At 48.8% G+C, this 70,911-nt stretch overlaps 3 protein-coding genes across 4 annotated transcripts; 1 reads left to right on the top strand and 2 right to left on the bottom strand.

Annotated features, from left to right (window-relative positions):
* The first annotated feature begins 5,692 nt into the window (after positions 1-5,692).
* On the top strand, positions 5,693-7,160 carry Asprv1 (aspartic peptidase retroviral like 1). Its single transcript, XM_075982022.1, is given in 2 exon segments — positions 5,693-5,755; positions 5,757-7,160. Coding segments are annotated over 2 exon segments (1,014 nt in total). The 3' UTR covers positions 6,708-7,160.
* Positions 7,161-26,500: 19,340 nt separating this feature from the next.
* Positions 26,501-47,336, bottom strand: Mxd1 (MAX dimerization protein 1). 2 transcript variants are annotated; one of them, XM_075983594.1, is made up of 6 exons: positions 47,065-47,336; positions 46,664-46,763; positions 40,752-40,781; positions 30,631-30,745; positions 29,231-29,390; positions 26,501-28,608 (listed from the first exon to the last, which is right to left on the bottom strand). In XM_075983594.1, the coding sequence occupies exons 1-6, from the start codon at positions 47,135-47,137 to the stop codon at positions 28,403-28,405; spliced, it is 684 nt and encodes a 227-aa protein (XP_075839709.1). In that variant the 5' UTR covers positions 47,138-47,336; the 3' UTR covers positions 26,501-28,402. The 2 variants fall into 2 exon arrangements, with proteins under 2 accessions (XP_075839709.1, XP_075839710.1); XM_075983595.1 differs by having other exon boundaries at positions 26,501-28,611; positions 47,065-47,326.
* Positions 47,337-53,585: 6,249 nt separating this feature from the next.
* Positions 53,586-63,978, bottom strand: Snrnp27 (small nuclear ribonucleoprotein U4/U6.U5 subunit 27). Its single transcript, XM_075983591.1, has 6 exons — positions 63,860-63,978; positions 62,348-62,468; positions 61,040-61,152; positions 59,986-60,065; positions 54,744-54,808; positions 53,586-53,955 (listed from the first exon to the last, which is right to left on the bottom strand). Exons 1-6 carry the CDS (start codon positions 63,891-63,893, stop codon positions 53,901-53,903), a joined length of 468 nt encoding a protein of 155 aa, XP_075839706.1. The 5' UTR covers positions 63,894-63,978; the 3' UTR covers positions 53,586-53,900.
* Positions 63,979-70,911: the final 6,933 nt, after the last annotated feature.

Raw genomic sequence — 70,911 nt, 5'->3', positions numbered from 1 at the left:
GGAGCAATTAAAACAATTTGGCATCAGAACAAAGCTGCCTTTGAGGTAGGCTCCCACATGGCTCGCCCTAAGCCAGGGTTTCTAGTGTCCTGAGAAGCCCACTTCTTCTGGACAGTTCTCAGTCTGTGTATCTTGGCTGTCTGGGTATCCCATAAGCTGTAGTGGCCTCTAAGGAAGTGGTCAATGTCCCTGAAGTTGTGTGGACCTGATTTTTGAAGTCTTCCCAGGCTCAGCTGGGTGGGTAAGATGCAGGGCATAAGAGACAGAAGGAAGAGTCTTCAGAATCTTCCCTGGGTGCTGCTGCCTGGCCAGACAGAGCCCTTGGACCTTTGTGACTCTGAAGGGTGAAGATCAAAGGGCAGAGGGCAGACGCAGAGGGAAACCATGATGGGAGAAAAATATGGAAACTCAGTGTGAGGGCCTGGCCCTGACAGGGAGACCGGGAGGCCTTCAGGACACATTAGTAATCTTCATATTTGATCGATAGATAAAGGGAGGAGAGAACCAGTTTTGGTAACTTGAACTCCTAGGGGTTAGTCACCCAGAATGTACCTATCAACCCATCGATTGCTTCTGGTCCTGATTCCCGATCCAAGGGCTCACAATGAAATAAATGGGGCCTAAGTCACAACTCCCCATACCCTTTGAGCACCCCGTGGGACCAGTGACTCACCCTGCATGCCAGGCTGCCTGGGTGCTAGATTGGCAGAGGCTGCCATGCTGGAACATTTCCAGAGGCAGAGCTCCTGGCAGTGGTTGAGGAGGGCACCCCAACCAGAAAGGAGGTTCCAGAAGAGTGGGCCAATGAGCAGGGGGTACTCACCGGCATTTGGTGAGGACTGGGCAGAGACACTCACTGTGGGGAACCTGGCATGGCCCCAAAGGGCAAACAGGAGAGCCGTCTTGCCACGTGTCTCATCCACAGCTGTTGTGAGTGCTGGGCAGTTCCCGCCCCGTGATGGCAGGCCTGTGGCTCAGTAGTGAGGAACCTGCCTTGGAATTCCTAGTATGCCTTGCTTTGATTGCACCTTCCTGGACCCCAGGGTTCCTAGCTAGATTATCGGGTTGAACCAGGGTCGCACGTGTCCCAGACTGACCTCAAACTGTGTTGCCAAGAATAACCTTGAACTCCTGATTCTCCTGCCTCTGTCTCTCAAGGGCTGGGATTACTGGTGCAATTCCACCACACCCGGTTTATTCAGAACCAGAGGATTTAACTCTGGGCTTTGGATGTGCAAGGCAAGCACTCTACCAACTCAGCCACATTCCGAGCCTGGCGCTAGATTTTGGAGTCAAAATTACCTCTTCATTTTTCTTCTCGGCGGAAGACCTGCTATCACAAGCCTCCCAAAGCAGGGCTGGAAGTGGGACATGCAGTGGGTGGTTCTTCTAGGAGCTATGCCAACGCCTGCAGTTCACACCGGTCCCAGGGCAGAGCTTTGGGGTCAGCTGAGGTTTGTGCAGGGCACAGCAGGCAGACAGGAGCCCCTGCCCTCTGTGTTGAGGGCCCAGATGTAGATGGAGCGCCTTGTGCCATTGGCCTCATGGAGTAGGAAGGAGCCGAGGACCGGATGACCCACTTACAAACCGGCTCCTTTCAAAGGAGCGTGCCTGGGACCAGGGGCTGCTTTAAGTGGGTTGGCTGACACGCAGACGTTGGTCTTAAACTCTTCAAAACCCAGCTGTTAAACACCGGCAATCTGTTTTCATTAGCGTGTAAGCCCCGGCACTGGGGACCTGCCTTGTTCTGGAAGCAGCAAGTGTGCCTAGAGGCTAGTAAACAGCAGGTGCCTCCACATGAAAGGCTCTCCCTTCTCCCTGGAAGGGCAGATCTGAATCCTAGCGCTAGCGTGTCTAGGAAGTGTGTGTGGCGTGTGTAGAGTATGTTTCTGTGTGGTAGGGAGTGCGTACAGATGTGTGTGAAGAGAAGGGTCTGTCATTGGACGGGACAGACAAAGCGATGACAGAAACAATAGCCACATCATTTGCAGGGCCTGGTGCAAGATGAAAGCAGGCGTGAAAATCTCAGGACGCAGGATGGAAACAGAGCGAAGTTCATGAAGCCTTCATGGTGGGGAGGGGGCTAGTGAAGAAAGCGCAGTTTCCATCTCCCTTAGACCTTCCTTGCTGCCCTGAAAACCTCTGAGTTGCAATCTGACAGGAGGGGCAAGGAGTCCTGCATAGCCTAGGACTTGGCCTTTCCTGTGTCTTCTCTTGTTCCCAAAGCATCACGCATCCTTGACTTCCCGTTCAAGAAACAGTTTCATCTCTCTGCGTGCTGTGGAGGTTCAGGCCTCTCTCCAATGTTACCGGGAATCAGGAACCATTTAAAGAGGCTAGGGTGCCCGGTGTTTACATGGGGATCCCTGTGGGTCTGAGGCTAGCCTGGGCTACAGAGTAATAACCTGTCTCAAAAAGAAAACAAATAAACCCATAAATAAAAGCAGGACTGAGAATCTCCACTTCACACTAAGGCCTTCTTGGGCCCAAGCAACTCTGTCCTGGGCTTCTGTCAAGCTGGCAACTTTGCTGTGGAGAGAAATAGCCAAGAACCGGGAGCTGGTGCAAAATCTACACAAGAGGGCAGAGGGTGGAGGCTCCCCGTGCCCTTCCTGTTTATTGTCCTGGGCTGTCTCTTCCCGGGTCAAGTTCAGGGTGCCTGCTTCAAAGTACACACAGAGGTACTCACAGGTGATAATGAGGGTGTCCCGCCCTAGCCCCAATACCTATCTATACTGGTCAATAATTACACCTGATGTCCCGGGTTCTGGGAGGAGGCGATGGTTCTCACCTACCCTGTGGGTTTAGATTCTCAGTACACTGTCAGCACCCATCACTGTCAGGTCTCCAGTTTTCCAGGTGTTCCAGGTGTGGGTACCTAACAAAAGCTTAGGACTTAAGAACTCACGTCGGTCATGTTCCTATGACTAGCCAGAAATGGGCCCTGCGTTCAGCTAACAGAAACCACGTGGCTCTGGGAAAGGGAACTGGTCCCTGCACAGAAAGCACCTGCCACAAGCTACGGCAACCCAAGCACAGAGACTGGAGAGCAGTTGGGATCTGAGGGGCTCCTTTATAAGGCCCAAGTGGTGGGTTGAGAGTGGGGATGGAGACGGACGTGTATTCATGCAGGGATAAATCAGTTTTCAAGGGGGAAAAACTCCAAAATTGGTCTTTGCCAATTTCCGTGGTATCATTACTCCACTGCATCCAATTTCAAGCTACAAAATCCACTTAGCAACAAACTCAGAAACTTCCTGAACCTTTAATAATCAGTTCTTGCCTCACTATGGGCCATGGCCACTGCCCTGTACAGAGGCCAGCAGCAGCACAAGCCCTCGGGTCACAGGGCAGCCTCCCAGCATCCCTTCCAGCTCATCTTCATTTGTGCCATGCAGCTACGGTGCTGGACCAGAGCTCTGACTTCCACATTGGGAAGTTGACCTGAGAACTCTGTCGCAGACATCTCCCGGCTCTCTACCTGTACAAAGCCTCCCTCAGCCACATCTCTGCTCGTCGCCACTTCCAGGGGACCTGGTGTGCAGGGTGATGGATCCCGGGGAGCTAGGAAGTCACAGGGTCAGACCTCTGGCTCATGGGATCACACTCATCCCCAGGGCCCCAAGTCCATCCATAAGTGTCTCTTTGCAGAAGGGGCTTTCTAGGCTTGTAGGTAGCTGGGCCCTGTCTCTGGATACGTGTTGTTCATTGCACAATTGCCTTGGAGTCCTACCTTCTCCTGATCCCTTTCCGGCAACCATTCCACTCCCTTGGGATCCTGGTATGCCACCTTGGCCCCACCTCAGTCAGGCAGCTGTGATGAACCCTGTTGACCAAATGCATCTCTGATGGCTCACTGTGCCAGGTGGAACATGCTGAGGGGCTTGCAGAGTGGCGGAGACCCTGGGGCAATACAGAGGTAGTACAGAGGCCCCAGCTAGGTGCTGAGTGATGGCTGTTCTAAGGAGAGAGACAGGAGCATTCTCTCAGCCAGGCACAACAGCCATAGGTGCCTGCTAACCTATCCTGACCTCACTTCTTTAACCTCTCCCTCTCTGTGACTGCACATAGCTAGGCCCAGGGTCCTGCACAGGCCACTCTGTCCCAGGATAAGTTTCTAGAGGAGCAAAGGCCATCATGGATGTCAGTGTCTTGTGCTCCAGCCTTGGGTCATTGCAGGAGGACTTGTGAACAAGCACAGGAGAGGACAGAACACATGTTCCCCCAGAAGTATGCCTTGTGTCAGCACAGCCTAGAGAGCTCCCTGGAGAAGATGACATCTGAACAGAGCCATGAAACTGGGACCCTTCTCTGTCCCTAACTCACACACAGGCCAGCTTGAGCCCTTGGACCCGCAGATTTGCTCTGTGGTTGTCAGGGACACAGGCGAGGCTGTCATGATCCCAGCAGTGGAGGGGGCAATGTGTCACCATGGCAATCTCCTCTGGACGGAGCCCCCCCTGGCTCCATACTGCATGTGTTTCCCACTGAGAACAAACTAGTGAGGTTCTCGTAGCTTTTCAGATGAGGTGTGTATGTGAGAAAGGTTGGAGCTTTGGGGGCAGGGACTCTTGGAAGGCCTTCTAGAAGACAAGAAAGAAGGGCAGGGAGAGGAGATACTATCCTCAAGGGGCTGGGCATGGGGCTCACCCAGACCTGGAGTGAGTCCAGTCTGCTGCTGAACTCAGAATATCATTCTCTGAAGTTCGAGATTTGTGCCCACCTACTTCTGGGTCTTCATGAACCCATAGGCCAAGGTCTTGCCCCATAGTGGGCCGACTCTGAATTAGGAGTGGCCAGTAAAGAAAATGACCACAGTAAAATGTGTTTATAAATTTTTCTGTGTGGGGAAGGCCCTAACTGACTTGGAAAGAATTTCTGTCCATGCTTGTGAGGGTGTACTTCTGCTATCCCAGCGCACTGGAGGCTGAGGCAGATTGGCTGTGAGTTCAAGGCTAGGCTGGGCTACACAGGAAGACCCTCTCAAAAAGTCACAATAAAGAGATGATAGTGATAGAGATACATATAAATAGATAGACATATGATTGATAGATCTTAGAGACAGACGAAGCTACAGATAGGTAAACAGATGAAAATAGGTGGGTATATGGTTGCTAGCTGTTGGAGACGGTCGACACATGATGGATGATAGCTATGTGATGGATAGACAGTGGAGACGGATAGGTGGGGATATAGATGGGTGGGTAGAAAGCAGGTGATGGACAGGTGAGAGAGACCCATGATAGACTTGAGATTTCTTGATTCTGAAATCCCTTGTTTCTCTCTCCAGGCTCCACATTTAATCTAGAACGTATGAGTCATCTCATCGGTGCGCACGCTGAGAGAGCAACGTGTCCGAGTGCCTTCCCTTGACCGCCTCCAGCAGTGATGAGTGAGGTCGAAGGGGTCCCCTCTGCTGGAGCAGATGGAGACCTGCTTCCTGTTTCCCCTTCTCTGGCTCGTGATACACTCCGGAATGTCACCACATCTGTGCCCTCATTTGGGTTATTCTGGGACCCAGGTTGGGGAGGGTCCCTCAGCCCTGGCCGCTGACTGAGACTGCCTTTCTTACCAGGTGGGCTGGCTGGTGTCAGGTGGATGGGTACCGAGGGTGGGGCACTCATCTTGCTAGTCAGGCAAGATGCTGACAGGAGGGCGGGACAAGGGGGTGGAGCTTCTAGAACAAAGGAGAATGAGGAGCCCTGGGGGCCCAGCTGGGCATCAAAAAGGCCGCGTACAGAACAAGCAGAGCACAGACAGCCTGCCTCTGTGCCCAGCAGCCTGCCAGATACCCTGGACCTGCTCCCTTCAACTTGCCCAGGCTGGGCAAGTACACAGCCCTGTCGTCAGAGGCCTTGCTCTCCAGCGTGATTGCGCCCACACTGCTCTGTGCCTTTCTGTACTTGGCTTGTGTTGCCGCTGAACTTCCAGAGGTGAGCGGAGGGATGGCCACCGGCAGAGCCAGCGGCAAGGAAGGCCAGCGGGAGCATGCCTTCATCCCAGAACCTTTCAATGGGGCTAACGTAGCCCCCAGCGTTTGGCTACACCGCTTTGAAGTTATTGATGACCTCAACCACTGGGACCATACCACCAAACTGAGGTTCCTGAAAGAGTCGCTCAGAGGAGATGCCCTGGATGTCTACAACGGGCTCAATTCCCAGGCCCAGGGTGACTACAGTTCTGTGAAGGAGGCTCTTCTGAAGACCTTTGGGGACTCCGGGGCCACCCACGGTCAGAAACCCAGAGAGATTCTGTTTGCCAACAGCATGGGTAAGGGCTACTACCTTAAAGGGAAGATCGGCCACGTGCCTGTGAGGTTCCTGGTGGACTCTGGGGCTCAGGTGTCCGTGGTGCACCCAAGCTTGTGGGAGGAGGTCACTGATGGTGACCTGGACACCCTTCGGCCTTTTGAGAACGTGGTCAAAGTGGCCAATGGAGCCGAGATGAAGATCTTGGGTGTGTGGGACACAGAAGTGACCCTGGGCAAGCTGAAGCTGAACGCACAGTTTCTGGTGGCCAACGCAAGTGCAGAAGAAGCCATCATCGGCACCGATGTCCTGCAGGACCACAATGCCGTGCTGGACTTCGAACACCGCACCTGCACTCTGAAAGGGAAGAAGTTCCGCCTGCTGCCTGTAGGGAACTCCTTGGAGGATGAGTTTGACCTGGAGCTCATTGAGGAGGAGCCTTCGGAGGGCTCCCACTAAGAAACCCCTTTCTTTGCCCCCAGGGTTGGTGGTGGGATCTTGTCTTTGGTGAGCAGATGTCCTCAGGGGGTGTCCTTTGGGCCTGTCCAGTCTTTCCACTTGTTCTCAACTTTCTTCCTTCTGCAGGAGCCTTACCTTGCCCCTGGTGGGGGAGGGTGGACAGCTTGGTGGTCTAGAGCAGGGCCTAAGAAAAGCTTCAAGGCTGGCAGAAGCTTCCAGAGACGTTAGGAATATTAGATCCCCTGAGGTGTGGTTCAGTCGCCTTCAGGTCTCCAAGCCTGCTCAGCTGAGCTTGATCCTGGCTAAGGCCCCCAGGATTCAGATCCTTGGAGGAGAGTGCTAACTGCTCTGGGATTCCTCCCCGGGAGTCCTCCCTGCCTCACAATGGTGTTCCCTCCTGTCACTTGCCTTGAATCCCATGGAACCTGTGTCAATTCAAAGCACCAATAAAGATCTGTTCATTGAAAAATAAAGCAAGTCATGTGCTCAGTGGTTGTGACAGAGATGGAGGGGGTGGGAAAACACAAGCATTCCGAGTGCTTGGCCTGGGGAGGCAGAGGGAAGCTGTAGTGCACACGGGTCTTGGTTTTCCTAAGGCAGACTCAACTGTGGCTATTTTAGCTTATGATTTCTCTCGTCCCTTCTACTACTTCTGATTCCTCCACTTAAATCTACAATATTTTTGCAAGCAAATTACCCCTTATGCTCAAAAGTGACTCAAGGCTATTTTGTGAGGTGTTTATCTTGAGGATCAAAATGTTTCTGCCAAGCAAGTAGGTTTTCACTGGTGCCCAAGGAACCAGACTTGGAAGTAGAAAATAAGGCCAGGAGAGTGGCGCGGACATGGGCGGCAGCCCTGGGAAGGTCTGGGACTCTGGCAGTTGGGGAAGCTTGGCCATGATGGGGTGGATTCCTGGGAGGTCAGGGGATGGAGATATGGAGATGAGGACATTGTTAAGGCTGGGGACCGGCTTGGGTTTCCTGCCAACTTCCTGCCTCCTCTGAAGATCAGAAAACTCATCAGCCTTGGGGAGTGGATTGAAAGCCCCAGAGAGGAGCTGCATCGTGGGGCCCAGGAAGGCTTCCACAGACCAAAAATTCAGATGTGCCAGAGGCCCACCTGTTGCAGGGTACTGTGGACAGAGATTTGAGGAGCCTCTTTTTTGCTTGGTGATACTGAGAATTGAACCCAGGGCCTCATACAATGCTAGGCAAGTGTTCTACTACCGAGCTATGCTCAACTCTCCTTTTCAAATCATTATATTTTAATACAATGTCTCACTAAGTTGCCTGGGCTGGCCTTGAACGCACTCTGCAACTCCAATGGGCATTAAGCTTATGATCTTTCTGTGTGAGCCTCTTGAGAGTCTGGCCTAACAGGGCTGTGCCACACACCTGGCTGGCCTTTTCCTGCTAGCTGCTTCTCCGGGTCAGGGAAGTGGCTGCAAGGCTCTCTGGGCAGGAGGCAGGAAGCCCGACTGACCCCTCTGTCAGAGGGGACTTCTGACCGTTCATAACAGCAATGACATTCTCTTGGCCTGACCTCTTTGGTGCCAGTTATGACTCCCCAGGGTCCTGACTTGGAACCTAATGCCTAGGATTCACTAAAGCCTGGCTCTGGGCAGCCAAGCCCAGAATTAACTGGAATTAGTTCCTGAGCATGGGTGAAGGATAGGTGTGGACAGGAGAGCTGGTCAACAGAGGGTGGTTTCACTGAGGCCCTAGACTCCACCCCTTCATTTCTTTGGAGGCCTCAGGAAGGGCTGCTGTTGTCCTGGGCCAAGCCCTCTCTCTAGGGAGCAAGCCAGTGGCACCTCCCCGTGACCTATTTTTCTTTAAATCCTTTGGATTCTAGCTGCATTCTAGGCTGAAGAAGGGCGGGTGAAGAGAATGGGTGGAGGCAAGAAGGGGACCTAGGAATTGGCTGGCCAGGCCAGAATTCTGGGACACTACCCAAAATGTCCCTGCCCTTCTCCTACCCAGAAAGGGGTTGAACCCTTGCTGGGTAAATTCCTGTCCCTGCAACACGTGGCACTGTACCTTGGCTTTGAGTAGGTAGGGCCTGAGCTGGCAACTCTCAGCAGTGTGCCCCTCCAAGAGGAATGGCGATCCCCAAGAGGAAGGGCCTTCAGGATGGCCGTCACCAAGAAAGGCTGCTGGATTTAGGCCAGGTGCTTCGTGGGCGTGAGAATGGTGAAATGCCATTGATGGAGACGGCCAGGCCTGTTGTGGAGGCTTGCCTAGCATGCAGGAGGAGGCCCCGGTCCAACCCTCAGTGTCACATAAGCTGAGTGTGGTCATACACACCTCCAATCACTGCGCCCAGAAACTGGGGACAGGAGAATCAGTCGTTCAAGGTCATCCTTGTTCTAAAAGTCGGAGATCAAGCCAAGCTTCCTGAGACGGTGCCTGCAAAAACTATAATAAACCCACTTTGTTTTGGTGGGCAAAATCCCAGGGCCTTTCTCCAAGGATCGGGACCTAGCTGCCAGAGCAGAGCCATGGAGAGGAGCCATGGGGTTTGGCCATGGGAGACACTCTCACCACCCGAGGCAGGCTTTCACGCTCCATTTAGAGTTAGTGTCTGGACTCATCCGGCTCTTGGGTAGAGGGTGGACTGCGGAGTGAAGAAGGAAGTGTGGATGCCCGGGCAGTGTCTAGAGGAAGGCCAAGATTTGGAGGACATGGATGGTGATGACAGCCAGCTTCCCTGTCCTCTCAGTGTGCCGCTGCCTGGATCGAATTACACTGGCACTTTCCACGGGGAGCTCACAGCAGATAGGCACATGGGGCTCCCTTGGCAGCTTGGCTACCACAGGCCCCACCCAGGCTGGAGCTGCGTTAGACAAGATCCTCATGGGGGCATCCTGCCTGACAAAACTTCAGTGCCCCAGCCTGGGACAGGCTTCACTGAGGAGCCAGCTCCTCACCTGGCAAAGCTCCCACCTTCTCTGGTCACAGCTCCACCCACCAGTCACCCTCACCCCACCCCACGCCCGAGTATAGGCTAGATCTTGCTGTATGCTTTTACCCAGCACGTGTTTATTGTATTGTCAAACTTCTGCAATGATTTCAGACTTACAGAAAAGTTGCAATAAAACAAAGAATTTCACATGGTTACTCAGAAGTTAGTAGTCCATAATTAACTTTACTATTCTCCCTCATGCAGATGACCTGTCTGGAAACTGCAGATAGGAAATGCTATTATTTATTTTAAGAAGACTTTCTCCCATACAAACATAATAGTTACTCAAATTTAAAAAACCCCACATACGTGTGGGGGTGGGATTTGTGCATGCATGTGCAGGGCTTACTACTGAGTATCTTTCTCCACCTTAGTTTTAAAAGTTTCTTACATCTGGTTTACTCATTCTGTGTGTGTGAGATGTTTGCAGGCACGTGTGTGATGGTCAGAGGACAATCTGCAGAGTTAACGCTCGGCTTCTACCATGCGGGTGTGGGAATTGAACTCAGGCCGTCAGACTTGGCGGGGAGCACCTTTACTCACTTAGCCACCTCACCTGTGCCCTCTTATTTTCTGACAGGGTCTCCCACTGAACCTGGAGCCCAGTCATTTGGCTAGACTAGCTGCCCTGAAAGAGGACCTTGAACTTCTGGTCCTCCTGCCTTCACACCCAATGTTAGGGTTAGGGTATGGTTTATGGAGTCCTGGGGACCCGACTGAGGGCCTTTTTTGTCTAGGCAAACATTCTACCAACTGAATACCAGCCCCAGCCCTCAATGCCTTTCATCTTGTGAATGAGAGTTCCTGAGAAGAAGCCATGTCCACAAAGGCCAATTAATTTACTGTTGGAAACTTCAGTGACTCGGGAGCTTGGAATGTTGTGGGGTCAGAACTTAATTGCAATTTATCTTGGGCTGTGTTTTGCCTACAAAACAGGCACCCCATATCTCCCTGCTAGACCTCACATCCTCTGAGTAATAGATAAGGAGCTTTGGAATGAATTACCTTAACCCTATTTTTCCCACCAAAAGGCTAAGAGTTTCATCCCAGCCAATGAGGCAGATAGCTGAGACTTCTTAGCTTTGCCCTAACCACCTACTTAATGTTTCCACCAGTGTATGTGAAGAGTGTCTTGATCTATGACTTTCTTTGCTCTGTCACTATGAAATCTTCATGAACTGCTTCTTCATTGGAACACGGAATTCGTGGTAACCTAAATCTGTGTTCCTGGCCATAGTCACTCATATTTAGCTCCAGAACAAACCCCCTTTCATTCCCTTCAAGGTAATAACTGTTTTTGCATTGATGGTCTTACCACTCGCTCAGTCCATTTTCAAGATTTGGAGTTGTCTGGGACACCTACCTGGTGATTTTGCAGAATGGCCTTCACCTTCTCCTGTTTTCTTGTTATTATGGACTTGGTGGGAGAACACCCCGGAGAGATGGTGTGTCCTTAGGCATCATGTCAGGGATGCAGGGTGCTCACTTGTTCCATAGCTGGTGATGCAGGCTTGTTTGCTTGCTCAGGGTACCACCAGCCACGTTTCTCCACCCTTGGGTGACTCCGTTTCCCTGTGAAATGAGTCGGTGTCATACAAAGACCGCCTGAGGCTCTGCAAACGGTTCTCCTTCAATCCTGAAGTGGTGAAGATGCTGCTGCAAACTGAGCCATCTTCCTGGGAGGGCCTCCTAGTGGGATCTTCCAGCCTGGCCCTGTCACCAGCTGCTTTGCACCAGAGCACTGGGCTCCCCCACTCTGCTCACCCCCTGGTTCTGTTGCCACTGCTTAACAGCATCTCTCTGTTATAATATGGAGTTATTCCTAGGTGGTGTCATGGTTGATTCTGATGTTTGGGTTGTTTCAAATAACCGGCCTCTGTCTTCTTGGGACATTTTTCTATTGTATTGGAGCCTTCCTGGGTCATGGTGCACACCTGAAATCCTAGATCGTGTGAGGCAGGGGCAGGAGGATCTGTCTGAGTTTGAGGCTAGCCTCGACTACCTAGCAAGACTCTGTCTTGAACAGAAAGCAGGCAGTTGTCCTAGGGTTACCAGGAGGGTCTGTGTGGGTTTGCTTACCTCACCGAGACCTGGCTTATGTGGGTACAGTGTTTTCCCCTTCTCTTCTGTCATTTTCTCTCAGCTGCTGGCTTTCCCAAACAAAAGGGCTTCATTCTTTTTGTAAAGCTCCCTTCCCTGCCTCGTGGCTGCTTGTTGGACTCGTGGCTGACCTCCGTGCCAGCTTAACCCAGAAGGTTCTGCCTTTCTCTCTCTCTCCATTTCCCTCCTCTGGGCAGCAGCTGGGAGTCCCAATTTACCTGCTTTGGAGTGTTTTTCTTTTAAACTTTAATAAAAATTGTCTCGGAGCTTCAAAAAGCACAAATACATACATACACACACACACACACACACACACACACACATACATACATACATACATAAACAGTAATGAAAAGTAAGATATGGGGCCATAGTTCAGCTGGTAGAGCGCTTGTTAGCAAGCACAAAGTCCTGGGTTCTGTCTCCAGCACTGCCTAACACTGGAAGTGGTAGAGTGTGCTATAAACCTAGCTCTCGGCAGGTAGCCGCAGGAGGTCATAAATTCAAGGTCATCTTTTAGTACTCAGTGAATTCAAGGTTAGCCTTGGGTATGTGAGGCCCTACTTCAAAGACAGAGAGACAGACAGACAGACAGACATAAACACACACACACACACACACACACACACACACACACACACACACACTAGGATCTTTCATTATTTTCCAATACAAGATGTCCCAGGTTTATCTTGTCCCTGCTCAGTACAATTTCTCCAAGGACACTTGGTTCCTTCTTTAGGATCTGGTATTCGATGCCAGGATCTAGGGTCAGTTACTCTTTGCTTTGCACACTAATCTTAGGTCCTCTCAGTGGTTGGAACTAAAGAAAAACACATAGCTCACATGGCATATTTTCTGATTAAGAATTATTATTATTAACTATGTGCACGTGTGTGTCTTCATGTGCACATATGCATAGGTTCTCTGGGAGGCAGAAGAGGGTCAGAGGTCTGGAGCCACTGTTGTTTAGAAGTCCTAAATGCTGGGAAGTGAACTCGGGTTCTCTGGAATAGCAGCAAGTGGTCCTAGCCACTCAGCCTCCATTCCGGCCCCTCCCACGTATATTTCTATTTCTTTCTGTGTATATCAGAAATACAGGTTTCACTGGCGCTCCCAGCTATGACCCAGCGTTGTAAGCCACAGCCGTCCATTTGTCTCATTCCTTTTCATCTTTGCAAATCCTTTTGCTCACAGTGAGGAACCTGCTCAATCCTGAAACACTGAAGGAGTGTCCAAATTGCTCACCCTGGGTCTGTGAAAAACAACCTCGGAGCAACTAATTTCACCTCCTCGGTGCCGCGGGGCACAGGTGGCCCCTGGCAACAAATCAGAGGCAGGGTGACAAAATCTGAATGCAGTCACAAGACAGGAGCTTGGCCTCACGTGTACAGGGCTTGCTTCAGGACCAGCTGACAGAGGTCCCTTATCTGAGGACACCAAGACGACTGGAGCCGGACCAAAGGCCACAAGTGCTTATCCTGATGGGTGCTAAGGGAGTGGCCAGCCTACGTGCTCCAGAGAGTGACCTGGCCTGGCCCGTCCTCTGCCACCACCGAGAAGACACAGAGGTAGATGGCAGTGTAGCAGAAGCCCACACGCCATAGGCCTTTCTGCTCAGAATTTGAAGGGACCACTGTGATTGTCATTCATTTTGCCTGCCCTTGGGGAGTTGGGTCAGAGGGGAAGCAGCAGGTCTCATGGTGCTCCCCACATCTTGTAGGGATTGGGGACCAGCAAACATCATGGTGACCTAAGGCTCCTTAGAGTGCACCTGGCTGCTGCCAACTGAGAGGTGAGGCAAAGTCAGAGGCCAGTGTGAGGGACTCCTGCACTGGGGGACAACTTAGGGACCAGGAACACTGAAGTGAGAAAGGTCCTGCCCTCAGCCTCGAGTCTGTTCTAGAGGGGAAGGAAAGTGTCTTTATCTTAGAGCCAACACTGACTTTTGGCACAAAAGATAAGAGCTCATCAAGGGCTCACTGCCTGCCCTGCTGTAGAGTCAACAAACATGGACAGAGGCAACGCCAACCCCTCAATGCTATCCCAAGCCACTGTGTATTCCAGCAGCCCAGGAGAGACTAGACAGAGCCTGAGGGAGGGACCAGCTGCTCGGGGAAGCCATCTGATGGGGAAGGTAGTCTGAAGGAGGAGGCCATCTGCTTGGGCAGATAGTCTGGTAGGAGAGACAGGATTGATGAAAGAAGCCATTTGAAGGAAGTCATATGATGGGGAGGCTGTCTGATGGGGGAGACTGTGGGAGAGGCCGTCTGGTGGGGGAGGCTGTCTGATAGGGGAGGTTGTCTGATGGAGGAAGCTGTCTGATGATGGAGGAGGCTGTCTGATGGAGGAGGCTGTCTGATGATGGAGGAGGCTGTCTGATGGAGGAGGCTGTCTGATGATGGAGGAGGCTGTCTGATGGAGGAGGCTGTCTGATGGAGGAGGCTGTCTGATGATGGAGGAGGCTGTCTGATGGAGGAGGCTGTCTGATGATGGAGGCTGTCTGATGATGGAGGCTGTCTGATGGAGGAGGCTATGTGATGGAGGAGACTGTGGGAGAGGTCGTCTGGTGGGGGAGGCTGTCTGATGGAGGAGGCTGTCTGATGGAGGAAGCTGTCTGATTATGGAGGAGGCTGTCTGATGGAGGAGGCTGTCTGATGGAGGAAGCTGTCTGACGATGGAGGAGGCTGTCTGATGGAGGAAGCTGTCTGACGATGGAGGAGGCTGTCTGATGGAGGAGGCTGTCTGACAGGGGAAGCCTAGGTTCAGGCTGAAGAGGCCACAGGCTGTGTTCAGGACGCTGTTGGAGGAGTACTGGGGGGGATCTGTTGCTGATGTGAGAGGATTGGGTCCTGGCACTGGGGGCTCCTCAGGGAATTCCCCCAATGCAACGAAGAACTTGCTGGCTGGAGAATTTCTTTGTGTTCTCACAGAACATCTCCAGAGTTTTGTCCCCCACCCCACGCCCCACTCCCTGCCACAACTGGGGAAATGAAAACAGGGGATATTTGTTCGGTATTGCTCAAATGTGAGGGGCCCACAGCCTTCAAGTCAGCAAGTGGAGCAGCACGGACAGAGAGCGAGCAGAGGGACGGATTTGGGCCACTTGCTTTTGTGCTAGGGGAGGACAAGTGGGTGAAGACGAGGTTGAAAGCCAAACAAGCAAACAGTCAGCCCTGATGAGTGAATCTCAGAAACATGTTAGCCCTGGCTGGAAACATTAGCTTTTAATCAATTTATGGAAATAGAAAAAAATAAAAATTTACCAAACAAGTAGAAAAGATATAATTGGCTTTAAAATAAACCCATAGGGGGAAAAATCCCTAGTATTCCCCAAATTCCAAATCCTTCCCTTTAATTCGTACTTATTTTTCTGTGTTAATTCTTCTGAGGTTTAAACACCTCTTAGTGGATTTTGTTTGTTTTCAGTGAAAGAAGCTAAGTGTTGATCATAGAAAAACTAGAAAAAAACTGAGCTAGTCAAAAAAAGTAAAAAGATCCCTAGCCCTGGGAGACTGAGGCAGGAGGATAGTTGTGACTCTGGATAGCTCCAGAGTGAGACCCCATCTCAAAATACAAAATAAATAAATACGTCTATGAAGGGCCGAGTATCCTTGCACCCCGGTAGTTCAAACATGGCAGATTTTTTCCTTTCTTCTCTGTATGGACACTGTATGTCTGTCTGTCCACCGATCTGTCTGCCCTCTTTCTTTGTAGACAGGTTCTCACTATGTAACCCAGGCTGCCCTGGAACTTGCTCTAGAGACCAGGCTACCCTTAAATCCTGTTTCTTCTGCTTTGGTGATAGGATCACAACAGACCCAGGCAGCCTACCTGCCCCCTTCCCTCCTCCCCTCTTCGTTTTCCTCTCCTCCCCCTCCCTGTCTCTTTTCCTTCCCTACTTCCCTCCCTTCCTCCCCTCTTTGCTCTGTCTTTTCTTTCTTCCTAATTGTTTCTTCTCCCTGTCCTCTAGCTGGGGACGCTTACAGGGTTCCGACTGCTCTGCAGCTGCAGACCCTGAGAACCAATGTGTTGAATGTGTTCCTACTGTCCGCAACACAGACAAATCTCACACGCTAAGTGAAAGAAGCTAGACCCAAAAGGTACACAGTGACTCCACTTACACAGTTTTCCAAATAAATTATGCAAAATTAAACCACAGTGCATAGAGCTGCACGCTCCGCAGGCAAAACAGTAAGGCAAGAAAGGACAGCCCCTCCCTGGCAGGCCTGCGAGTCCTTCAGCCATTGTGCCAAGGACACTGAACCCTCAGGACGAGCAGTGTCTGGATTCTTGGTTGGGGGCTGTTTCAGCAAACCATGTCTTCCTTTACGTAAGCACATGGCATCACAAGAAATATTTGTCTTTAATTTGTTTGTTTGTTTTTAACCTCAAGCTCTCCTCAAGCTCATGATCCACCCTGCTGCCTCCTGGGATCTCAGGTGTGAATCACCACACCAAGCCAGTCCTTAATTTTTAGTTAAAGTCTCACTCTCCTGTCCCTGCTGGGCCATGTGATCATGGAGCCTGGCCTGTCTCTTTCCACGGCTGGGTGCTGTCGCGCACCGCCTGTGCAGCGGGCTTTACTCTGGGTGCCGGTGCAGACCTCAGGAGGCATTTCTTCTGTGAGCAGAGCCTTGCTGAACCTCCACTTGAGAAAAATACAAGCTGCCATGTGAAGATAAGAGAAAGCACGGTGACTCAGAGACAGGATGGGGCTAGAGAGCAATGGGCAGGTCAGGAAGACCGTGAGTTGACATTTGTATTGGCACCCAAATAAAGTGAGGGACTAGAGGAGGCAGCTGTGCAAAGGTCCTGTGGTTTGGCACACTGGAAATTTCTGGAAGGGGGAGGGATGGGGACAGGAGGGTCAGAATGAGGCATGGTGGGGATCGCCCCCGAAGACACTGGCTACTCTGCCAAGTGGATGGCGTTCTCTGGGAGGTTAGAAGTGTGGACAGTGAGAGCCGAGGCCTGGACTGAAAGATCAGAGAGCAGACAAGTCCAGACAAGGGCAAGGAGGGCAGCGAGAAGATGGGAGCGAGACCAGTTGGTCTTCAGCGGTGACAGGTGGCCTGGGGCAGGCTCATGGCAGTCCCCCTCACTCCAGCTTCTTTCTAGAGCACCTGCTCCACCCTGCTGTCCTTTGGCGATGGGCTCAGGACGAGCAGCACGCAGCACCAGTCTCTCTCTCTTGGGCTTCCTCTGGTCTTGTCCGAGACGCCTCACTGTGAACTGTCAAGAACTTTGTGGGGGCCAGGAGATGGTTCAGCTCTTAAAGTGCCTGCCACGCAAGCGTTCGGACCTACTTCAGATCCCCAGGACCCACGTAAGAGCCAGGCACAGCGTTAACAATCCCAGCACTGTGAGGTGGGGGCAGGAGAATTCCCAGGTTTACTGGCAGCCAAGTCTGGCCAAAGGGTGAGTCAGCCCCAGGTTCAGTGAGAAACTGTCAGGGAGACACCAGAAATGTACCTCTGGCCTCCAAGCTAATGTACACACATAGGCATGCACAGTGTATACACACATGTGAACACACACAGGCATGCACTGCTGTATACACACATGTGAACACACATAGGCATGCACAGTGTATACACACATGTGAACACACACAGGCATGCACTGCTGTATACACACATGTGAACACACACAGGCATGCACAGCTGTATACACACATGTGAACACACACAGGCATGCACAGCTGTATACACACATATGAATACACACAGGCATGCACAGCTGTATACACACATGCATACACACACATGCATACACACACAGGCATGCACAGCTGTATACAAACATGCATACACACACAGGCATGCACTGCTGTATACACACATGTGAACACACACAGGCATGCACCGCTGTATACACACATGTGAACATACACAGGCATGCACAGCTGTATGCACACATGTGAACACACATAGGCATGCACCGCTGCACAGCTGTATACACACATGTGAACACACACAGGCATGCACAGCTGTATGCACACATGTGAACACACATAGGCATGTACCGCTGCACAGCTGTATACACACATGTGAACACACACAGGCATGCACAGTGTATACACACATGTGAACACACACAGGCATGTACAGTGTATACACACATGTGAACACACACAGGCATGTACAGTGTATACACACATGTGAACACACACAGGCATGCACAGCTGTATACACACATGTGAACACACACAGGCATGCACTGCTGTATACACACATGTGAACACACACAGGCATGCACAGCTGTATACACACATGTGAACACACACAGGCATGCACCGCTGTATACACACATGTGAACACACACAGGCATGCACTGCTGTATACACACATGTGAACACACACAGGCATGCACTGCTGTATACACACATGTGAACACACACAGGCATGCACAGCTGTATACACACATGTGAACACACACAGGCATGCACTGCTGTATACACACATGTGAACACACACAGGCATGCACTGCTGTATACACACATGTGAACATACACAGGCATGCACAGTGTATACACACATGTGAACACACACAGACATGCACCACTGTATACACACATGTGAACACACACAGGCATGCACCGCTGTATACACACATGTGAACACACACAGGCATGCACAGCTGTATACACACATGTGAACACACACAGGCATGCACAGCTGTATACACACATGTGAACACACACAGGCATGCACAGCTGTATACACACATGTGAACACACACAGGCATGCACAGCTGTATGCACACATGTGAACACACATAGGCATGCACCGCTGCACAGTGTATACACACATGTGAACACACACAGGCATGCACCGCTGTATACACACATGTGAACACACACAGGCATGCACAGCTGTATGCACACATGTGAACACACACAGGCATGCACCGCTGTATACATACATGTGAACACACACAGGCATGTACAGTGTATACACACATGTGAACACACACAGGCATGCACAGCTGTATACACACATGTGAACACACACAGGCATGTACAGTGTATACACACATGTGAACACACACAGGCATGCACAGCTGTATGCACACATGTGAACACACACAGGCATGTACAGTGTATACACACATGTGAACACACACAGGCATGCACAGCTGTATGCACACATGTGAACACACATAGGCATGCACCGCTGTATACACACATGTGAACACACACATAGGCATGTACAGTGTATACACACATGTGAACACACACAGGCATGTACAGTGTATACACACATGCGTACACACTCAGGCACGTACAGCTGTATACACACATGCGAACTCATGCCCCATGTCTACTCCCACCCCACCCTCCTCACGCCCCACAGTTAGTTGGACAGCAGCAGAAGCCACTCGATCTTCTGGCTCCACAAGGGCAGGTGTGTGCACACATACACTAAGAAAAGAATAAAAACTTTTGGCCCCTGTGCTTTTGGGTTTGGAGGTACAACATGGCCACTGTGGGGTCACTGATATGGGAAACTCTACCACATTCCCAAGGTGATACTGACCCGGGTAGGACTGAAGTAGGTCCCCAGTTGTGGCCCTGGCCCCCTTACTGAAGGGTCCTGCTTAACAGGTGATATGAATAAATGATGACATTTCTTGCCCCCCATTTTTGAGGGGTGCAGCTCAAGCCTACTTTAAACCCATGTGTAGTTGAGGCTGGCCTTGAACTCCTGACCCTCCAGCCTCCACCTCCTATAAATGCTGGGATTACAGGTGTATGTCATCACACCCGCCTTGTAAGGGACTTTCTAACAGTGTGTAACAGCAGAGCCAAGGTTAGCACGGAAACAGCAGGCCACTTACAGGCGCGAGTCCGTGTGTGTGTGTGTGTGTGTGTGTGTGTGTGTGTGTGTGTGTGTCAGGGGAGGGGTCGTGCAGCTCTGGTGGGGTAATGGGTCATTCTTTCCTGCTTTTTAAGGAATGACTTTGCCCCTGATCAGCTTGGCCACAGCCCTGGCCTCTTGGGAACACCCCCGACCCCTCCTCCAGTCCTCAGGCCTACTGCTGGACAAAGAGTGTCGTCTCTCCTTCCTTCCACAACAGAAACAAAACAAAATGCCACACTCATGCGCAGGGTCCATGTGGCGCTGGCTGAGCCATGTGGTCAGCCTCACCTCCCTCCCCTCGTAGAGGAAAGAATCCACAGCTCTCCTTCACAGCGATCCTTCACGATAGCCTGACCCCTGTCTCCACAAGGTTTATCTAAAACAACTTCAGAATTACACACCCTGTACCAGGTGTGGAGGTGCAAGCTTTAAATCCTACACTCAGGAGGCAGAGGCAGGCGGATCTCTGTGAGTTTGAGGCCAGCTTGGTCTACAGAGTGAGTTACAGGACTATATAGTGAGATTCTGTCTCCAAAATGTAAATAAATAGAAATAATTTTAAAATGCATATATTAAAATATGAAAAATAAAAATTAAGATAAAAGAAAAGAGCAGGGGAAAGAAAATTAGGATACCGATATTCACATCACGGGGACTCTGGCCCCCAGCTTCCTGGCAGCCAAAGCAAAAGGAGAAAGATGGGTTTCCTGAATCAGTTCTCTGAGGTAAACACAGGCCTGCTCTTCAGGGGAGGCTGCAGCATTCCTACACTGAGTCTGTCCCGCCCGCCCGTGAAGGACCTGAATGAGGGAGTGAGAAAGCGCCTCCCTCCTTCCTCAGGCCCTGCCTGGCGCCTCCGTTGCTTCCCCTAGAACCCGTGTTGTTCCAGTCTCTGTTCCCTTTGGCCTTGACTGGGTAACAGCCGGCAATCCTGCAGCATCTTGGGCCTTTGTAGTTGTCCTGTGTTCACACCTGAGGAAGGGAAGCCTCGGTGAGAGTCCATCTGGAGACTCAGCCTACCTGAGTAAGAATTTCCCGAGACAGGGTGAGACATGGTCCCACAGGTGTGGGCATTGCCCTCTTCCAGCAAGGTGCCACCCGAGTGGGCTTAAAAAGCCTTTCTCCCCACCCCACTCTTTCCCTACCGCCAGTGTCTACACTGGCTGGCTTCCAGGGGAGGGAGACTCCCGTGCCTCCCTGACCATCTCAGAGGTGAGGGCCCACCTGACACTGCTCCCCCACACAGCCAGTGTCCACCCCCTCCCTGAGTCACCCTCTCTGCCACTCCCCTTCAGTTCAACCTCTTCCTGCCCGCTGGGGTCATCTAAACAGCAGAGTCAGAATGGCGTATGTGAACGAACAGCCCTCTGCGCACGCCGTGTAATTTCCCCTCCAATCTTCCTCCCAGAGGCTTGGCATTGCGCGTTTCTGGAAACTCAAGCGGGATGAGGGGTGGCTTTGTGGTAGAGTGTTTGCTTAGCATGCACGAGGCTCCAGGCTAAACTCTCTAGCACCCCCAAACCTGAAGAGGCATGTGTGGCCACCCTCAGGCTCTTCTTGGCTGAGGTCTTATGCTCACCTGCATGGGGCTGTCTGTCTGTCCGGCGCCAGGATGAGGCCCTGGCCTCCTTCAGCTTGCATCACCCGGATGTCTGAGAGGGGCCCTTTTATTACCCCCACATTACAGACGGGGCCAGCACTCTCGTGCCAGATCCCCAGGGGTGAAGGCAAAGGTGGTCTTGGGGCCTGGAAGTCTGTGCACATGACTATCAGACAGACCTGGCTCCTGTGTCTGAGGGGGTGTGCGCCCTGAGGGTCGCTCTCTGACCTGGCCTGCCTGATTGTATTGCCCATGTGGTCTGACTGGCTCACCCCAGTGTGCCACCCACATGGGACAATCATGGGGTGAGGTGACAGTTTACCCAGGGTTCTGCCTTTACTCACAGGGGCTTTCTAGTAAGCTTTCGAGTAAGTTGGATCCCCAGATTCCCATCCCCCTTGGTCCCAGTGTATGGCTGGGGTGACCTCCCTGTATTGTCCAGCCTGGGGTAGCAGCACGCCTTCCGGGTGTCATCCTCCATTGGACAGCTCAGAGATTGGATCGTCACCTCCCCTCTGCTCAAGGGCAGGTCACACACCTCTCATCCATCTTCACCCACAGCTCTGGCAAGGCTTTGGTTGTGTGCTGGCTCCAGCCTTTCAGACCCTTTGGGCAGTCCTAAGTCTGCCTCAGTTTCCCCAGTGATGTCCCATGGTGCAGAGAATCCTGGGTAGGTAGTGTGGGTTGACGCCTGTTCATTCTGAGAGCACTGGAGCCAAGGGACAGCTTCAGAGGCTTCCTCATGGAGACACAGTGAGGGTAAAGCATTGGGGATTCTAAGGCCTGCGGGAGCCGAGGGCAAAGCCGGTTCTGGTGCCAGCAGCCCTTGTGGGGTCTAGACAGGGCAGATCAAGCTCCTGTGGAGGGTGACGCCAGCTCCGGGGGAGTTCTGGGTTTTCTGATTTGTTCACAGGAACCTGAGGTGGAAAACGGTTTTCTTTGTTCAGTGCCTGCAGAGGATAGATGACAACAGACCCGAGAGGGTCTTCTTATCTTTCTATGGGAGCAGCAGCTCTAACCTTGCATGGGCTCTGAGTGGTCGACTGATACGAGCGCCCTCGCAGAATGGCACACAGCGGTGCAAGGCTGGGCCAACAAAACAAGTTGGGAAGCTGGAAGTAGCCTGTGTCCTGGCAGGACACGGCTGTTTTAGGTGACCCTGGGTAGCCTGTGTCCTGGCGGGATGCTGCTGTGCTGGGTAGCCTGTGTCCTGGCGGGGCACGGCTGTGCTGGGTGACCCTGGGTAGCCTGTGTCCTGGTAGGATGCTGCTGTGCTGGGTAGCCTGTGTCCTGGCGGGGCACAGCTGTGCTGGGTGACCCTGGGTAGCTTGTGTCCTGGCGGGACGCGGCTGTGCTGGGTAGCCTGTGTCCTGGTGAGATGCTGCTGTGCTGGGTAGCCTGTGTCCTGGCGGGGCACGGCTGTTTTAGGTGACCCTGGGTAGCCTGTGTCCTGGCGGGACGCGGCTGTGCTGGGTGACCCTGGGTAGCTTGTGTCCTGGCGGGACGCGGCTGTGCTGGGTAGCCTGTGTCCTGGTGAGATGCTGCTGTGCTGGGTAGCCTGTGTCCTGGCGGGGCACGGCTGTGCTGGGTGACCCTGAGTAGCCTGTGTCCTGGTGGGATGCTGCTGTGCTGGGTAGCCTGTGTCCTGGCGGGACGCGGCTGTGCTGGGTGACCCTGGGTAGCCTGTGTCCTGGCGGGACGCGGCTGTGCTGGGTAGCCTGTGTCCTGGTGAGATGCTGCTGTGCTGGGTAGCCTGTGTCCTGGCAGGGCACGGCTGTGCTGGGTGACCTTGGGTAGCCTGTGTCCTGGTGGGACATGGCTGTGGTGGGTGACCCTGGGTAGCCTGTGTCCTGGCGGGACGTGACTGTGGTGGGTGACCCTGGCTCCACAGTTATCTCCAACTCTGAGCTTCTTTTCCTGGGTTTCAGTAAGCCTGACCCCGAGGAACCCCACTTTTATGGGCGCTGCTTGTCATAGAGTGGGTGCTGGTTTTGATCCCTCCTATAGAGACAGGTCAAGTTTTCCTATTTGTGAGAGAACTCACGTCCTAGGCCAATTTTTCCAAAGGAGAAATACCAGGAAACTCCCTTCTTTCATGATCTACAGGCTTTTAGGGAACCCTGAAGAGCGTTCTAGATTTTTGGGTGGTTTTTAAGAATAAGAAGTTAAAGGTCAAACTTGGTATGGCATTGAACAAGCTGTCAATCTCAATCTCAGCGGCTGGGGGCTTTGGCCAACCTGAGCCACAGCCTCACACAGAGTGAAGCCTGTTTTTTAAAAAAAGAGCTGGAGATACACCTTGCAGACAGAATGCCTGCCTAGTCCATGTGGACTGAGTTGCACCCCTAGGGTTACAGGAGAAGGGAAGGAAGGGGAGAGAGGGAGAAAAGACCTCATTTTCTTTACTCCTAACTATGAACAGGGCAGCCTGGTGAGTAAGGGCACTGCGGGGGCAGCTCTGGGTCAGGCTCTGGAAGAGCATGGCCTGAGGGTCTCAGGTGACTCTCTCACTAGTGTGCCTTCAGCTGTGATGGAACCTGGCCTAGAGGTTTGTGGTGTTTATGTGACAAACGTAAATTACCAAAACGTGTCACCCTTACAAAACACTGCAGGGTCGCAGAGACAGTTTAGCAGATCAAGTTGCCTGCTGCCAAGTCTGATGACCTGAGTTTGAATCCCAAGGCCCCCATGATCAGAAATCCAAGGTCATTCTTCTTTTTCTTTTTCAAATTAATCATTTGAATATGTATGGGTGTTTTGTCTGCATATATGTCTGCATATCACACACATGCCTGTGTCCACTGTGGCCAGAAAAAGATATTGGATGCTCTGGAGCTGGAGTTATAGATGGTTGTTGAGCCGCCACATGTATGCTGGGAATTAAACCTGGGTCCTCTGGAAGAGCAGCCAGTGTTCCTGACCACTGACTCATCTCCCCAGCTCTGCTCTTAACTGCTTAGCAAATCTAAGGGCAGCTTAGGATATCTATCAGACTCTATCTCAAAACAACAGGCAGAGGAGGGAGAGGAGAGGAGAGGAGAGGAGAGGGGAGAGGAGGGGAGAAGAGGAAAAGAAAGAAGAGGAGAGGAGAAGAGAGGAGGGGGAGGGGAGGTAGGGAAGGAGTAGGGGGAGGGAGAGAGATGCAGAAAAACGGAAAGAGGCCATGCACTCAACTGAATGGCCATACTTTCAAAGGTTATCATTAAAGAAGCCCAGAGTGGACTTGCTGTAAAATGAAAAGAAACAGGAAATTCATTCAATTCACCTCTCCTCATGGAGCCTGAGAGGTGGGACACGGGAAGACCAACGTTTCTTTAATAATGAAATAATTTATTTGTTAATGGACGGACACATTAAGTTTACACACAGCAAGGAGTCTCTAAATCATGATGGGTTCTAAAGACACAAGTGCTAACTGCAGCCCCCCACCCCCAAGAGCACCGTTCTCCACAGCCTCAACACAGGCTTACACTGGCACCATATTTACAGAAGGAAACATCTGGAAACACATTTCCCACTCTTCACCTGCACTCTCCCGTGGAGGCTGTTCACCTTCAGAAAGATGGTCCCCCAGACTAGCCATGCAGCCACGTACCAGGAGCACCAATTCGAGGGACAGCGGTAGAGGCAAGCTTGGTTCTTAGATCAAAGCTAAATGAAGAATGCCCACTTGACCCACTGCCCCTCCCAGACAGAGTAAGAACTCAAAGTAAGAATCCAGACACAGCATAGGACAGAGCGCCTTCCTAATTCTCACTGTGTGATTTTGAGATGGCATACACACTCAGTTTCCTTGGCCATCCATGATCCAAATGTAATGGTGCCCATCGATCGGTTCTTCTTTCAGAAGACCACAGTAAAAGAAAATTATTATAAGTATTGATGGATCACATTTCACACCACCTCAATCCAGGATCTCTGAAAACAAAACATGCTGTAGACCGCTCTGGGCACACCAAACGAGAGAAGCCAGCACACAGTCAAAGGTGCGGGATGGTCTTCTCCCAGAAAGCACTAAGCCAGGAGTGGCAGCTACTGAAATACCAAAGAGACACGGAAATAATAGAAAACACACAGGGAGGGTAAAGAAGGAAGACAAAATGATGTAGCTACCTCAGTAAAGAAACAAGAAAACATGATTTCGGTGATAGGTTACAAAGCACAATAAAAGTGGTATTCCTGCCAATAAAGCATGGTATAAAACCTTAATGTGTCTATATACGCTCTTCAAAAAATAAGTTCTCTCTTGAAGGGACAGGGAAGAAGGCAAGAGGGGGAAAGTCCACAAAACTCATCGTCAAGTCCCCAAGATATTGCTAGAAGGTTTTGAGTATCATATGCCATCTTCTGTGTTCTCAGACCCCAAATGCCCTTGGCCATATCAAAGGTGGGGAGAAAGGCCACAGGAAACCCAGGGGAACCTTGGCTTCTGCTGAACACAGCAGTAGGGAGATGAAAAACCACTACTTTAAAACCAAACAATAAAACTACTGCAGCAGCCACTGCAGGGTTGGGCCTGCCCAACTCACCCGTAGCTGCTGGAGTTATTCCAGCCTTGGGTCAAGGGGGAGCAACCAGGTCCTGCTGAGACCCCATAGCCTTGCTAAGGCAGCGGCAGGTCTCCAAGGATAGAGGCAGCTGCCAACTGCTACCGAATTCAAGATACCTGGTCAGTGAAAGAAAACCCAAATCAAAACGTGCTGGGTGCTCGGCATGCACCCAGAGCCAGGCTGGTGCTTTCCAGGACGATGCAAATGTTTCCTTGTGTCATGGAAGTAAAGTCGACGGTGAGTCCAAAGTTTTCCCACTTGCATTGTGACCGTGTCGGTGAGTGCAGCTTAAATTTTAGTTTCAAAAGGAACTTTCACATAAAAATAAGCACGCGCCTTCATGACATGTTTCTGTTCATGTATGATGTCAGAGCCATAACAGCTGGGGCTCACACCTTTGCCCTCCGCACCACCAACCTTAACAGAAAGGTTTTTCTTTTGCTTACGGAAAAAGCCGTTCTCCAGACTAGCTCTCGGCAGTCGTGCTGGTGATAGTGAAGGAGAGACTGGGGTGGGAATTAGCTGCCCCGGGCTAAGCCTGCTGGCCCCCAAACTTCAGTTTTGGTCAGAGAAAAACCTGCCTGCCACCCTGCCTCCGTCCACCTCAAAGCTCCAAAGCCAAGCCTGACCTTGGCAGTTAGTCTGTCCCAAGTACTTTAAAATACAGAGATCTACCACACGTATGTGCAAGGACCAGACAGACAGGGCGGAGGTCAAATAGTTACTGCTTTATGTTAGGACAGTACACGTCATGTTTCAACCAAAGACCAAAAAAAAAAAAAAAGAAAGAAAGAAAGAAAAAAGAAAAGCAGTTTAACTCAAAGGTGAAGCAATTAAAACACAGAAACTAATGGCATCTCTCAGACACCTAAGTGAAATAAACGTGCACAAGTTTTGGCCCCTGGGCACCCCGCAAACTTCTCCCACGGTCTTGGCTTTCTGCCAGCTTGGATGCAGTGAGTGGACGCGAGGCCCTCAGGGTCTAGCGGGTGGGGATTGAGGGGGGCACCTCAAGGCACAGCTGTATCTTCTAGACAAAGGACAGACCTGGCCAGCCAACACCTCCACCTACTCAGACTCTGGAAGGAGCACAAATGCCAATGGATCCAGGCTGTGTTTTCTGTGCTAATTTTCAGCTGGTATTTGGGAAACACTTCAGCAAGGGGAGGGAGTCGGGGAGAGCAAAAACAGGGCTTGGGGATCATTAAGAAAGCCATGACTTCCAAGGACCGCAGAGTGACCTTGTGTGGTCAGGGTCTGTTTGGATCTGAGGACAGGGGTGGGACTGGGTAGCCGTCTGCTGCGGAGTCAGCCATGGAGTTTTTAGGTGGCACCCGTGGATCTCAGGAATGTTCCATCACTCCATGACACGGGCTCGGCTCTGAGCAGGCCACAGATTTTACAAATGGTTCAGATTCAATGAAAAAAAGATTCACCAGAGGCTGAAAACACCCAGACCTCAAAATACAAATGCAAAAATAGTCAGGGGAATGAACTAATTTTATAGACAGCTACATACAAAGTTTCTAGAACATCTATAAAAGCAGTCATAAGAATTTATATTCCATTCCATTCCATTAGTCTCTATAAAATGAATAAATAGTATTTATAGGTTTGTGTGTCTTATGTACAATACACGTGTGCTCTGGTTTAGCTTAAATAAAAATGCCACAAGGGAAGAAAACATCATCCTTTCCAGCCATCGACCCAGAAGTCTCCAGAAGGAAGCTTCCAGATGTGTCCAAAAATATCTCAGCAGGAGGTTTTGGTGACATGGGGACCCTCCTGTTTACTTGCCACATAGAAGAAATGTGGCCTCTTTCTCTCAGAGACAGTGGCTACTAGCTCAGCCAGCGCCAAAACTCAGGTATTGCTGGGAGTCCGACAGGAAAACAGGTGGGGGTGGGGCCGTGGGCAAAGAAGCATAATCACTTTCCTTACGTGGGCAATGGAGATCTCATCTTTCTCTGAGGTAGGACAATGTTCCAGAGACAAGTAGCATCAACAAACTCGGGGCGTGGGGGTGCCTTGAGACACGGCACACAGCCAGGTCCCCAGAACAACACTCAGGGGGCACACTGTTCTCCTGAGCTGCCGAGTGCCCGCTCTTCAGTGGGGACACGGTGGCACCGCGGAGGGGCCGCAACAGGGCTTGCTGGAGGTATTCCTGGCTTCTCAGTGCTCTGCAGTTTTGCTTTCAAAGCTTCCTTTGGGGTTTCTGAGATTGAGTTCCCTTTGAGAAGTTTGCTTCGGTTTCCTATGTGCCAGACAAAGCGTGAACTTCTCTCCTGGGCGAGTACCATCATAAGCCAGAAAACTAAGACAGGCCTGGCCAGCTGCAGGAGGACAGTGCACAGGGGGCTGCTGAGAGGTGAAACTTGCTTAGGGCTAAGGATTCTTGGGTGCTTCAAATTGACTGGAATGTACGGTCTCTCAGCGTTGACGTGGATGGACAGAGAAGCTACTGACCGCACTCAGAACCACAACCCTACGAGCTTTCTGCAAAATGGACAGAGCTGATTTTGGTCAAGGTGGTACGTGAGGTTGGCGTGCAAGGGCGTCTGGGCAGGTCTGGTACACTACGTGATCAGATGAGAGGACCCTCGGGCCCTCCCCTAGAGCCCGAGAGCTGCCTTGTGCCCAGCCTGGAGCTTGGCTCTCTTGACGCTGGCACTGGAGTAGCCCTCGTCACTGCCCAGGCTCTGCATGCTGCTTCGCTCGTCCGAGTCACTCACGCTGCTGCTCCAGCCCAGGTCCCCAGTGAGGTAGTCTGTGCTCTCCACGTCCACATCCACGTCCACATCCACGTCCACATCCAGCTCTTCTACAGGGGAGGAGACACAAGGGTGAGGGCCTGCTACAGAGCCCTCAGGACATCTCAGAGTTTCCTATACCCCTTCTTGGCTGCTACTATCTAACTCTTTTTTTTAAAATTTATTCTATTTTTAAGATATATTTTATTTTATGTGTATTGGTGTCTCGTCTGCATGTCAGTCTGTGTGAGAGTGTTGGATCCCCTGAAACTGGAGTTGCAGACAGTTGTGATCTGCCATGTGGATGCTAGGAACTGAACCTCAATCCTCTGGAAGAGCAGTCAGTGCTCTTAACTGCTGAGCCATCTCTCCCGCTCCCTACAATCTAACTCTTTGTAGAGGGGGCTACACCAGTCCTGCTGCTCAGCCCCCGAAGGCCTGAGCCCTCTCTTTTTTATAGTTTTATTGCATTTTTATTTCGTGTGTGCATGAGTGTACAAGCAGAGGTGAGAGATGACTTTTGGGGATTGGTTTTCTCCTTCCACCATTAGTCCAAAAGGGTTCAAACTCAGGCTTAATGGCAGGTACCTTTACCTACTGAGTCACCTTGACAGCCCCTATGAGCCCTGTCTTATCTGCTCTGAGAGCTGGCTCTGTTGCCTGAAGCCCCCCTTGGCAGGTGTGGCTCACCCCTGTCTGAGTCAGAGCGTTCTGAGGACACCACAGAGCCCACGCTGTCCATCCGGGTCCTCTCGGCACCCAGTTTCTCCAGCCGCCGCTTCAGGTGCCGCTGCTCCCGCTGAAGCTGGTCTATTTGGTGGACAGCTTTTCTGTCACAATCTTCAAGTTTCTGCAAGGCAAAGGGTGGTTGCTGGAGTCCATAAGGTGTGCTGTATGCCAGCAAAGAACCTGTGCCCAGCCCGCCAGCAGGGAATGTGTGTCGTCTGCCAAGCTTCTCTTCTGGCCTGGGAGTTGACTGGCCAGTTACTATGGGCTTTGTCTAACTTCCGCATGCACTGTGGGGCTGGCCTGTCACAGAGATGCAGGGAAAGCTCAACAGTTTGACTCTTACACCCCTTAACCTTGGTAACCCAGAATACTAGACCCCTGACCTAGTCCCCATATCTGCAGCAGCCCTCTGAACACCTCAGCACTGGAAAGCCATGTGACAGGTGATAACACTTCTATTTAAAAAGACGTTTATCCCAGCACAGCCCCAGTAACAAAGCAAGTTCTTACGTCACGCCAAACCCCAATTAAATTCTGTTGCTAGCGGGAAATCAGAGCCTTTTTAAAGTCCTGACTCCGAACTGTCCAAGAGAAGTGTCTGGAAGCTTCCACAGTGACTTATTCTTACAAGTCTGCCCCCAGTTATCTGCAGATAATCAATGAGAGTATTTAACTGTAGCTGTTTTGCTTCCAGCTGAGGCTCTCTCCCAGAGCTGTCCTGTACGCAGGCTGCTAACCGTTAATGCGATAGTATTTGTCTAACCAAGCCATGGCTGAATGGCGCTGCTGGCTGTGGCTCAGTAGTGCGCAGGGAGCCGGCACAGACGGACATTGTGAGGTGCTCAGGATGCACGACACACAAAGGCCTGGCTCCCTCGTGGAGCTCCAGCAGAGTTCTGGGGACAGCCAGCCACCACACAGGACACTGGCAAATGTGCACAGGGCCCCATGACAGGAAAGGCTCAGCAAAGGCTTCGAGCCCTGGGAGCCCGTGCGGAGACTGGCAACATGAGGAGAGGCTAGCCATGGAGAAGAGGGGACAAGCTACTGCAGAGGGAATGCCAGGCAGGAGAGACCCAGTGACAGCTCCTCCAGAGTCCTGAGGCACTGAGAATAACATGTGGAGCTGCACTACAGCAGGTTTGCATTCCAGGCTGCAGCAGATGTGTGTGGGGCACAGTGCATGGGAGACAGCGTGGGTACTAAGGGCACGTGTCAGGCTTGGTGATGGTGGGGATATCACTGGCTCAAGGCACCAGGGCCTGAATTTCTGATTGGGCCCTTTAACTGGGTTTTGGATGTTGGGGAGGGAGGCAGGGCTAGGAGGAGCCCAGAGAAGCAGCTGAAGGCCAGGCACCTACCTTTATGTGCAATTTGGCTTTTGTCAGCAAACTCAGTGTGGTGTGCCGGCTTGACTCGGGGCCCAGCGGCACCAGCCCCTTCAACTTCTCGAGGCACAGGCGGAGATGAGCGCGCCTGCGAACACAGAACCACAGCAGCACTTGAGACTCCTGCACAGGTTCGGAAGCGTGTGACTGCCAGAGCCAGCAGAGGCCGGTGCCAGCAATACTCTGTGAGGTCAGGAACCTGCACTGAAGCCCAGTGAGTAGCAGAACTCAGGCCTTCTAGACTGATTCCAAATGAAATTCTGGGGTGTGGGCCATAAAATCTGCTCACATCAGTTTCTCCTGAATCAGAAGATGACATGCCCAGGGGAAAGTCCTCAACCTGGTTTCTCTTCCCAAGTTACTGAATCTAATCATTGCTGTGCACACAGGTTTATGCTTGTAGTTATTTACTGAGACCGTTTGTTTAATAATAGCAAGATGGAAGCAACCCAGACAACCACTGTTGGGAACTGGTTAATTAAGTTACGGTATATCTATCTAGGGGAAGACTACCACTGTTGGGAACTGGTTAAGTAAGTTATGGCATATCTACCTAGGGGAAGACTACGCAGCTATGAAGAAGATTGAGACTGTGCTCAACGGTCATGGTCTTCACATGGTGGGAAAACAAGAGCCGACATTTGTGTGCTTCTGTGTACCTGAGTCTGCACCAGCGCACCAGAAACCAGCAGCCCTGGCTGGGCAGAGAAAAGGCAAGCAGGCACAGAAGGAAGAAGGGAAGGACGTTTTTACTGAATAATTTTTGGTACGTTCGGGTTTTTTTGACTGTACAAATCTACTGTTATTCCAACAGTTAAATATATTTTCCCACATGTGGGACAAGTACATCACAGGCCATGCTGATCATGTCTGACTGAGCGAAGCACTCTTCCATCTCAGCGTGCTGGACAAGAGCTGACGTGAGAGCACAGTCACAGGCAGATCCCGTGACACAATGACCAGAAGCACAGGGCCCCCACAACTTCAGATGTTTACAGTTCACTGAAACCTTGGTTTGGACTTCACTCTAGAATGGAACAGATTCCATGAACATGAGAAATGGCCCACTTCCAGGTGTCTATGTAGGTCTGCCACCTCCTTAAAAACCTTTCCGAGCTATCCTAGGCCGCAGGGAATCCTGGGGTTCTCCGTGTGGTTTAGTGTCTGTCTCTCAGCCCTTCGCTCATCCTTGGGAGGCCCAGCTGAGGCTTACTCACTGACGCCTGCTTGATAGGACTGATGCCTGTGTCAGCCATCCCAGTGGACTTTAAACTTCTCAGAGACAGAGTCCAGCTGGTCACATCTGCACAGAGCTTGGCCCAGGCAATGCCCATTCCCACACACAACCAGACAGACAGCGAGCTTCCAGCTGGTGGGGGCACCATTGGGCAATGTGGCTTGGACCACATTCGGAGCCCCCTGCCCCATCTGGGTCACAGCGCGCTGAGGGCCTCTGAGTTCTGAGCTCAAGGAACACACGCAAACTGCCCAATGTAAAGGCCTGGGTGCTAACGGTGAAACTGCCCTGTGGAAGAACCCGCAGCAAAGACAATAGCATTAGCTACTTGCTGGGGGTGGAGGAGCAGAAGACGTGTGCACAGTACTGCTGGGGGATAATATTCCAACACAGATCATGCCATCAGAAGCAAGATGCAGTGCACATGTATGAAAATGCCACAATGAAACATTTACTTGCACACTAGAAGATTAACTAAAGACACGCCATGAGGGCTGGAGACAGTCAGTGGTTAAGAGCACTGCTGCTCTTCCGGAGAACCAGGATTTCTTCTCAGCACCCACGCCGGGCAATGCACAACCCGTGGAGATCTGACGCCTCCAGGCTCCACAGGCACCTGCGCTCACGGCACATACACACACAACTGTTTTCTTTTCCTTCCTTCCTTCCTTCCTCCCTCCCTCCCTCCCTCCCTCCCTCCCTCCCTCCCTCCCTCCCTCCCTCTCTCCCTCTCTCTTTCTTTCTTTCTTTCTTTCTTTCTTTCTTTCTTTCTTTCTTTCTTTCTTTCTTTCTTTCTTTCTTTCTTTCGAGACAGGGTTTCTCTGTGTAGCTCTAGCTATCCAGGAACTCATGTTGTAGACCAGGCTGACCTCAAACTCAGAAATTCGCCTACCTCTGCCTCCTGAGTGCTGGGATTACTGCCCATCTTGAAACATAATTTTTAAAAAATCTAGCTGGATGATGGTGGCGCACGCCTTTAATCCCAGCACTCGGGAGGCAGAGGCAGGAGGATCTCTGTGAGCTCGAGGTCAGCCTGGACTACAAGCACTAGTTCCGGAACAGGCTCCAAAGCTACAGAGAAACCCTGCCTCGAAAAACCTAAAAAATCTAGAAAAGGATTAACCATGAGAAAACACCACCAGCACCCGACACTGACGCAACCTGCTGCACTACCTCCCTCTCAATGCAAAGCTTGCAGACTAACTATGTAGAGACGCTTACCACCTATTGCCAAGACTGCAGGATACTGTCCTCCTGTGATGTGGTCACACACAGACACGGACTGGCTGGCAGTGTACAGACCTGTCACTGTGCCCCAGGTCATCTTACTGCCCCATTAGATGGCCTTCTGTTACCAAGGGTGGCCTTTAGCTCCTGTCCTGGCAGGGGAAGATGGTGCCTTCCCCTGGCTCCTCCTGTCCCTTCAGCCAGTTGCTAGAAGAACTAGGCTGTCTTGCACCTAGGTAATGAGCTTGGGCAGCCTCATGCTGGCTCTCCAGGAGGGCTGTAACTGGCACATGCAGACCAGGGTTCGGGTCTACAGCAGCAGGTGACACCATGATTTCAGCTGCACTGCAATCGCGGTGCTAACAGTCAGGTGTGGCCTGTAACCAGCACTCCACATGAACCACGGGTCAACCACAGTCCTCTCGGTTGGCAAGTACCCCATGCCCTATTTTTATTACTTTTACCATTCTGCATCAGTCAATTGCGACACGAGCCAACACTAGTTAGTGGCGCGGAGCAGAGGTTGCTTTGCCACTTACTCCTCATGCGACTTTGAACTTCCCAACTCCGAGGTCTCTATTTCCTCATCTGCAGAATGGGTGACAGAACCTACCCTAGAGAGCCTCTGTGGCTCTCTTGAGGGCATAGGGTCTGAAATGTGTACCCTGCCTCGGTTGGCATTGCTCTTCCAAGCCTAGCTCTTGAACACAAGGGTAACTGCCCTGAGCAAATATGGACAAGCCGGGAGCTGCAATCTCAGGGGCTGACTGATAAAACACTCAAAGAAAATGGACATCTGTCCTTGAAATAGCTAGTAAGCTAGCTAACCCTTCTGTGGAAATACAGGCATTGCTTATGTAGAAGGATCAAAACGTGTTTATAAGCTAGTAAGTGTAGCAGGAGGTCCCTCTGAGGTCCTGTGTGTCATGTGGCAGCAGGATCCAGGTCAGGAGGGAGGCATGTGCTCACTTTCCAGGCTGCAGGCTCTGGCGTTCTGAAGTACCCAGCCTCCCTCCAAACCTTACTGCAAAGATCTTCGAAATGCAAAAGGCGAGGACTCAAAGACCTTGCTGGAGAGCCATGTACACCTGGAGAGCTTAAAACCCTCCCTCAGCAAGAGGAAAGTACCACAGTCAGGAGAGAAATTGAAACAGTCTGTGAAGAATTAATGGGAAGAAAACTATCAAATGTTGCTGAAGGACCGGAAAATCTGAGGGAATGGAAAAATCCACACATTCCTGGCGATGACCCCTCAAAGAGAAAATGCCAGCGCTCCTCAAATTTAATTCAAGTATACAAAACAAAATCCCGACAGTTTTCTTTTCATGTTGGAAACTCAGCCTGAACTTTGCCTAGAAGACTAGGTGTGTGAGATTGTCAGCACTCTGGAAAAGGCCGAGGAGGAAGGCGCTGCACGGGCGTTAAATGGCTGGAAGGCAGTGAGGACTAAAAGCAGGAGCAGTGAGGACCCACATCAAGCAAGCAGAACAAACTCGCAAGCAAAAAGAGCTGAATTTAGCAGATGAAGGGCACAGTGCTGCAGAGCCTGGGGATGAGTGTGTAGGATCTGGCCTGGGAGCGAGCAGGTTACCACCAAAATAGCCCCACCAGACTCCACACTCACACGCCATACAGTGTTGGTAGGTTTGCTCAACTTTCCTTAGTCATGAAGGATGGAAAACCAAATAGCTAAGCGAAAGAGAAATGCCCCCGGGGCTGGTGGTGTCTCCCATGCCAGTGCCTCGGTGTGGAGACTGTGCAGGCGGGAGCTCCAGCCACCAGGGCCTGCCCCAGCTTCTGACAGAGAAGTGTCTGTGTTGAGCGCATCTCTGTTGCAGGGCCCGATTTTAAATATGAACCTGACAGCATGCTGAGCAGTTGCTGGTCAAGGGGCAGACACCCAACCAGGTTCAAGGTGGCTGCCATGTGGCAAATGCTTGGTTCTTCCACCCTTAATTCCCTGAAGGGTTTCTCAGGGGACTACAGCGCGTGCTCCTTCCCTCCCAGGCACTGTGGCAGTGCTCGAGAAAGAAAGCCCCTGCCTCAAAGCCATTTAAACTCAGCTCCCATCTGAAGCATCTGAAGGGCTCCTTTGGCCCTTGTCCTCACCTACAGCCCCTCAGAGATCCTGTGTGCGGTCTATGATAATCTGCTCTCCTCTCTAACTGGGTCACATCTACTCACTGTCCCACTCACTCACTCACACTGAACTTCCTAGGTGGCCACCTCACTACCAAGGGCAAAAAGACGCCAACTTCTCTGTTCCTTATCAAGCACTGGACCCCAGAGATCACACTGTGCCTGCCCACGCTGACAGGAGTCCCCCGGAGCACGATGCACTTGACTGTACTCAGGGCTGCTGTTTTCACTAGAAGGTGCCCGTGGCTGCCATCCAGAAAGCAGAGGTGGGCCTTTGGGCTTGGACCCCTTCAGGAGCACTGGATGTACACAAGCTGCACTGTGTGGAGTCACAACAACTAAGTCTTACTAAGGAATCAAAGCCTTTATGAAAGTGAGCAGGGGTCTCAGCCGGCCTTGTATTGAGAACAAAGTCTTGCTAAGCTAAACAGATGAAGATTATAAGTCACACTTTAAGGGAAAGTGAAGGTCTATTTTCCTCTTTTTCTTCTACAGTCATGTCTCATCAACTGCAGAGTGGAGATCACTAATCTGATTGAGCCCTGGAAGAATCCTCATCCCCATGCTGACAAGTCTCCATAGAGACACAGGAGCACCACACCCAGTGATGTGCGGCCACAGCTGTGCGGCATCTCCGTGCGGAAGACACGGACTAGAGTCTAACCTGGGGCCTAAGCGGTTGTGCCTCCGTAGTATTTCCTGCCCCAGGGTTTGATTTTCATATAAAATAGATTCTACTGAGGACCTGTTAGCTCTATCGCACTGTTAATTCTGGCAGTGAAGTCAGAGCGCCCTCAGAGCCCAGGCTGGGGAGGGGGCTGGAAGTTAGAGAAGCAGACCACACAAGTCTCTCTCTTCTCCCAGCCTCCAAAGATTGATGATACCAGAGGTAAGCACCAGAAAGTTAGTTCTAGTGATACACCATCAGCACAGCCTGCATCTGTACACCGGTCCCTGCAGAGGATCGACAGCCTCTGCCTTCACTCCATGTGCCAACAGCCAAGAATTGATTATATCTTACAATGAAATCCGAATGTGGTCAAGGGTGTGCAGAAGCCAAGAGTGGCATGAGGCACAGCACACCCTGGCCCCATGCACAGCACACTCTGGCCAGTGCTCACCACACCCAGGACCTGTGCACACCACACCCAGGCCCAGTGCACACCACACCCAGGCCCAGTGCACACCACGCCCAGGTCCTGCACACACCATGCCTGACCCTTCTGATATAAAGAATACGGCCATCTGGAAAGTCAGAAACCTAAGGAAACAGTTCTATGGACCTACGATTACCAGAACATACTCCAGAAAAACTACTGGCATGCATGCCAGGCTAGGCACCACTAAAATCAAATAAAAATCATAGCCCAGACCAAGGCTGCGAATCTGCACAGGGCACACACACAAATCTTTAGTCACAAGGTCAGAAGACCCTGACCCTGGCAAAGCCCACACCTGAACCATCCCAGAAAACATGGTCTGCTACTGAAGGAGAAGCCAGAGTTTTCTTCTGAGCAGGCCCCTGCTGTGCCACTGGCTCCCGATCCCATCACCATGGCTGGTGTGTTGGCAGCCCCATCACTACAGGGTTTCCTGAGACACTTACACCAGAGCAGTTCCTAGACAAGAGACAGAGCAGAACCCACACCCAGCATGCAGTGAGAGACAGGAAGGATTCCTGTGTTCTGAAGATCACCAACCTGCTAATCACAAGAACCTACAGCACCCAAAACTATGCAAATCCTACACACTTTTTGCAATAAAAAATGTGTAATGTTTATGGGGAAATGTTACAAAGCTTTGCTTAGAGACAGAAGAGAGATCTGAGCAAACTAAGAAACACTGAGTCCTGGATGGAAAGATCTAGTAGCTTAGCATATACTCTTTCTTGCTTGTTTTGTTATTTTGTTTTTTTGAGACAGGGTTTCTCTGTGTAGCCCTAGCTGTTCTAGAACTGACCTCAAACTCAGAGATCCATCTGTCTCTGCCTCCTGAGTGCAGGGACTAAAGGCCTGTGCTGCCGCCACCTGCCTTACATCTACCCTTAAAGGCTAATTTTATTGGATTTATACAGTTTCAACTTTTGAAATCCTAAGAATTTGGGAGAGGAGGAATAAGAGGACTGATTTAAAAACTTGGAATTGGGCTTTGTGGCAGGTTATCACAATCCCAATACAGGTAGGCTGAGGTAGGAAGACCTCCAAGTTCAAGGTCATCCTGGGCTACCAGCAAATCTGAGGCTGCCTGTACTACAGTAGTGAAGTTCTGTTTTAAAAAAGCCAAGAAAAATTTTCATAAGAAACCATGGCTATAGAGGTTGGATAAAAGCTCAGTGGCTAAGAGTATCAGTTGCTCTTCTAAGAGGACCCCAGTTCCGTTCCCAGCACCCACACAACAGCCCAGCATAACTGTCCATAACTCCAGTTCCAGGAGGATCTAACACATGTGATACCCATACACAGAAGCAGGTAAAATACCCATACACATAAACTAAAATCAGTAAGTTTATAAAACAAAGCAACAAACCCTTGGATGGAAGCCGGAGTTAGTTACACAGAGGGCAAGAGCCGTCAGGGCAGACTGATTTCCTGATGATGAACGGTACACCGGACAGTTACATGACAGACGCACCTTCCATGCACACGCTCCACCTATGGAGCAAACACTGCCACTGTCTCCACATCTTTCTTGCTTCTTATGAATGCCAGGTATTTAACTGTTGAGCCCCTACCTGGGGTAAGGCTTGTTCTGAATGCCACAGAAACCCAAGTGTACCCAACTCTACCACACCAAAGGGGGAAAAAAATCTCATCTTAGACTTATTTTCTGGGTTGTTTTTATTTTGAGAGTCCGCACAGTCTTTTTATGAGCTATATATTTTTAGGATTAAAAAATAATGTGCGAGCCGGATGATGGTGGCGCACGCCTTTAATCCCAGCACTCGGGAGGCAGAGGCAGGTGGATCTCTGTGAGTTCAAGACCAGCCTGGTCTACAAGAGCTAGTTCCAGGACAGGCTCCAAAGCTACAGGAAACCCTGTCTCAAAAAAACAAAATAATAATAATAATAATAATAATAATAATAATAATAATAATAATAATGTGTGTGTACATGTACTACATGTGTGCTTGGTACCCACCGATGTCAGATTCCCTGGAACTGCAGTTACAGATAATTGTGAGCAGCTTGTATGTGCTAGGAATAGAATCCCAGTATTCTCCAAGAGCAGTCAGTGCTCACAACCACACACACACACACACACACACACACACACACACACACACACACACACGACTATGTGGACCGGAGAGTGTAACTCAGCACAGCACAAACTGGGTGTGGCAGTGCGCGCAGAGTGAGAGGGAGAAGGTCAGAAAACGCTGACCTCTTCCCCTGGGTTGCAGTAACCCAGGTGTGACTAAATCAAGCAAAGGAGGCCTCACTTCCTTCCCGTTCAGACCACACACTCTAAACCAGGCAGACTTGTTAGGACACTTGCTAGGACCAGATTCCAAAAAGGGACAGGAAGCAGGGGAGTAGCAATGACTCCTGAGACAAGCACAAGTTGAAGGGCACACGGGAGCAATCTGAGGTCTGTGCAGCCAGTGCTGACTTTAAATCATAGACAGACACACAGACACCCCCAACACACATAAGCGCGCGCGCACACACACACACACTCACTGACATTGTGAAATGCTCTCACAGAGGAAAAAGGCATACAATCCCGGAAGGCTTGGGATGCAGTCTGTTTTCCCTTTGCAGTGCTGGGATGGGACCCAAGGCTGTGCACACCAGACATGCCCTCCACCACGGAGCCCGGGCCCAAAGGGCTGAAACTGGATAACGCAAATCGACCACGCGAGGGTCTGAAAGAAGGGTGGCCTGAGGAGGACATAAGAGTCTCTAAGGATGGGAAAGGGAGGCCGCAGCTGCCATCTTCTACCTGAAGACAGTTCCGAGTTTCTAGCCCCTGACGCCTGAACCCTGAAAGCATAAAGGTGGCCGGGGCTTAGAGCAATGAGCAGGGCGCAGGTGCACACCGTCACACTCACCTCAAACCCTGTAGGGGACCAGGACTGACCATTTGGTTTCCTTCGCAGTCCCTGCCTGCTAAGGGTCTGGCCTGTCTTTTCCTGGGTGAAACTTAAACACAATTCTGACCTGACGTTCAGAGTCAGGGTCGCTTACGGGGGTTTGCCGGAAACAGAGCCATCATCACAGCAGACCTGCCTGTGGACACGGGCAGGGAGAAGAAACCTTTCTGCCTGGGTGGGCAGCCTGCATGTCAGGGGGAGGGATGCTCAGGCCACAGAATGAGGCTGTTCCACAAGAAAGTCACCTGGGGAGCTTCTGAAGAATTCTAGTGCAGATCCTCAGCCCAAAGCAATTAAGTCTGAATCACTACATGAAGGCTGGCATTATTTGTTTGTTTTAAAGCTCCTCAAAGAATTATTATTAATTGTTTCTCAGTATGGTAGAGGCCCGTGGTCATGCTTACTTTTTTTTTTTTTAAAGAAGTCTTTACTGCCGGACAGTGGTACAGTGGTGCACACCTTTAATCCCAGCACCCAGGAGGCAGAGGCAGGTGGATTTTTTTTTTTTTTTTTTTGGTTTTTCGAGACAGGGTTTCTCTGTGGCTTTGGAGCCTGTCCTGGAACTAGCTCTGTAGACCAGGCTGGTCTCGAACTCACAGAGATCCGCCTGCCTCTGCCTCCCGAGTGCTGGGATTAAAGGCGTGCGCCACCATCGCCCGGCAAGGCAGGTGGATTTTTATGAGGTCGAGGCCAGCCTAGTCTACAGGGCAAGTTCCAAGGATAGCCAGGGCTACACAGAGAAACCTTGTCTAGAAAAACAAAACAAAACAACAAATGTCCTGGTGATGTGACATTTGGCGAATGTGGGAAACTGGAGGCTGGGTGGACACACAGAAGGACCGCAGTTCGCTTTACCTTTGTGTGCAAAGCTTTTCCCACTAACATTCTATTCTACAGTTAGGAGAGATAAACAGCTGCTTTCTGCCCAGAAATCACGTGTGTGCGTGTATACCACACTTAACACATTTTAAAAATTAATTAGAAGCTTTTCTAGTGAGTCTGAAAAGCAACAGAGCTGAGAACTTCTAGGCAACCTCCCCGAAGGAAGGGCAACCAGGAGTCAGGCAGGGTTTGGGGCAAGGCGAGGCACAGAGGGTGGGAGGTCCCCTCCAGAAACAAACAGCACCCAGACCTCCAGGCACTACCTTCCTTATTTTCCATATGCACAGCTGCCTGAACCGAGACTCCTTATTCACAAGTTAACTGTAGGCGTGCATGCGTGTGCACACGCACTGTGCATTTCACGCCCATGAGGTTAAGAGCACACCTCTGCACAGGCACCTCTCACTATCTATGGGAGTCATCTGAAGGCATTCCCTGGGCCTGAGTGGAGCGGGGTGGGAGGATTAAAAGTGGGGGGAGTAATGACTGCGTCAAACCCCAGATCCTACTCACCTGTTCTTCTCCATCTCATTGTGAGTTGATCTGGAAGAGGAATGAGAAAATAAGATTACTTTTGTCTTTCAAAAAAAAAAAATCAATTATTCTTGTCTTTTTCCCCCTTGCAATCATTCTTTTTTTTTTTCCTTGCAATCATTCTTGTGTTAAAGACTAACTTCAGTCTGGGCATGGTGGCCCTCGCCTTTAATCCCAACACTTGGGAGGCGGGGCAGGTGGATCTCTGTGGTCTACAGAGTAAGTTCCAGGACAGCCAGACTTAGATGATGAGACCCCGTATTAAACAAAACAAAACACAAACAAAGTACCTTAAACACCAACATACCTGAATTTGTGTGTGTGTGTGTGTGTGTGTGTGTGTGTGAGAGAGAGAGAGAGAGAGAGAGAGAGAGAGAGAGAGAGAGAGAGAGAGAGAGAGAGAGAGAGCGCGAGAGCGTGAGCGCGCACTACTGGTCAGTGTTAGTATCTTTTCAGTACTGTTCTCCATCGTACTTCCTGAGACAAGGCCTCTCGATGGCCGGGGAGCTCTCTGACTACTGGTTGGAGAGCCCGGGGCTCTGTCTCCATACCCACGGAGATGCCTGCTCCCAAGCCCGACTTGTACATGAATGTCAGGGCTCTGTCTCCATACCCACGGAGATGCCTGCTCCCAAGCCCGACTTGTACATGAATGTCAGGCGTCCCATGGTTGTAGAGCAAACACATTACCTGTACAGCTATCTCCCTAGCCTCCATTTTAACTTTTTTCTACAAAGTTGGTAGAGAGAAGGTAGATGCAGGTGATTCCCCAGCTTCTTCTAAAGGAGTCAACTGGGGCGTCAGATAACTAAAAATCTTTAAAGCAGTTCAAGTGGCTGGAAAGATGGCTCAGTTATTAAGAGCACTTGGAGATCTTGCAGAGGACCTGGGTTCAATTCCTACCACCTACATGGCAGCTCAACTGTCTGTAACTCCAGTTCTCCAGGGGATCTGATTCCCTCTTCTGACCTTTGTGGGTACCAGCTACAAACATGATGCACGTGACATACATGCACACAAAACACTCATAAACACAAAAATATAAATCTAAAGAAAATACAGCACAAGGAATTCCAGTGACTTATTAGGAGGCATGCAGCCCTTCCTAAGGAGGAAGAGGGTCACTTACAAACCACAGTTGTACAGTGTGGTGTGCCCTGGAGTTGCGTAACATTACAAAGCCTTCTTTATGCTATCTGTAAAGTCATGGGGGTGGCGTCATCTCCCGCCTTACCTCCTAAGGGTCGCATATACTAAAACATGATGCTGTTTGGTTACAAAATCCAATTTTAACTGGTAAAATAATTCCTCCCCAATTTAGCTCCTAAATTAAATGTCTCGTGCAGAATCTCCAGAAGCCGCTGCTGCCCCATAACAGTGAGGTCAAAAACAGGGCTTTGCAAATTCAACACGAAGACAATGTCTGGTAAAAGCAGGAATTGGGATGAAAAAAAGACCAGCTTTGCTCTCTGTAGTGCTATAAATGAAATGATTTTGCTATCCCGTCCTTGGTTAACCCCCTCTGTTTAATGGGAATAAAGATAATTGCCGATAATCTACTAAACAAGCGTGGATCAATGAGGAAGCAACTATAAAAGTGGCTGGCAAGGGTCGGATGAAAGGCATGCTGGGTGAGAACCCCACGATTAGTGTTTATAGCTGTCCTTGAGGACGAGGCCTTGCCTTGGACTTCACGGACAGGGCTCCACCGTCACGAGAGTCAACACGACCCATCTACATGCTCACGCAGCTTCTCTCTGACCAGACAGAAATGTGAGGGAGAGGACAGAATCTGGACCTATCATGTGGAATTCTCTGGAATCGAACTGACTCTGGTTGTGAATTCTGTGAGCCCGGGAGGTGAAGCGTCATGGCAGGACAGCAAATGCTCGTCCATGTATAGTATCATACATAATACCGTCCTGCTCGTCCATGTATAGTATCATACATAATACCGTCCTGCTCGTCCATGTATAGTATCATACATAATACCGTCCTGCTCGTCCATGTATAGTATCATACATAATACCGTCCTGCTCGTCCATGTATAGTATCATACATAATACCATTGGCACCGCAGCCCAGTTCACTCACAGGGCCATGTGTGTGTCTGTGAGGGGGCAGAGGGCTGACTTCAAGCAGGAAATTTCTAGCCCAGCATTAAAATTTCTCTTCTAGGGATTGGTAAGAAGGCTCAGCAGATAAAGGTGCTTGCGGCACCACCTGGTGACCTGAGTCCCTCCACCTGGTGGAGGGAGAGAACCAACTTCTGAAAGTTATCCTCTGACCTCCACAGGCTGACCGAGGTACATGTGCACCTACCTACACACACACACATGAATAAAAAGGCGGTTAAAGCAAACTTGTCTTCTATAAGGCCCCAGAAGATTAATTTCTGCTCATGACAAGAAACAAATGAGAAAATAATGGTGGCATTTCAAGTTTTGTTTCTAGGATCCCCTAACCAGTCAGTTTTCAGTTGGTTCCCTGGGTTCTCCATCAGTCTGGTCTATGTCTGTCAGGGGTTGGCAGGGACCCTCTGTTAACAAGAATCTGACTTGAACCGAAAACACGTGGCTTCACACACGTGACATTCTACCTTTAACTGGGAATTCTAAGTTCAAAGTCTGGCAGTTTTTTTTTTTTTAATGGATACGGGTGGACGCCTAGTGCTGGTGGAGACTTCCCTGTTTAACCTCAGAGAAGGAGCGCCCCCACCCTGTCCCTGAAGACTGGGAAGAGAAAGAGCACCTGGGGTACTTTTCACCAACAACTTCAGGATTCTTTGAAGAGCTACCAACAGACAAATGATTTGTGTCTACATAAAAAAAAAAATTCTGAATCCCCAGGACACACTTTATCTACAAATTCTGCAGGAAGTCTAACTCTGCAATTTTCTAACTCTCAAGTTTTAGAAAGCACAGGTTTTCCTTGATTACTCCAGAGTGTTGCACACATGGTGCCTTTTAAAGGGGCAGCCATCTAAAAGGTGGAAGTGAAGTGTGCTCAGCTTGCTGAACCTGAGTTAGTCATTAATCAGCAGCAGCCACCCCCACCGACTGGTGAGCACCCCGATTTTAATTAGGGTACGGGACGATGCACGGAAACGTTCTGTGTCAAGCCATTTTTCCATGCAGGCATCGAGGACGGGAGGACTCTGGAACGGCCATAAGGTCAATCCTTCCCTATACAGCACACCCTAATAAAAAGATAACTCAGCCCAGGGCAGTGTGTCAGAAAGGCTCCTCGTGTTAGGTCGGCCTCACGGCCGCTCCTTATAAAATAGTTCGGTGACCAAGGCCCGGACTTCCTCTTTCACATCAGTGGCAGAGCCTGTTTTCCTCACGTTAACGACATACACTTCTGAAAACTCTGCCACAGGCAGAGGCACGTGTATGACGTTCCAGCTATTTAAGAAGCAGAGGCAGGAAGAACATCGGACCCAGGAGTTAGGGCTAGCCTGGGCAACAGGACTGTCTTTCCCTTTTTTTCCCTCCAGGGCTAGAGACTGAACTCAGCGCCTCACACATACTAGACAAGCGCTCTACCACTGAGATATACCTTATGCCACAAGATGTCTTTCTTTAGAAACAACAGCAAACAAGAACAAGAAAAACAAAGCTCTCAGTTTCAATTCTAAATAACTAAATGATTTTAAAAACCAGTAGGAAAGAAAAATCCTGTTTTTCTAATCCAGTATTTCTCTGAGTGATTCCAAAGCAACTGGCATTCACTATGCTTGTTACTATTGTTACTACTACTATTATTATTTTTGACAAAAGCAGTTTTAAAACAAACTGCATTTTCAGTTCCCAAAAAGTTTGAAATAATGACTGAATCTCATTTTTTATTGTTCAAAGCAAAGTATTTCCTCAGACTCCACAAGCAAAGAGCATAACATTTCAACCTGAACACGAACATGTCACTGTCAAAGGGTTCTTTGAACCAGCAGTACCTCCCTGGCCTTCTCAGTTCGGATTTAGGTGACAGGGTTCCGAGCAGAAGGTTGTCTCTGACTGGTGTCCAGCTCCTCTCTGACGGCACTCTTGCTCCTCAGGTGAGGGACGTGCCAACACCCACGGAAGAGACCATGCCTACAAAACCCACCTGCTCAGACTTCAACCCTTCCCACACCGGCTGCATCACACCCATTTACTGGCAGTGAGGCACACGGACAGCGGGGATAGCCCTGACTCTAAGAACAGAAAGCAAGCCTCTTAACAGAAGCGTTTTCAGCTTTTGCAGAGCTCAGGAATGGCAGCCACCTTCCAGCAGGGCTGTAGGCTCGCAACAAGAGGTCTCTGGTGCTTCGCTTAGCATTTTAAGCTCTTTTTATGCTTTTTGAATCATCCTTCCGGGACCAAGTCACTACACAATGCCTCTCTAGTCCCCACTCCTCAACACCCCCAGCAACCTTTCTATAAAGGGGGAAAATAGTGTTAAAGCATCAAAGTCTAAGACTGGCAAGGTGGACAGTTCCTCCCAACTCGGGTGGTAATAACAAAGGTAAAAGTGAAACACACTAGTACAGAAACGACAACGAACAACGCCCAAGCCTTCGAGTTCTATGTGAAACTATTACAGAATGCCATGGACTCAGATCAGCGCAGGCCTCCTCGAAGGCTGCGGTGCCCATGTGCAGTGCTATTGACTACCGCCGCCAGGCTATGCTGGATGAGAGGACGAGGAAAACCCACCAGGTAATTACCGGGGCAGGTCCACCCTTCCTGTGCCTTAGTCAGGAGCGTGGTGCAGTGTGAGGCTCAGTCTGTGATTCCAACACTAGGGACTATGGACGGGGTGAGCCAAGGGCATGGTGGGTGAATTCGAGGTGTGAGTGGGCACTTCCTGGGGTTTAGTGGTCTGTATTAACCACAGAAGCAACCTTATATGGTACTCCATGTGCTGGTGGGAAGTTATTCATGAGGGGGAGGGATTAGGATTCTAAATTGCTGATGAAAATGTCAATGATTTTAGGCATGGCCTAAATTGAACGGCCCTAGTAACATGGACTCCTACCAAATAGTTAGGGTTTCTTGGTTTTTTTTTGTTTTTTTTGAGATAGAGTCTCACTATGTAACCCTGTGGTCTCACATGTAGCTAGTCTGGAATTCCCAATGTGGACCAGACTGGCCTCCAACTCACAGACATTCACCTGCCTCTGCCTCCTGAGTGCTGAGATCTGAGATGTGCCCCATCAGGCCCAGCTCCAACTAGTATTTTAAGGGCAAGGAGGGGGATATTGGGACAGTCACAGAGAAGAACGTTATTGTGGACCAGGGGCCGTGAACTCTCAGTCACAGCTTTTGAGGACTGGAAGTTAATCTGTGAGGCTAACAGGAAAAGGCTGGAACTTGCTGACACCCAAATGGTACGTGCACCTTCTCACAGAAGTGGGCTCTAACCTCAATCACTCTGCTCAGCCAACAGAAACAGAGGTCCCAACTGGGTTATCAGACAAACGACTGCATTGAATTTACATGTTAAATATAAATTTCTACCACCTGTGTCAGGCCAGATACCTCGTTTATGAAATCTTCACCATGACCAGCAAAATCAACTGATAACACGCTGCGTTTCGACCGAAAGAAAACGTGGGAACTCTGTTGCCTGTAAAGAAGGCAAAAGTGCTGACCCTGCTGCTAGTCCCAAGGAGTTTTGCTTTGTTCAGAGGGTGAAAAGTAGATTTTTTTTTTTAAAAAAAAAAAGGTCATAATGAAATGCAAGACATTCCTACTTTCTCCTCAGTTTCCTCGACTTAAAAAGAAGGGTTGTTTAGCACCATGTCTGATTCCCGGACCTTCGATGTGTCTGTAGGGCTAGAATCCCAGCAGCCAACTCACAATCAGCCATCGTGTTAGCTACAGAGAAGGGGACCACTGAACAGTTACCTGCTACTGGTGCTGTTCTTCTTGGGCTTGTTCCTCCGTTTGAAGGCATCTCTGTCCTTGCTACTGTACGGCAACATGGAGGCATACCCATGTTCAGCTTCTAGAAAACCGAGGGGTCCCGTTAATGAATGGGCCCAGAGCATCTGACACCCTGTCCCCTCGTCCGTCTGTCTGTCGGAGTTCGGGGCACCGGCCGGGAGCAGGCAGGCGGAATTCTGAGAACAATGCCTGCTCTTTCCTGGCGTGGACGCCCTCGGTTCGGAGCAGGTGTGGAAGGTTCCAGCTGCTCGCCGCCCCCCGCGCTCGGATTTGGGGCGCGGGCCCGGGGGTTGGCGCTCGCGGCCGGCCCGCGCCCCAACCACCCCAGCGGCCGCCCGCCCGGCCCGCAGCCCGCCGTGCACCTCTCTCCCGCCGCTCCAGGTAGTCGGCCGCCTCCAGCAGCAGCTGGATGTTCATCCCGACGGCTGTCGCCATCCTGCACCCGGCGGGCCGCCTCTCGGTGCCCGCGGGCCGCCGGCCGGGAACGCCGAAGAGCCGCCGCGCTGGCCAGCCAGGAGGGACAGCGCTGGGACGGCACGGAGCCCGGATCCCAGCCGCGGCCGCCGAGTGTTTATCCCGACTCGCCGCCGCCCGCCCCCGGTCCCGTCCCTTGACAGGCCCGCGGCGGCGGTGCCCCTCATTGGGTCGCCCTCGGCACAGCCCGCCCCTGGACCGCCGCGATTGGAGAAGTGCCTGAGACCCCGCCCCAGAAGCCCGCTCCTCTCGCTGGTTGGCTGGGCTTGACAAGGCCCGGACTCCGCCCCCTGCACCCTATTGGCCGCAGGACTCGCAACTCCGCCTCGTGCTCCTGCCTGCTTCCCATTGGCTGCATGCCGACAGCCGGGCCCCCTTGGGCTCTGCGGGCATTGGGCAAGCACAGTACAGGGAATGCCGCTGCACCTGCAGCTCATTGGCTGAGCCCTAGGAAACCTCCCGGCTACGATGACGTCACCACTTTGCCCAAGCAGCGGCCCACTTCCGGGTTGCTGATTGGCTATGAGGTAGGAGGGCAGGGGCGAAGGCCCGCCCACTGGCCACCGACCTGTTGCCCACTGTCTCCGGGGAGAACTTCAGGCCTAGCCGGGTACCTCCGACAGATGGCGGCACGTAGCTCCCACCCGAAGGGTCGGGGGGAAAAGGGCCGGCTCCCCTAGACCACGCTTGCACCTAGTGGCCCGGTGCCTACAGAGTAAGGCTGAACCCGAGGCCGCCCCTTTAATCCCAGAGGAAAACACTCCCGAGCAGGCCTCTCTCCCAGCCCACTAACCGAGTACTCCACCGATACCCACTGGAAAGCTCACTGTAAACACAGGCCCTTGAGCAAACACGATTTTTGAAATGAGAGCTCATTCGAGACCCAAAATGCAATGTCTACATCTCCAATTTAAAAGACAGGGATAAAGCTACATGGTAAGAACTTTGAGAACTGAAGTGAGCAGGATGTTTTTAAATAAGACATATTAGTGCTGTCAGCACGCAGTGTTAGCCTTCTTGGGGCACAGATGTCAGGTAATCTACCAACACTGTTTTCACCCCTCGGGACAACCTCGAAGAGTTGTCATCCTTACCTACATTTTGCACATGAAGAAAGGGGCTCCGAGACAAGTAACTTCCCTGTTCTTCCTTAGCTTGGGGAAAGACCTAAACCCCATGTCCTCTCACCTACAACTGGCCTGGCAATCCTCTGATTTGGAGTTGTACAAAACAAAAACAAAACAAAAACCAACCAACCAAACAAACCAACCCAAAACACCCCACAGCAGGTACAGAGAATTGCAGACAAAGAACACAACCAAACTGTGGGTACCACATCGTGGACGGGGTGCGGCTCAGCGGCAATGCTGCCTGGCCTGTGCAAGGATCCAATCAGGGCTCTATGCTGACACACACACACACACACACACACACACACACACACACACACGGAAAGCAGTTTGTCATGAAGGCACACAACTTGGAAAAAAGAATGGAGAAAAGAACCACTTGAAACATTTTTAAATTGTATGCTGTCTGCTAAAATTTAAAGATTAAGGTAATGAAAGCAACTATTAAAGTAACCAATTTAATATTCCTAAACATGCTATGTTTTGGCCATTTTCACATCTTGGGTTTTGCACTTTTATATTTCCTCACAAGTTTCTCTGAATATTTGACATCTTTTCAGTCTTTCTCTTTTGCTCTCAAAAATTTGTTTCAATCCAGCCCTATTTCAGGATCCTAATTCTTCCTCTACAATGACTCCAGCTGAAAAGCCACATGTTCCTTTTTAGAAGGAGGGGTTCAAAGTTTGAAACCCAAACCAGAGAGAGCAAATAAAGCAAGTAATTTAAGCACCAACAAGTCTAAATTCAACTCCAAACAAAAAATACTCAATTATATAAGCATCAGAGAATAAGACTGAGGAATACAGCAGCTTCCTTTCCTGGTGATAGAAGAAGAGGATTGGTGACACCAACCAGAACTTGACCCAGGAAGAACAAAGCATCTGGTGCCATCTGCTGGCACTGAAGCAACAAGAGAAAAACAAAGGGTGCTGGAGCTTCCAAAACCCCAAACTACATACGTGTGAACTGATAGGCAGAGCCTTGCTTCCCAAACATGTGGGTTCTAAAATGCCTGAGCCCCAGTTTTACAGCAAGAATTTTAATAAAAAATCTGCATATGATAAGGAAGGTGCTTTGATGTGGGAGTCCCCACTGTATGCTGTGAATAGCATGGGCTAATAAAGGAACTGTTTTGGGCCTGTAGCAGAGCTGTAGGTGAACAGAGCTAGGCAGGGAAAACTAAACTGAATGCTGGAGAAAGAAGGGCAGAGTCAGAGAGAAGCCATGGAGCCACCACCAGAAACAGACACACTGAAACTTTTCTGATAGGCCACGACCTGGTGGTGATGCACAGATTCATGAAGATGGGTTAAATTAAGATGTAAGAGCTAGCCAATAAGAAGCTAGAGCTAATGGACCAAGCAACGATTTAAATAATACAGTTTCTGTGTGATTATTGCGGAGCTAAGCAGCCAGGAACTAACAAGCAGCCTCCTTGTTACAGATGCTTTACAGCATGCAAGATAAAACTAAGGAGTGAGTAGCTAAAACAGAGAAACAAAAACATAGGGCATGGCTATGGGACAAACTTTGTCTAGTCTCTTAGCCCCTCTCGTTCCTGGGTGAAAGGTCACAGCCCATGCTGAGCTCACCTCATGCTGTGACATCTGACAAGGAGGGCTGCTTTGGCAAGCACCTCAGAACTGGATGCCCACAGCCCTCAACTGTCTGAAAGGGCTAAGGCTGTGGGAACAAAATATTCTTCACAATCAAGGCTACAAAATCACTCTGAAATGAATTTTGTCTTCTAAGTTTTTGAAGAACTGATTTCATTTTTGGAGGAGTAAATATCCAAATAGGACATTATTGCTTTTAATATCAACCCCTTCTTTGCAGTCACTGTGAACACTTCAATGTCATGGCTTCTCTCATCATGACAGAATCTTCAAAACTTCTAAACACATGCATACACACATACATGTATATATACCCATATGTAATACATATTGCACAGCACACAGAGGAGGGCAGCAGGGGTTGCTAAAGGTAGATTAATTTACATAGGCACAGAAAACTCTACAAGTTTCTAAATTAATTATATAAATTGAATTATAAAATTACTTCTACAATTTATTTATTTATAAAAGAAAAAAAGGAAAGACAGAAAAAGAAGCAGGTTGTGGTGTAGCACACCTGCAACCCAGCACTCAGGACTGGGGCAGGCAACGGTGGCTTCTATGTACGAGGGCATTAGGGGCTGGAGAGTAAGCAGACTCGGTGGTTAAGAGCAACTGCTGCACATGCACAGGATCTGGGCGTGGTTCCCAGCACCAACATCACGTGGCTCACAACCACCCGTAACTCCGTTCCAGGTGATCTGATGGCCTCTTCTGGTCTCTGCATGCACACGATGTGCATACAGACAAGCAGGCACAAACACATAACTACAACTTAAAAATCGGTAACTTTAAAAAAGAGATCAGTCCTATTTAACCTAACGTCTTAAATATTTTCCAAAAATAAATAATACATGGTTAAAAACAAAAATCAGAAGTGGCTCAGTGAGAAAGCTGACAGCATTATATTCTAATTCAAAAGGAATATACCAGGCACTCTATGGAACTGGGGCTATGTCAGCAAACAAGGCAAGGCCCATTTCTCAGAACAGAAGGAGCAGCTGGTGAAAGCACAGAGGACCTAAGTTTGCACTAAGTGCTGTGAAGGTAAGTGGAAGCAGGCTTGGAGAGCAGGTGTAGCACCTCTTACTGCAGGGGAATGGAGAAGCTCAAAAGAGTTATTATATAACCCATTAGTTTTGCTTCTACATAGACTGTCCAGGGAACTGAGAATAAAAATGTGTTCACTGTAGCTAGGTGCTGTGGTACATGCCTTTAATTCTAGCACTAGGGAGGTAGAGGCAGGCAGACTTCTGTGAGTTCCAGTTCCAGAACTGCCAGGACAGTTCTCAAAAAATAAACAAAAATGTATTCATACAAAAGTGTACTAGTGTCCGTGGGTCATTGTTCACAAAAGCAAAAGCAACCTAAATGCCCATCTGCTGTTGTTGAACTATAAGCAAAAACATGCTATAAGCTCAGAATGGAGCACCAGTCAGCTGTACAAAGGGACACCAATCCATGCCACAATGAGAATGATGCCAAGTGAAAGCAACCAGGTGGAACTGTATGTGAAACACCCACAACAGGCACACATGCAGAGACACAGCACATGCTGGTGAGCTGTGGCAACATTAAGAGTTGACAGAATATTAAGAGAGTTCACGGTTTCTTCAAGACTAGAGGTGAAGATGGGTGCCTGCCTAACTGAACACACTGAACTACTGTCAACTTTAACAGAGTATGTTTTATGGTCTATGAGTCCTATGCCAACAAGAACACATCTAGGAGAGAAAACATCCAGAGGAAGAAAAGAAAGTGGGAAGAGTGGGCAGTGACCCCAGCAGACAGGTCCAAATGCAGCGAGCTATGGTGCGAGTGCAGATCCCACAGGAGCCTGAGACTGCAGCAAAATGGGCGTTATTCTAACTATCACTGAAACCAGGGGGGCATGCGGTGATGTCTGCTGCGGGGTGGGGAGTAAAGAAGCCAGCAAGAGCAAAGAGAGGGGGCCCATCCGGAAATACTGCAGCAGTCCAGGCAAGAGTGGGATTTTCCAGTCAACAGGCAGAGGGTATGAGGATGACCTCAGAATTTGTCTGAACGAAGGAGAAAATGAAATGGCCAGCAACTAAAAGGGAGGAGGCTCAGGGAAGACTGCAGGGAATCAAGGGCTCAGTTTAGCTTCACATTTGAGGTGCCTAATGCTTTAGGCACAAACAAGGCTTCAGCTTAGCAGAGGTCCAACCTGACATACATAGCATGCGGCAGACATTTAAAGCCATATATATGAAGTGCAGGAAGAGGGTCAAAGGACAAAGCCTTGGCATGCCAACACACAGGTACTTGGAAACAGAAGATCTCAATAAAGGCTGCTGGATGACAGCTGCCTTTAAGAGGAAAAAGTTCTAACCAACACCCCCCATCTCCCAGATTTCAAAATCTAACCAAACGGAAATGGAGATCATTACGCTAAATGAAATGCGCTAGATGGAAAGAAATATTGCATGTTTTCTCTCATACGTGAAATCTAGATGGACAGAAATATTGCATGTTTTCTCTCATACATGAAATCTAGATGTGAATTTAAGTACATGTGTACATACATGTGACTGGAGTCATGAATGAATAAAAGGGGCCATGAAAAGGGAGAAAGAACTTGAGAGGCAGAGAAAAGAGAAAGCACTGGAATATGCATCACGTGAAAGCGGAGGGAGGACTTGAGAGGTAGAGAGAAGAGAAGGCATTAGAGTATGCATCACATAAAAGCGGAGGGGGGACTACCTGGGGAAAGAAAGAAACCAGCAAAAGGAGGCAGACATGGGGAGAGTGGATAAAAAAGCAGAATGATATATACCAGGAAAATGCCCAACGAAACTCCTTACTCTATAAGCAAGCCAAAACATTAGTAAGGACATTAAAGATACAGCCAAAGAAATACAACATCATGAGACCCAAGTGTAATTACAGAACTGTCTAAAACTGCAAAGAGTGGAAATAATCTGAAGCTACCATTAGCGGGGGCTGCAATATAGGAGGGACTGTAGATGCACCACCAGGGAAGGCTTTGCCAAGCCGACACACAGCCAGACACATATAAAATGTTTACGCACTTATGGGTTGTCTCTAAGTGGACATGCAACCTGCTACTAGATACCCTTTTCAAGGCATCAAAAATGGTTGATCAACTATGATACAACTAGAAAGCTACAGGATGCCATCATCTCTAAACAAGATGAGAGTAAAACTGTCCAGAGTAAACGAGGCAAGGGTTACCTGAGGGCTGAATGCATTGTATATTATTTCATGGGCGGGGATAAACAGCAGTTTCTACAGCAGGATGGCAGGGGGGGTTCGCCTTTTCTTTTCTGTTGGGTTCTCCTAAGTATTTTTATAGCAAGCGTGTTCGCTGTTGTTACTGAGGGAACATAGTAAACGATATTTTGGGAAGAAATGCAGAATATATAAAAATCCAAAGCTATATTCTTTCCTTCTTCTCGTTTTTAAGCTACCAAGACTCCAGACAGCTAAATCTAAACTTGCGTGGTGACATCTATAATCCCAGCAACAAGGAGATAGAGGCAGGGAAGACTGTCTCAGTTTCAAGACTAGCCTGGATTACATAACAAGACCTTGTCTTAAAACAAAAGGAATCTACGTGTGGAAAAACAAAATGTTCAGAGAGACTCTTTAATCTAGCAATAAAGATACTTGTCAAATAAATTAAAATGGGTAGAAATACTGTTTTATTGAAGAAACTCATATCTACGTCACTTTCAGTTTTTAAGAACTCCTAACAGCATCGAGGAAGAAAGCACATACAGACTCAAAGGAGCAAGACAAACGGGCTGTGAGCACTGCAGGACCGCGGCAAGTGCGCTACCTCCTGAGGAAACAGGTACACCAGGGTCATAAATAAGACTTTCTTACTTTACAAGAGGGAAGAACCAAGATCCTGTTTTGAGGTGTATGAAATACAAAATATAAAATACTCTCTGACCCAGATGAGCGGGAGGAAATCCTCCAACACCTCAAGTCTTATGCAATAAAATCCAGAGGTCTGTTGAATCCGCCTTTCCGATTCATGTACTGCCTATGATAAAAGAAAAAATTAATTTTTAAAAATTTGGATCTTATTTTTAAAATATAATAAAAACATACTTCAAGAATTCAAACTAATACTTTTTAAAACGTTTTATCTGGGTGTGATGGTGTGTGCCTATAGCCATCAGTATTGCAAGGGTGGGGTGCATGCAAGGGTTGCAAGTTCAAGCCCTGCCTGGGATACATATAGTCTCTGTGCTCAAAAGCAGGGCTAAGAGACAGGTTAGTTGGTAAGAGCATTTGACTTCCAAATATGTAAAATAAAAAATGCTAGGCATGGCTGTGTGTGCCTATAACCCCAGCAATGGGAGGGTAGAGAGAGCTCACTGCCCAGTCTAATCAGAACCCTGAGCTTCTGGTCTGAAGAGCCTGCCTCAGGGCAATGACAGGCAGAGCTACCTGCTTACATGTATGCTGGAGGGAAATTTTAATACATCCGAATTCAAACAACAAAGACAGAATATTTCACAGTAGCCAGTCTTGGTGGCACAAGTTTGTAATCCCAACATTTGGGCGGCCCAAGGATTCGGTCATGGTTATCTTTACCTATGTCTCAAAAAATGGGGACACACACACATGCGCGTGTGCACGTGCGTGCGCACACACACAGACACACATGTGCATGCACACACGAGTAAACAAGCAAGCACACATGTACAAACAGTATGGAAAAGTTCAGCATTTCCTAAATATACACAATTATCTTGTAACAATTCTCTTCCAAATATGAAACTAATTTGAGGTCAAGCACAGACATGGCACAGGGACCATGCATACCTGTATTTCCTCTTCTGAGACACGTTTATGGCATAGGCATTTACAGAACCATCTACCTTCTTCCCCTGGAGAGAAACAGAAAGGCCATATTAAATATCTGGATCACAGAGGGGGATTCTGTGGGTACAAACATTTGGGGCTGGGGATGTACTTCGTGGTAGGGTGCTTGCCTAGCGTGTACCATCCTCAGCACCACAAAAAAAAAAGCATTCGCAGTTTTCACGTGATGTACAAGGTATGCTGGAAAAAGAAGCAGATTCTAACTTCCTTTAAAGAATCTTTTGAGGGCCAGAGAGATGGCACAGTGGTTAAGAACACTGGCTGCTCTTCCAAAGGACCCAGCACCACATGGCAGCTTACAGCTGTCTGTAACTCTAGTTCCAGGGGATCCAATGCAAACAAAAATTAAAATGAAAAAAAAAATCTTTTAAAATGAGAAAAGAGTTCTCATATTCGCCGGGCAGTGGTAGCGCACACCTTTAATCCCAGCACTAGGGAGGCAGACACAGGCGGATCTCTGTGAATTTCAGGCCAGCCTGGTCTGCAGAGTGAGTTACAGAGTCAGGCCCCAAAGCTACAGAGAAATCCTGTCTAGAAAAACTACAGGAAAAATAATAGTTCTCATATTCACATATTTGGCTCATAACATTCTCCAACCACGCTGGGACAATTTTCTACATGTTTAATTCCCATTTCTTCACAGAAGATTGAATCTTTGACATTTAAATAAGGAATTGGAACTTGGAGCAGGTACAAGCTGAGCTGGTGCTCTTGGCTTTTCCAAACACATATCTTATTGTGGTCCGTACTCCATGCAATCACTTCACCCCCATTCCCACTTCCTCCCATGCTGTTCCTCGTGTCTGAACTGCCTTCCCTGCCCCCATCCAGCCTTGAGCTATCTGGGTGCTGTCCATTGGTCAAGCCAATTCAAATGATCCAGCTGCTAAGAGCACCGTGTTTAATTCTTTTCTAATTCCTGAATAGTAACAATGTCAACTGTGCCTTCCCTCAAGTACTGTTACCCTTCCATGCTGTGCTCTCTCTCCTGAAACCGCAGGCTGCTGCTTTTTGTCTGTTAGTGTTGAGAGGACTCCAGCTGCCTGCGCCAGCCTCAGTGTGTAACTGAGGATGACCTGAACTTCCTGATTCCTCTACCCAAGTGCTAGAGTTATAGACATGCGCCACCACATCTGGCTTGAGGCTGCAGCTTCTAGATGGAGCTTGTACTCTCAGGGCCTAAGCTACTGCACTCTCAGAAGTTTAGAAAAGCCACAGCTCAATGAAGTCACTGCAGCAAACACTGGCACAACGTTAAGCTCTTCCATTAGGAACGTGGCCTATTGGTGTGGAACATCACTGGACATCTGCAGGAGGGCAAAACCTACGATTCTACTACTGACGGTGTGCCCACACATTTGAAATGGAACTAAGATAAATACTTTCAATTAATTTTCTTTATTTCTCTGTGTGATATTATGTGTGTGCATGTTCATGCAGGTATATACGAACATGTTTGAGCACTCCTGTAGCGGCCAGAAGTCTATGTTGGGTGTCTTCCTGAAGTGCTCTCCATCTCCAAAAAATTTCTCTGTTTTGCTTTTGTTTTTTTAAGACAGGGTTTCTCTGTGTAACTGTCTTGGTTGTCCTGGAACTCACTCTGTACACCAGGCTGGTCTCTAACTCACAAAGATTCACCTGCCTCTGTCTCCGAGTGCTGGGATTAAAGACCCACCATGCCAGGCCCTTAAATTTTTTTACACTTATCTTTAGCATGCATGCTGTTCACAAGCAGACACACCACCAAGCCATCTCGCCAGCCTCCCACCTTATTTGAGATAGGATCTCGCACGGGAACTTGGGAACTCAGCTGGAGTGGCTGGCCACCAAGCTCCAGGCATCCACCTCCCATCTGTGTCTGCCCCGTCCCACTGGTGGGGACCTGGCAGTTTGTAGGCGCTGGATCCAAACTCACAGCTGTACACGTGCAGTCAGGGCTTTACCAACTGAGTCTCCTAAGCCCCAATCTGGACTGATTTTCTACTATTTTCATTGAAATTTCCAGGGAGGATCTGCAAGTCTGAAGAAAACTACTGAGGGTGTTACCACTTGAGTTCCTAAGAACAGGCAGTAGGCAGACCTGGGAAGACTAGCCTCACAAAGGAGCATTATGCTGACTCTTCACTCAGTCTGCAGAGGCTCACTTATTCTCTGGAAGCTTCTGGAGAGGTGCATTATCACCAACTCTATTCTCATGCATTACATGTTGGGAGGAAAATTAGCCACTAGTAAAAATAAGTAAACTGAAATGCTTACTAGAAAGGAAAATGAATGAGCCGAGGGGCTTTAGCTGACAGACATGAAGCTAACATCTATATGGGGTCATTAGAACATAACCATGTGGGCTAGAGAGACAGCTCAGCGGGTAAGAGCACTGGCTGTTCTTCCAGAGGACCTGGGTTCAATTCCCAGCACCCACATGGCAGATCCCAACTGCCTGTAATTCCATTTTGAAGAGATCTGATACCTTCATACCAATTCACATAAAAAATATATGTAAAAGAAAAGGAAAATAACCATGTATGGCTAGGCTGGGCAGTGGCTCAGTGGTGCCTAAAGACCTATCATGCACGAGCCAAACCAGACCAAAGAAGAGCCCTGACCCCGGCTGCTCCCACATCATATACTACACTGCATTTTGTAGCACCTAAGAATGTTTACTTAGCCTGGCGGTGGTGGTGCACACCTTTAATCCCAGTACTCGGAAGGCAGGGACACTCAGATCTCTGTGAGTTCAAGGCCAGCCTGGTCTACAGAGCTAGTTCCATTGTTATTTGTCAGATGCATATTCATAATGAAATACATATTATAAAATACTCTGAATAAAAGAAAGAGGACTTGAGCTAGGTACCTGAAATTCTAGTGCTTCGGAGGCCGGAGCAGGAGGGTCATGACTGTCTCAATCGACAATGCCAACCAATACAGATAAGAGGATTTGGTAAATTCAAAGACAAGAAGCTGAGATGTTAAGTAGCGTTAAATTCCAAAATGGGGTTTACAAAGCCACCGCAAGAACAAGAGTGCAGAGAGGAAAATGTTTCAAGATACAGTTACAGGAAAAGTCAGAAAAGGACTCTAGCAGCACAGGAAACAACTCCAAGACACTGGCAGAAGGGGATACACATAAGAAAGCTCTGTGGTGGAGGAACTATCAGCAGGCCGAAGAGTCAGCCAACAGAGGGGAGAAACAAGAACCCTTGCCAACTGCACATGAAGCAGAGACTTCACATTGAAAGTATATACAGGACTGCAACAATTTAACACCAAAAAAAAAAAGAAAAAAACATGTAAATCATAATAAATAAATAAATAAATTTAAAAAACGTAAATCAATAAATGAGTTAATGAGCTGAATGAGACAATTCCCAAGAAAATACACAAATGACCAATAAACATTTATGTTTAATTATCAGGGAAATGTAAATTAAACCTACATCTTACACTGGTCAAAATAGCTATTATTAAAAACCACAAATCACAATCCCGGAGAATTTAGACAACAATGAGGACACTAAGAGAGACTTCCATACATCTAATCTACATGGGAAGTAGAAAAAGACAAGATCTTCTGAGTAAATTGGGAGCATGGGGACCTTGGGGGAGGGTTGAAGGGAAGGGGAGAGGAAGGAAGGGGAGCAGAGAAAAATGTAGAACTCAATAAAAATCAATAAAAAAAACCCTCAAAAACTAAAAACAACAACAACAACAACAACAACAACAACAAAACACCACCAAATGGCAAGGACTGGAGAGGTGGCTCAGCAGATAAGAGCACTTACTGTTCTTCCAGAGGACCCCAGTTTGGTCCTCAGCACCCACATGCAGATCCCAACAGTCTATGCTCCAGTCCCAGGGGATCTGGCATGCACTTTTAGCATCTTCAGGCACCAGGCATGCATGCAGTGCAAGCCACACCCACAGTCAAAACACTCATACACATTCAAAGAGAAAACCCCAAATCAATTGAAAATAAATAAAACAAACAACAATCTATCGATACTTTGTGCTCTAACAAAGCCTGCCTAACGATCAGGGGGTGGAGCTAGGCACTAGTTAACCATAGAGGTCTGGAGGTCTGTATAGACAGACAGACAGGAAGTTCTATGGCTGGGCAGAGAGGAAGGAAACAGGAGCTTGCCCCTTTTTTGGCTGAGGAGTTAGTAAGGTAAGAGTTGGCTGTGGCTTGCTCCTTTGTCTATCTGATCTTTCAACATTTCCTCCAATATCTGGTTCCAGGTTTTTATTATTATTAAAACCAACTAGAACTCACGCAACAACAATCAATACTGACAAGAATACAGGCAAAAGGAACCCTTCATCGCTGCTAGTGGGAGTGTAAACTAGTACTCTCCAAGTCTGTATGGAGGGTTCCCAAACCACTAAAAACAATAGCACTACCGAGCAATGAATTCCACGTTCTTCCCATCACAGAGATACTAACACATCTATGTCTGCAGCTACACTATTCACAGTAGCCAGGAAACAGAACCAGCTCAGATGGTCATCAACAGATGAATGGACTAAAGACACATAAACTGGGCATGGTGGTGCCTGTCTATAAATCTGACCACTTTGGATGTAGACGCAAGAGAATCAGAAGTTCAAGGTCTTTCTCAACTATATAACAAGTTTGAGGGCAGCCTGGTTAAGTGGTATCTTTTCTCAAAAAAAAAAAAAAGTCACTGTGAACTAAAATCTTTGCTTCTTAATCTGGGAGCTCAGGTTACTAAGGCAGGATTTCAAGTTTAAGGCCAGTCTATCCACGCTACATTGTGAAACACTGCTGAAAAAGAGCAAAAATCCCTTGCTCTATAACATCTACAGGTTCTAATCATTTAACATGGTTAAAGACAAAGGACCCCTCTGCGTCTGCCCCAGAGCCCAGCACCAGGCGGTCACTAGCAGTTGTGAAGTTCCCAATGTACCTTGTGTCCTCATACTTGAACAGCTTCAGAGCTGTTTCTTGTCTGTCTCACCGCTCTCTGCCCTGAAAACTGATATCCTCTGGGCTGGAGAGAATGTAGCTTAGCATGCTTCTGTATGTGCTTAAACCCCTCAGAAACTGTCTACAGCAAGGGACACTGTAGAAGAAGTTATGAGTGAAAGCTAAAGAATGTGGAAACCCAGGAGAGATGTGAGGACAGACAGCCGAGAACACGTAATGGTTCCATCTTTTACTTACTTTTGTGGAGTCAAAAGAGGCAAATCCCATTAATTTCATCATTTCTATTTCTTCCTCTGTTTTACCCTCCAAATCTTCCTCTGCAAAAAAAAGTTTTTGAGGTCTTATCATTACATATGTGGACACACAGAGACGTACATCCCTGTAAGTGAAGAGTAGCAACAGATTTGAAGCATTTCAGCCCATTAGCACAGAACATATAAAAGGGGAATCTATCAAGAACAAGAAAAATTGCTAGCCGAGCAGTGGAGGCACATGCCTTTAATCCTAGCACTTGGGAGGCAGAGGCAGAAGGATCTCTGTTTCAGGCCAGCCTGGTCTACAAGAGTGAGTTCCAGGACAGTCTCCAAAGCTACAGAGAAACCCTGTCTCAAAAATGAAAGATAGAAAGAAAGAAAGAAAGAAAGAAAGAAAGAAAGAAAGAAAGAAAGATTGATTCCTATTAACTCTGACATGCCAGAATGTCTACCATGTGCTCTCCAGAGTCTTTGACATCAGATATGACATCAAGTTTTGAAGATTTTCCCCAAATTCAATTATTTTTATGTTTTTAAAAATATCTTTCTTAGCTGGGCGGTGGTGGCGCACGCCTTTAATCCCAGCACTTGGGAGGCAGAGGGAGGCGGATCTCTGTGAGTTCGAGACCAGCCTGGTCTACAGAGCTAGTTCCAGGACAGGCTCCAAAACCACAGAGAAACCCTGTCTCGAAAAACCAAAAAATCTTTCTTAACACAGAACCAACACACACTAGAAATTCAGTAATGAATAATTAAAATAAAACTTCAAGATAAAACACAATGAGCCCTATAAAAGATTAATATTTACATGTACAAAATTACCCTTCTGTTTTTTGAAACAGGGTTTTTCTGTGTAGCCCTGGCTGTCCTGGAGTTCACTCTGTAGACCAGGTTGGCCCCAAACTCACAGAGATCTGTCTGCCTCTGCCTACCCAGTGCTAGGATTAAAGACGTGCACCACCACCACCACCCAGTCCCCAAATTTACTTTTAATGACTGAAACTATCTAAACAAGTCTGCTTATCCAGTAGCATTACCAGTAATCTGACGTTCTTTGCTCTTTATTTCTTTAGTTTCTTTCTTCTCTTCATCTCTTCTTTCTTTCAGTCGAGAAGGGGAAGGAGATGTGGACCTATGACGCCTTGGAGACCTAATATTTATCAAGTCAAAGTGTCAAACACACAGCAGGAAATTTTGTTGGTTTGCACAGTTAGTTACCATGAGCCCAACAGGTGAAGACTGGACAAAGCCAGACCAGAGAAACCAGAGTCCATTCTGAGGGGAGACGGGAAGGTTCTGCTTGGGCTCCGGTGGCTGAAAGAGGAGCTTTATCAGTACAACCGAGGTAAGAAGTCAGAAATGCGCCACCAGACATAAAATCTACCTTCAAAATCCCTAAGGGGGCCAGAGAGATGGATCAGTGGTTAAGGGCGAGTACTGCTTTTGCAGAGGCCTCAGGTTGGGTCCCAGTCACCTGTAACTGCAGTTCCTGGGATCTGACACCTTCTAGCCTCCATGGGCACTTACAGGCATGCATGTGGTACACGTAAAACACATGCAGGTATGTATATATGAGTGTGTGCTCTCTCCCCTACACACACAAATTAAAAATATTTTTTAAAAAGTTTGTGATGGGATTGGTGAGATGGTTCTGGAGGTAAAAGTGTTTGACAACCTGAGTGGATTCAAGGACCCATGCAGTGGAAGGAGGAGAAAGACTCCCAAATTGTCCTCTGATGTCCACATGCCCCCCCCTTCAAATGTAATAAAAAAAAAGTGAAAAAAGGCTTAGGTTTCTAACAATCACACATGTCCTCCTAAACAGCTACTGACGTTTTTGAAGAGTCCACATCTACCACCCTGCTAAGGCCACCTGTTCTTTATTACATACTCAGATTTCTTATGCTACCAAACACCATGCTAAACGGTTTTCATTCATTGTCTTCCACTGCTCTTAAAGACAACTCTCTCATGCTGGAGAGATGCTCAGTGGTTTAGATCCCCAGCTGCTCTTCAAGAGGAGATAGCTTCCCGCACCTACCCCACAGCTCACAACTATCTGGACTTGTTTCAGAGGATCTGATGTACCAGGCACAGACATATACAAAGGCAAAACACCCATACATAGGAAATAAAAGTAAGATAAACATCTTTTAAAGACTATACTCTTATGAATGATAATTAAACCATTTGCCTAGAGTAAAGAATAAAGTGTGATTTAACTCTGCCATTCCCTAAAACCGGAAGTCCCCTTCTAAGTGATTAAAGCAAAGTTATTGGCATCTCCCAGGCTCTTTCTGCTCTGCAGCTTTGTAGGCAAGCTTCTGGTTTTTCTCTACACTCACCTGGAGCGTCTTCGGTGTGGGGATCTGGAGCGGCTCCTTCTGCGATCCCTCTCCCGGGACCTGGACCTTTCTCGGCGCCTTCTTTCTCGATCCCGGGATGTGGACCGGGATCGCCTACGCTCTAATACAAATACAAAAATAGCAGAGCCGAACATTACCTCAAACACCTCTAGTAGTCACGATGAAAAACTAAAAAAGAGCTGGGGGGTGGTAGCGCACGCCTTTAATCCCCAGCACTCGGGAGGGAGTTCGAGACCAGCCTGGTCTACAAGAGCTAGTTCCAGGACAGACTCCAAAGCTACAGAGAAACCCTGTCTCAAAAATAAAATAAAATAAAATAAAATAAAAAAGAAAAAGTCAGTCGGGGATGGTGGCCCAGTACTCAGGAGGAAGAGGCAGGCCGATCTCTGAGCGCTCAAGGCCAGTGTGTGAGTTCCAGAAGAGCCTCAGCTACATAACAGAGAAACCCTGTCTGTCATGAAAAAAAAAAAAAAACTAAAGTAATTCCTAGGCACAGTAACACACACCTGTAACACCAGGACTGGGGAAGTAGAGGCAGAAAGGGCATCGTTCAAGGTTAACCTCTGCTACCTAAGGCCTTGTGTGGAAGAAAAGGGTGAGGGTGTTGCTCAGGAATAGAACCATCTGCCTAGTGAGAGGCACTGGGTTCCGTTCTCTTCGGCACACACACAAATCACATTAACATTTTTTGACCCAATATATCAAAACTACTAACATTTCAACACATAATCTCATTAAAGTCAGGCAATGTGGTATATATGTTTAGAATCACCTCATATTCTGTTTATAGAATAGCTTACTATTCAATTATATTATCTAAAGAAGCATACTTTTAACACAAAGTTTTGTGCTTTTTGAAAATATGATTGTATATGAGGTCCTCCCAACATTTCTTGTACTAATTAGGGAATTGGTCAAAATAAAAGATAATGCTACAAAATGGGTATTTTCCCCCAAGGAAACCCACTATCTGTTGCAAATTTACAGAACTTCAAGGGCTCAATTTGCTTGAGATCCTGGTTGTCTAGTAAGAAAATCGAGTATTCGCCAGTTGAAGACGAGTCTTGTTCTAAACATACAGAGACTCTAATTCTAATCCTTTAACATGGCTTAGGGCACAGAAACTCTGAGTTTTCCACTATTGCGCCTTACACCTGCCTCAGTACTGTACCTTCGGGGCAGGCGTACAGAAGACACTTCCAACTAATGGCCTGGGCGGGGCACTAACATCCAGTAAGCATTTACGAGCCCGGGCAATCACGTTAGTTCTCATAATCAACTCTTCAAGGTAAAGTTAGCCACGATGATTACGGGAACTGAACTAAAAGGAAGGTGGGCTGATTTATGCACGGTCACCCAGAAGCTAAGCCAAGGAACTGAGGAACTCCATTTGAGGGCCCCGGCCTCGCCCCATCCCGCACTCTCTCGGTCCCTCCGGGCTGAGGACGCAGATAGCTCCTGTCACCATCCCGAGCCGCACAATGGACTCACCCCTCCGCGGGGAGCGGCTGCGGCTACGACCCATCGGAGTCCTACTCCTCCGACCGCCCCGGAAACAACTCCACAACTTCCTGAGTAGCCGGAAGTTGCGTCTGCCCACCGACTGGAAACCTGCGGGGACGCCCTGCGAGGGTTCCGGATGCTCCAGCAAGCCGAAGGCGTTGAGTCCTGCTCCGGATGCAACTCTAGGGCCCGAACTGAGAGGCACTTCTGTTTCTTCAAGTTCGTTTGTTGTTGTTTTTGGTCGTGATTTTCCCCTTTGTCCTCCTGGAGAACTCACCTAGCTGCTTATCCCTACACTCAGTGCAGTTCTCTTCCGTTTCCCCAGCGGTTCTCCAAACGTGTAGAATACATCAAACTGAGCCGGGCGGTGGTGGTGCATGCCTTTAATCCCAGCACTAGGGAGGCCTCAGAGGCCGGCCAGTCTCTGTGAGTTTGAGGCCAGCCTGGTCTACAAGAGTTAGTTCCAGAACAGGCCCCAAAACTACAGAGAAACCCTGTCTCGAAAAACAAAACAAAACAAACAAAAAAATACATCACACCAATTCTTTTTTGTTGATGTGTTTTTGGGGATAGGTTTCACTGTGTCGCTTTCCTTTTCCTGGAACTTGCTGTGTATACCAGACTAGTCTCAACAGATTCACCTGCCTTTTGCCTCCCAAGTGCTGGGATTTCTAAACGGCATGAGCAACCCGTAGAAACCCGTAGTTACTTTTGCTCGGAACTCTCATAAGAAACAATACACCAAAGGTCGCAGTCAGCTTTATGTTTTCTCAGATGACACCACTGAGATTGTGTCCTAAACTACTGTGGCGGTTTTAAGAAGTTTTATAGTTGTTTTATTTTTATATGTACGTGGGTGTCTCCTGAGGCTAGCAGGCTTGTATCCCTTGGAGCTGGCGGTTAGGAGCCTCCTGACAGCACGTGTTGAGAAAACGAGCAAGTGCTCTTTACACCGCTGCACTCTGCCGTCTCCTAGTCCCAGCTATGGCCTTTCATGCGTAAAAGGCTCTAATATCTTGTTCTATTTCCTCAAAGAACCCTCCAGAAACTTCCATAACCTTCAAACCTTGTGAAGCACAAAAATAAGGAAAATGCCTCCCTTGCTCTATAGTCATCATGTAAATTAAAAAAAAAAATACAGATTTTGATGCAGCCTCCTTAATACCGGTTCCCAACTAAACTAAAATTTCCACCATGAGACCTGAGTCCATATTGGGATTATGACATAATGTGTGTCAAGGTACAGAAGAGAGGGTTTAAAGGATCAGGAGTCTCGGTCTTTGAGAAGGAAGATTTAGGGATACACAGTACTAACAATTGAAGTCACTGTCCATAATGAATATAGGGGAATTAGAGGAAGCTAAAGGCTGTGCATTGGAGGTGTAGGAGAAAAACAAACTGGTAGTTAATCAAAGACATCGCCCCCACCCCCGCCCCCACCCTGCAGTCCATACAGGACACACCCAGACACCAAATTCTCAGCCCAAACGAGATTTATTCCCCTGGGAGGGGGGTTGCCTCCAGGGCTGCAAAGGCAGTAGCCACAGTAGCAGGTATTTCTGCAGGAGGGGGTTTTAAGGAGGAAAAAGTGAAGTCTCAGGCTGAGTTGGTAAATCTTGATTGGGCATTAATCAATGAATTCTGATTGCAGGAAAGAGTCAGTGGCCAAATAAGGGAACAGACATTGGGGGCAGGCTTTGGGAATGTAGCTAACGGTTTTCAGTGAGGGAGAGGAGGGTAAGAGACAAAACCAGTCAGCACCATATTTGCCATGCTTGGGCCTGCTAGAGCCTTTTAAAAACACTTCAAGAAATCTCTTCCGACCTTCAGAAGTGGTTGGGAAATATGATGGAAGTTGGTTTAATAAACTTTTTTTGAATGCCTGTTGCGTGTTGGACACTGCTCTACTTCAGTATGGGGGGGGGGGATGAATAGCATGGTCTCTGCCTTTAAGAGGCTTGCAGTCTTTTTGTATGTGTGTGTGTGTGTGTGTGTGTGTTTTCGAGACAGGGTTTCTCTGTAGTTTTGGAGCCTGTCCTGGAACTAGCTCTTGTAGACCAGGCTGGTCTCGAACTCACAGAGATCCGCCTGCCTCTGCCTCCTGAGTGCTGGGATTAAAGGTGTGCGCCACCACCGCCCCGCGAGGCTTGCAGTCTTAACTATGGACGTAGTTACGGGATGTTTTCATAATGTGGTAAGAGAAGATAACGTCCAGTGTGTTAGAAGGGTTAAAAGGCCATTCCGCCTGATCTGATCCAGGAGGGTTTCTGGGAACAGTATTCCTGAGAGTTAGGATTACCCACTGTGTTATGTGCTAGGCATTATGGTGTGAATACACGTTTTCTCACACATATGCACACACATGTGCATACAGGTGCCATGCCAACACCTTTACCTGCTTAGCCACCTCACCAGTTGAGTACATACCTTTTGACAACACTTATTGAGAAAGTAAGGGTTGGTCTATTTGCAACACTCATGACATGATGCTGTCCGTATGGAAGACGCAGAGGGCAATGAAAGGGTGGGCCTTTACCATGTAAGGACTCCTGCCCCTAAATGCCTCCCTATCACTTCAGGGGAGCTCTTTCTGTATACGCTTACTCCAGTCTGAAAACCTGATTATTCTTTAGCTTGTGGGAAAACCTGAATTCTATTTTATTGGTTGAACACAAGCCAGGCATGGTGGCAAATCATGGTGGCAAATGCTTCCAGCCCAGCATGCTGGAATCAGAAACAAGTGGGCCTTCATGAGTTCCAGACCAGCATGGTCTACATACCAAATTCTAGGCCAACCAGATACATGGGATACATGGTCTCTCTCTCTCTCTCTCTCTCTCTCTCTCTCTCTCTCTCTCTCTCTCTCACACACACACACACACACACACACACACACACACATAAAAAAGAAAAAGAGAAAAAGTATGATGACATCTAAATAGACATTTGGGGCAGGCATTTGACTAAATGCAGACAGAACCCAAGACCTGGGGAAGAGGTCAGAAATAAAGATAGGCGAGGGATTTAGGAATCACAGGAGCTCAGGAGATTGTCCTGAGACCAAGGGTGGCCCCAGGGGGCAAGTGGACTTAACTCAGAAGAGGAACGGTCTGCAAGGAAGCCAATCACAGTTGTCAAGTATGGAAACACTACTGGAGCACAGTATATCAGAATCCATGGGGACAGAGTTCTGAGAAGGAGTGGGGATGGCTTATTCGTAAAGAGACCAGCAAAGAAGCCTGTGGATGCTGCCCTAGTGTAAGGATGCGCAGATGAGGAGGCTGCCCTCAACGACCCAGGACTTCCTGACGATCTACAGGAAGGCAGAGGAAGGGGGATATGGGGAGCAGGTCCTGAGACCTCAGAGGTAGGGGCCTGACGCCAGGACGACAGCAACAGAAGCTGCAAGGGCGGGCAGTGGGTTCTTCATGGAGAGCCGCAGAAAGCAAAGCTCTGCTGACACCCCGGTCTCAGGTACTGAATCGGGGTCTGCACTTCTGTCCTTGAACTGTGGGGAGAACACATTTCTGTGGTTTTAGGCCAATGTCTGTGGCAATTCAGTACAATAAGGTCAGGAAACCAAATCCATTAACACAACAGGGAACCTTATAAAATACCTGAGTAGGATAGGAACACTAGCGAGCTCCGTGCATTCATCTTTATCCATCTAATAAAAAAAAAACCAAACCAAAAATCTGTATAATAGGGTAAAGAAAAACCACAACCATACCAATAAAATGTACAAAAAGCATTTGACAAGATTAAGTAAAAGATTTAGAGAACCTTGACCCAAACCTTGGCCACTGCACACTAACTCTGAACATCTTTGATTTAAACATAGACTGCAAAGGTATGGAACATTTAGGTGATAACATAGGCCATCTTTGGAATTTCCTTAGTCCGTCTAGCTGTGGAAAGGTGGCTTACAACAGAAATTTGTTACTTGCAGTTTTGTAGGCTGGGAAGTCCAAGGTAACACTGTGTATCTGGTGAGGACTCCTGAGTCCTGGCTGCTGCCCCGTGATCCACTGCTTGCTGTTTGTATAGTTCGGCTCCTTCCTATCTATCCCTGTTGGGTTGCAGTTTGGGCTCTGCCAGGAAAGCAAATCCAATCCCATCATCAGCTATGACGTTGAATTGCACTGTGTTATTTTTTAAACTGGGGTATCTTCTGTCTTTACTCCATAGCCCGGGCTGACTGGGACTGAGTACGTAGCTAAGGTTTTCCTTTTTTTTTTTTTTTAATTGTTTTTGTTTTGTTTTTTGAGACAGGATTTCTCTGCAGCTTTGGAGCCGGTCCTGGAACTAGCTCTAGTAGACCAGGTTGGCCTTGAACTCGCAGAGAGCTGTGCGTCTCTGACTCCCGAGTGCTGGGATTAAAGGTGTGCGCTACTACCACCTGGCACTCAGGTTGTCTTTGAACTGAAGACAGTCCTCCTTAGTCTCCTGAGCGCTGGTTATGAGTTGTGCAGGGAACTCCAGGGATGCAGACCTTTCATGAGCTGTCATGTTCCTGTAATTAACCCCAGTCAACCAGCTGGGGTTTGTAATGAGTCTTTTCCTGTTCCATCAGCCAGCTCCCAAATAATGACACGGAGACTTCTGATAATTTAGGAAAACTTGGCCTATAGCTTAGGCTAGTTCCTAACTCGTTCTTATTACTTAACTTATAACTTAACTAGTTCTTATAACGCGTCAGTGCCGCATCTGGGCTGAACTGATGTTTGCTCAGATCATGTCTGCAGTAGTTATTTTTGTTGTTGCTGCTGCTGTGACAAAATCCTAGCAAAAGCAACTTAAAGAAGGAAGGGATTGTTCTGGCTCACAGAAGAGCTCATCATGGCAGGTAACGCATAGCAGCAGGATCTTGAGGTGGCTGGTCACACCACATCTGTAGTCAGGAAGCAGAGAGTGATGGATGCCTGTGTTCAGCCTGTCTCCTTTTTTTTGTGCAGTTCAAGACCCTGACTCATATATATATCATCCTCCACACCTCAACCTTATATAGATATAATCCCTCATAAAGAGATAAGCTCTGGTTTGTCGCCACGGTGATTCTAAACCCCATGAAGGTAGCAATCAACACTAACCGTTAGTTAGTAACAAGCAACACTAACCATTTTGTTTCCCCAAAGTCATGCAACAGACAGCTAGTTTTGAATCATCTCAGAAGGTGATCTGTGTGATCTGGTCTGTGGCCCAGGGATGACTAGAGCAGGGGACATTGGCCTATCTTGACAGTCTGTTTAAAGGGCTGGAGAGACATCTCAGTGGTTAAGAGCACTGACTGCTCTTCCAGAGGTCCTGGTTCAGCCATATGGTGGTTCACAAACATTCATGACTCCAGGTCCAGGAGATCGATGCCTAACATCAAACACACACGGTGCAGTCCAGGGAAAACATTCATACACAAATATCAACCTTTAAAAAATGAAAGGAAGTGGTTGGGGAAGTGAGTTTGGGACTGTCTGTGTGTGAATGTGCATGAGAAATAGAGTTCACTGACACTCTAGGGCTCAACTGTAAGGAGTGTGGCCTCGGCAATGCGGCAACACCAGAGAATAAAGTGTCACAATGATCAGTCATACTAGTCACCCTTACTGCACACCTATTTATCAAAGGACTCAACAGTAAAAAAAAGGCACGAGTTTGAGCGGCTGGTAGGTCTGAGGGATACAGAAAAGGAAGTGCTGCAGAAGTGTGTCACGTGCAACATGACAGCAGGAAGGCAGAATGGCAACCACCTGCCCGCTGTGAGGGGAAAGGTCGTGCAGAAGAGCTTCCGGAAGGAAATGACGTAAGCAGAAATCAGCCAGAAGACAAGGGGAAATGTGTGCTGGGGGAGAGGTCTCTGCTCACTGCAGGGGAAGGGCAGGAGGTGAGAAAGAAGTGTAGAGGTGGGACCTCGGGCTACCTCAGGGCATATGTGGAGCCTCTGCAGAGCTTCAGGGATGAGAGAGAAGTAGACTTGGGTTTCTTCAGGGAACAATTTGGGATAATACAGGGACTGATTGGAAAAAGAAAAATGCGCTGGGCAGTGGTGGTGCAAACTTTTAATCCCCGCACTTGGGAGGCAGAGGCTGGCAGATCTCTATGAGTTCTGGGCCAGCCTGGTCTATGAGAGCTAGTTCCAGGACAGCCAGAGCTGTTACACAGAGAAACCCTGTCTTGAAAAACAAACGAACAAAAATTAATAATAATAATTCAGTATTAATCTATAATATATTTTCTTCTTTACTGAATAAATAACCAGTTATTTAACAGTTAATAGAAAACAAAATCATAATCCCAGCACTTGGGAGGCAGAGGCAGGCGGATCTCTGTGAGTTCGAGACCAGCCTGGTCTACAAGAGCTAGTTCCAGGACAGGCTCCAAAACGACAGAGAAACCCTGTCTCGAAAAACCAAAAAAAAAGAAAAAAAAAAAGAAAACAAAATCATAACAGAACTTGGCAGAGGCTATATATACACAGCAAGAGCTGGCAGGGCAAAGCCCCACACGTGGTGGTCTCCTGTCGTCACCTGAAACAGCTTACACTTTATAAGCTGACAACCTGACCAGTAAAAGGAAGTAATCTTCCTTGTTGATATATTCACACTTTAGTCCCAAAAAGATTTATAAAGACATATAAAAAGAGTATAATTTTTGTTTGTTTGTTTTTAAAGAAGGGTCTTGCAATGCAGCCCAGGCTGTCCACAATCTTGTGATCCTCCTGCCTCAGCCTCTTGTGTGCTAGGATTACAGGTGAATGCTGTTTGTTTTGTTTTCGAGACGGGTTTCTCTGTGTACTCCTGGCTGTCCTGGAACTTGCTCTGTAGACCAGGCTGATCCTGAACTCAAGAGATCCATCTGCTTCTGCCTCCTGAGCACCGGGATTAGGCGTGCACCACCACTGCCAGGCTGTTTTCTTAATATATAAAGAATAAAGGATTTCTTATGCTGCAGAAAGAAAACAAACGGCAGCGGGAGAGGAAATCCCAGCCAGGTGTACACAGTGTAGCCTCTCACTGACCCAACCACTGCTTTAGAAATCTTTACAT

This window comes from Microtus pennsylvanicus, chromosome 8, assembly GCF_037038515.1.
Source record: "Microtus pennsylvanicus isolate mMicPen1 chromosome 8, mMicPen1.hap1, whole genome shotgun sequence".
Lineage (NCBI taxonomy): Eukaryota > Metazoa > Chordata > Mammalia > Rodentia > Cricetidae > Microtus > Microtus pennsylvanicus.
This window is presented reverse-complemented; position numbering and strand designations above follow the sequence as displayed.

Coding starts and splice junctions, on each gene's coding strand:
- Mxd1 (XM_075983595.1), bottom strand. CDS start 47,137: ATGGCGACAGCCGTCGGGATGAACATCCAGCTGCTGCTGGAGGCGGCC. Junction 29,391..30,630: donor AAGCCAAATTGCACATAAAG/GTAGGTGCCTGG, acceptor TTTGCCTTGCAG/AAACTTGAAGATTGTGACAG. Junction 28,612..29,230: donor ACGCTCTGACTCAGACAGGG/GTGAGCCACACC, acceptor CCTCCCCTGTAG/AAGAGCTGGATGTGGACGTG.
- Snrnp27 (XM_075983591.1), bottom strand. CDS start 63,893: ATGGGTCGTAGCCGCAGCCGCTCCCCGCGGAGGG. Junction 61,153..62,347: donor CCACACCGAAGACGCTCCAG/GTGAGTGTAGAG, acceptor GATAAATATTAG/GTCTCCAAGGCGTCATAGGT. Junction 54,809..59,985: donor CCTCTTTTGACTCCACAAAA/GTAAGTAAAAGA, acceptor GTTTCTCTCCAG/GGGAAGAAGGTAGATGGTTC.